At 36.0% G+C, this 72,089-nt stretch overlaps 3 protein-coding genes across 3 annotated transcripts in view; 2 read left to right on the forward strand and 1 right to left on the reverse strand.

The window, feature by feature from the left end:
* The first annotated feature begins 1,571 nt into the window (after positions 1 to 1,571).
* Positions 1,572 to 20,361, forward strand: LOC129260978 (lysosomal acid glucosylceramidase-like). The gene is made up of 11 exons (XM_054898997.2): positions 1,572 to 2,025; positions 2,679 to 2,781; positions 3,240 to 3,437; positions 7,976 to 8,128; positions 8,926 to 9,059; positions 10,484 to 10,656; positions 11,176 to 11,413; positions 12,052 to 12,258; positions 13,049 to 13,212; positions 17,224 to 17,343; positions 18,912 to 20,361. The coding sequence occupies exons 2-11, from the start codon at positions 2,709 to 2,711 to the stop codon at positions 19,015 to 19,017; spliced, it is 1,566 nt and encodes a 521-aa protein (XP_054754972.2). The 5' UTR covers positions 1,572 to 2,025; positions 2,679 to 2,708; the 3' UTR covers positions 19,018 to 20,361.
* Positions 20,362 to 25,378: 5,017 nt separating this feature from the next.
* On the reverse strand, positions 25,379 to 58,580 carry LOC129260977 (lysosomal acid glucosylceramidase-like). Its single transcript, XM_054898995.2, has 10 exons — positions 58,020 to 58,580; positions 46,853 to 47,053; positions 43,863 to 44,015; positions 39,889 to 40,022; positions 38,148 to 38,320; positions 33,127 to 33,364; positions 32,469 to 32,693; positions 31,701 to 31,864; positions 29,689 to 29,811; positions 25,379 to 28,836 (listed from the first exon to the last, which is right to left on the reverse strand). The coding sequence occupies exons 1-10, from the start codon at positions 58,162 to 58,164 to the stop codon at positions 28,719 to 28,721; spliced, it is 1,674 nt and encodes a 557-aa protein (XP_054754970.2). The 5' UTR covers positions 58,165 to 58,580; the 3' UTR covers positions 25,379 to 28,718.
* A 7,842-nt stretch (positions 58,581 to 66,422) lies between these two features.
* LOC129260976 (GTP-binding protein 10-like) overlaps positions 66,423 to 72,089 on the forward strand; it is a 19,833-nt gene continuing 14,166 nt past the window's right edge. The window contains exons 1-2 of the mRNA XM_054898994.2: positions 66,423 to 66,734; positions 71,599 to 71,804. Of these exons, the coding sequence (XP_054754969.2) occupies positions 66,678 to 66,734; positions 71,599 to 71,804 (263 nt within the window). The 5' untranslated portion in view covers positions 66,423 to 66,677. The remainder of the gene's footprint in view (positions 66,735 to 71,598; positions 71,805 to 72,089) is intronic.

Raw genomic sequence — 72,089 nt, forward strand, 5'->3', positions numbered from 1 at the left:
CTCCTCTTCCTTCTCCTTCTTTTCTTCTTCTTCTTCGTTATATTCTTGTATATATCTTATTTATTGTCTATATATCTTATTTATTGGTAATAGTAAATTCTGATTTTTTTCTTCATTTTTAATATGTAAATAGTATCATTTTAACATTTTATTATCTTAATTCTGTATATTGAGGACCCCACTGGAAATAAGCTTTCGAGCTTTCGTGGGTCATCCTGTGCAAGCCTGTTGTTTTAATGCTACTGTATATATGTTATGGTGACTTGCCAAATAAAATCAATCAATCAATCAATCAATCAATTAAAAAGGGGTTTTCATTATAACATGTAGGTAATTTTTGCCTTTTTTGCATATTTTACATACTGATTTCCAGGGGTACGTCACTCAGCGTATGCATATATGGAGGCCCTTATGGAGGATAACGCATGCAGAACCCAGCACCCCCACATCCCAGGATCATGGCATATTTCCGTTGTATTTATTGGTATAATTTTTCCCGTTTAAGTAGGCCTACAATACTTAGTTCAAAACAATTCCCTTTCAAGTATCTGAATTCTGATTACTTTCAATCTGTGACATTTTTGTCTGGCCTAAAATTTTCATAATCATGCATTTCACCCATCATACTCTTAATATGAATGCCCCCTCAGTGGTTACGATCTCTTATAGATTTCGAAATAATTTTTATCATTTTATTACTTGAAGGCCTTCATGCCCTATACTTATATGGTGGCAAAGTTAGGTGCCCCTATAATGTCCAAAAAGTACCAAACAGGAAAAAAATTAGAAAAGGAAAGTAGATTTATGATAATGATAGCCACTTGAAAGACTTTCACAATTTTGAAATAGGGTTTTCAAATGTATTGGTGAAAGCGTTTTAGGAACAAAAACGTATGGACCATCAAAGATTTAAAAAAAGATATTAGAAATTCATTACGTTATTATGTGCGAGCACCTTCAATTCAGCTCAACTCAATTCAATCAATTCAATTCAATGCACTTCATTTCAATGTATAAATTATGATCAATCAAAATATTGTCATTCCCCCCATACCAACGAATGCCTCAATTTAGTTGTGCCTAATTTCACTGAGAGAGAAGGGGCCTAAGGAGAAGTTTGTTTACAAAAGTTCAATCATCTGGCCATCATAAACATAAGAGCTATTATAGGGGAAGGATATAGAAACTGAAAACTTCCTCATATTCTCCCATTTTGCTCAGTATAGGGAATATTGATTCCTAAACCAATGGGAAACATTATCATGGTTGATTATCTTTTATAGGCAGTATAAAATGCCTAGTTATCTAACTCCGATGGGTGTCGATTTGGAGGGGGATCCCCACCAAATTTCTTTGGAAAATTTGCAAATATATAGGGCCTACATTATATGCACTTGGCTATAAGGGAAAAAATAGCAGAGAAAATATGAAAGATTAGTACTTTAGCTTTTCGAGAGTACGATCGAGACCCCCTCCCTTTCCCCTAGTCGACAGATCCCCCTCCCCCTCCCGGGCCTTAGATCCAGCCAGGCTGATTCCTCGATCTTTCTTCATAATTCACTGACTTCTTCACTCTGCGCTGCTCTTCAACAGAGCGAGCGCCCGTGAGCCGAATTCGAACGCGCGCAGGGAATTTCCCGCAAATCACTCGACGGGCGCGGGCTTGTCATGTGACCATGTAGTCAATAGAGTTATGTAAGAATACTGCCGACGTCTGGCGCACTGAATTGACAACGCAACGTAATTCATTTGACAAACGCTCTTATTCTCGACGATTGATTGTATTTCATGTCGGCCTACTCTGTCGCAAATCTGTTTCGGGCTAGTTGTTGTATACAGACTTCGACTAATACCTTTTCGTTATACCAGCAGGGTGATACGTAATCTTGCCTTTCGAAGACGAAATTTGGTGTCTGCTGAGCTGAGAGTGAGACTGACTGTGACACTGACATTCTGTTCTTCTATTTCTCTGAGATTGACTCTAACTCTGAGTCAGTGATGACAGACACTGCACTGTGAATCAATGTGAGTAGACTGAGCTGACTAAACCGGGGGGGGGGGGGGCACTTACATTGACGAGTGGATACCATGCGTGACCCCAAAAAACTCGAAAAAAGGATGTCTTTTTCAAGATAGGGCACGTTACATACGTAACGTAATAAAACTAAAAGGGTGTCAAAAAAAATTAATCTAAAATAATGAAAAAAGGGTGTCTATTTCGCTAGGAAAGCTACATGTTTAGCCTTAGGGTCAATTTGCGAGGGTATAAAAAAGACTAAAATGTTTTATAAAGCCTAACCTTTTTTATAAAAAGGATACTTTTTGCCCCAACAGTCGACACTACGTGTTTACAGAGTCCGCTAAACCCAATGACCACGGGTAAAGGTAAAACCGACGTCCGTGACATAACAAAATAAAAAATATTTTTAATTTTGAATATTGATTCTTCTTCTGCTTCCTTTTCTTTCTTGTTTTATTTATTTTTCTCCTCTGTCTTTGTTTTTACCTTTATCATCTTTTTTTATTAATCTTATTACTTCTTCTTCTTTCATGATAGTAATACTTTATGATTTCTTGACGACTTGCCTTTTCCTTATTCATTTTCTCTTCATCATCATTAGCTTTTCTGCATTCTGACACTCTTTCATTCATCTGATATTCTTTTTTTTTTCCTTCAGCACTTGCTTTTCAGACCCTGTGTCTTCACCATGGAATCTTGTCCCTGTATTACAACCACTTGTATCCTGCTTCTACTAACTCTACATTTATCTTTTTGCAAAGGTGAGTAGATTTTTTAAGGAGATTTTTTTCAATCAAATTCACGCAGAACTGTTCAGCAAACAAAATTAAATCCAAGTTGAATATAAAATTTTTGAGTTACCTTTTACTTCCAACACTGATTCTCTTTTCCTTGTTGAATATTGAGTATTTATTTGATTCTTATTATAAAGCAAGTGTGATTATTCAATTAGGCAGAAACACAACTGTTTTAATTGGTTATTAACCTAATTTCTTTTATTTCACTGTGTTCTGAGTCCTTATATACAGTGAAGTCTCAGGACACTATTGCAGGTGCATGAATCAGGACCCCTTTTTATAGTTGAGCTAAGAGGGTTAACCTATAGACAATCAAATAGAGAAATTAATGCAAAATAAATGTTTCATCGTGATTTTAAAGAAATTTATGCTCTGTTGGACAACTTTGGCTTTGATTTTTCTCTGACCCATTTCCTCTGTAGCTGCCACACCATGTCATGAACAGCGCTTTCCAGGAGGGGATACTTTTGTATGTGTTTGTAACTCCACCTACTGTGACACGGTAGACAACTATGAGCCACTTCAGTCTGGCTTCTATACGGTCTATACCTCTAGTAATACAACAGGAGATCGTCTCGCAAAGAGGACGTATCCAATCTCAAAGTCATCCAACTCTTCAGGTCAGTTTCAGAAAATAGATAAGATATGGTCATCTCGATGTGTTTCAATCCTGGTGGGTGTTTCATAAAGCTGTTCGTAAAGTTACGAACGACTTTACGCACGACTGGAACATGTTCTTTATAGGTCATAACTCAATTACATAGGGATATCACATAGCACAAGAAAGGATCACCAGTCGTGCGTAAAGTCATTCGTATCTTAAGAACAGCTTTATGAAACACCCACCAGGGCTCATACTCTCGAAGATGATGTTCCTTGCAGAGTTTATCCTTGATTTGAATTTTAATGGACAGGGAAAAGGGATAGGGGTAACCCTACACGGGGGGGGGGGGGGGGGGGGGGGGGGGGGGGGGAGGGGATGGGTCAGAGTACAGCTGTTATACATGTACATTATTAGTGAGTACATTGTATGTAATTTCAAAATTAAAAATGCCTTTTGCAGAGATATATTGAGGTTTTCTTTTCTTTTTTTTTTTATTTTACAAAGCTAATAAATATATTCTTCACCTTCTATGAGAGTCTAAGACCCCTGTTACATCTGAGAGATTCCCTACCTCGGGTCGGAAAGAAATCAGATGTAAACATTCCAAACCTACCTCGGGCCACTTTTTAGCGAACCTACCCGAGACCACATCCAGAGGTACATGTAGTCTCGGGTAGGTATCGGGCCGGTCCACCGATTCGTAGATGTAAACGCGCACAAGCTTTCGAACCTATCTCTGTCCGTTCGCCAGCTGTCAAATTACGTCATAGCGCGCGCTATCCCCTCCCCAGCCCCATTGTTCTTCGAATGTTATGCGACATGTGAATTGTGATTGATAAAGTCTTTGATTTGAGTGGAAAGAAGGAAGCATTTTAAACGTATCCTTTTCAAGTCGATCATATCTTCAACGACTGCTGGGATCATCAGCATTAGATATTTATAAATTGAACACTTATCAAATTGCCATTTTTGTATTCAAGTGTATCAAAGGAACCGTTTTGCCTCCTCTTGCCAATATGTTTGAAACTAATTCTATGATTCACAAATATAACACTGGAAATAGTAAAAAATTACATATCTGGAATATTGATAAGCAGTATATGCAAAAAACAGTTAGATATACAGGGCCCACAGTATGGAACTCATTACCAACTTCGATTACGGAGAATGTCTTTTTGAATACTTTCAAAAAAAATCTTAAAGTTTATTTGTTGTCATATTAATTGTATTCAATTTAGATTTTAGCCTATATTAATTTTGAATTCTACCTGAGAGAGAGATGGGGGTAGGGGGGTGGGATAGGGGGGATGGGGACAGGGGGCAGGTGGGGATAGGGGGGTGGGGACAGGGGGCAGGTGGGATAGGGGGGCAAGACGTTGAATTCAAATACATGCGCCATCTAATATTGTTATCATTATTATATTTGTATTTTGTTAACTTTTGGACTCCTGCCATTTACAAGCTTTTTTAAAAAAGCTTTCTACAGGTGTTCCATTTTCCATTTATTTTTATTACTTACAATATTAATTTACTATGCTTATGTATTTGATCTATTTTTGTATATATATGTGTATTTCAAATGTACATATTTTGTTGTTTTTTAATGGAAAAGAATAAATGAATTGAATTGAATTGAATTGAATAAAGGTAAGGAGTCGTTTCGACTCTCTGGAAATGATCGGCTCATGTCCTACCCTGTCATTTCTGTGCAGCAGCCAACGAGTGTAACGAAATGTAAACAACTTTAATTAGCGCGCGCAAATTATTCAGAGCCTAGATCGAGAGCGCCCTTTGGTGTCAGCAATCGGATACCGCTCGAAACCGTACCGATAGGGGAGGGAATGAACGCTGTGATTTAAACAGACCACATTTCGGACTGTCCGTTCGCGAAGCTAATCCAGTCAAGGTTGCAAGTGGACTCGGTCGGGTCTGGGGTAGGAAACTTTCAGATGTAACAGGGGTCTTGAACAATGTGACATTAACTTCGTGACCTATTGTTTGTATTGTGATAGAGGTTGCCCTATCCTTGAGATTGAGCCACATATTGACAGTCTGTAAGGACAGACCCTTATCAACACCTTAATCACCAACTGGATCTGACAAGTAAAGTTACACCTTGGTTTGGTTTGGATAGCTGGAAATTAGTACATTATCCCAATTTACCTCTTTTGTCTAAAAGTTCAGACCACTTTATCGTGATTTGACTCCTGGGGTGGTATTCTGGAACACTGCCATAACTTTTGTCATTTCTCTCCGAGATGTGACACTGCTATGATTGTCACAAATCGGTATTCTGAACATTGTCTTTTCCCTGTCATATCTCTCTGAGTTACCGCCCATCTTTTCGGAAGCAAACCAATCAATATCATCGATAGTTCCCAGTAGGAGCCCTTCTAACCAATAGGAAGGCCCTGTGGCAGGTAGAGGTAGGGTGTACAGTACAGTAGCTGGCATTGCGCAACTACTCGTATATTGATATATAGAGAGACGGAGCTGTGAAGGATTTTAGAAGAGAAATAAAAATAGAAAGAAAACAGAGAAAAAAAGGGAGGAATTAATATTTAGGGCCTAACTAGTTGCAGCATGAAAAAAAATATTTTTGAAAATTGTCATGGATGATGAGTGAAACTAATACCACAATCGATTATCATTATATGCTTGACATTAAGTCGACAGGGTACTGGAATATTTGGTACTAAAAGATATGACTGCTACCTCCCTGTCATATCTTTCGCTTGTATAAAAGGATTATGCGCGTTTAAAGCCGCATATTTTTGGTGCGTGCTAAAGAGAAGAGGCAAAATTTTATGACAATGTGACAAAAGTTATGACATCCACCACCAGAATACCAACTTTGTCATATCTCTGAGAAAAGACAAAATGTGGAGAAAAGGCAATGTTCAGAATACCGCCCCAGATATCTAGCAGGCAACCTCAAATTCTAGATAGTAAGTATAAAGTAGCATCAATACAAATCAATCTAAGTTTACCGTGTCTGTAGTGTAAACTAAGTAGTATGCACAATGGTAGGTCATGAGTTTTTATCTAGATATTTCTTATCAAATGTTCAAGGATTCAGCTATTGAAAATACTTTGATCTTTTGCATTGCATGAGTCATGGTCCTTATACTGTACATATCTGTGTACATGATAAAAGTGCACAGGTCAACTATTCAAGATTAGAGCTGAAGTTCAATAACAGACCTTATTTACTTAAAGGGATGGTCCGGGCTGAAAATATTTATGTCTGAATGCATAGAGTAGAATTCACTGAGCAAAATGCCAACAATTTCATCAAAATCGAACAAATAGTAAAGTTATTGAAATTTAAAGTTTAGCAATATTTTGTGAAAACAGTTGTCATGAATATTCATTAGGTAGGCTGATGATGTCACATCCCCACTTTCCGTTTTCTTACGTTATTACATAAAATCATAATTTTTTTCATTATTTCATACTTGTGTGAATAATATATCTCCCTTATAATGAAATAAGTTGCAGCATTAAATATCTAATGCACTAAATCAGTTGTCAATCCAATTTTTCTAGTTCTTGGAGGAAAAAATTTGAATAAACCTAATTTCATATAATAAAATACAAAAGAACAAGTGGGGATGTGACATCATCAGCTCATCTAATGAATATTCATGACGACTGTTTTCACAAAATATTGCTAAACTTTAAATTTCAATAACTTTGTTATTTGTTATCCGATTTTGATGAAATTTTCGGCATTTTGCTCAGTGAATTCTACTCTATTTATTAAGCTATAAATGCTTTAAGCCCGGACCATCCCTTTAAGAAATCTAGATATACATGTAGCACACATATTTATCAGTGTAAAGTACATGATAAAATTGATTTTGATCATTGTTTGCAATATATCAACAGTATAATTATATAGCATCCTTTATGTGTTGCATCATGGGGAAACTGGCCATGCATGCAACATTAAAGAGATATAATCACAGATTACTTGAAAACATAGATAAATTCTAGTAACTATTTAACATACTGCTTGCAATGTTTATGAACTTAAAAGTGACTCGTGATTGTGATGCATCCACACTCTCTTGCCAAGTTCTTGATTGAAACAAACCTTGGTTTTCAGTCTCATGTACATGTGTAACACAAACACGGCTCTAAATGTTATTAGTTGTTTCCTTTATGCTTCAAAATGTTTTAATTGGAATTATGCAGTGCATCAATAATCCTGTTACATACTGTTTTAGTAAAAACAATTTTGTGATCACAGGGTTGAGCTCAGAATCATGACTTTCCAGATGGTGATCATAAAGGTTGGTCCCAAGATATGAATAAAAGTGGTACACATTCGAAAAACCCAAAATACTGCACACAGTCACACAAGATCAAGGAAAATTGTCAGATCTGCCAAATGTTAGTGAAATGCTCAGCCAAGAATGTGTAGGCGTACATATGTGTGGATGTTATTTGATTGTACCAAAAAAGTAGATAGTGTTTGTCCTACTCGGAAACATAGAAATTCCCACTTGTAAAAAAGAAATTTCTTTTAATGATTCAATTATCCTTCAGGTTCAGCCATTACGATCAAGATTGATAAATCCACCATATACCAGTCAGTGATTGGGTTTGGAGGAGCTACTACTGATGCTGCAGCAATCAATGCATTCAACCTCTCTCAAAGTAGCAGACAGAACCTCATCAAGTCATACTTCTCCCCAAATGGTAGGAACCTGGAGTGAATTTCACAAAATCATTACAAACCTAAAGTACATCTCATAGAAATGTGAGTTAATTCTGTCACACAAATCTCTATTCCTCTGGTCATTGATTTTTCGTTAGACTTGACTTGTGTTCAGATATTTACGCACTGCTGAGTATTATAATTATTTTTAGGTTATTTTTGCAAATAGCTTTGCAGGACCTATACGTTGCAAACAATGTTTCACTCTCTCAGAAGAAAATAGCTAGATTTGTTTATATTTATTTGTAAAATCCATACCAAGTATTTCTTTCATCTTTATTCCACAGTGGTAGAGAATTAAGGCTCATTTTACGTTTTATAATGATGAACCTTTACTTACCCGGACATGTTGGCTCAGTGGTAGAGTGTCTGTCTCATGAAGGTCATGGGTTCGATCCCTGGCCTAGTCACACAAAAGGCTTTAAATGGGACCTTCTGCCTTCTTGTCAGGTGCCTGACATATTAGAATTGCGAAGGGTAGTAAAAAATTATGTTATGCAGGCTTGCTTGGAGAACAGTTCATAAGAGCTGAAATGGCTACCATGGGGAAATAAGAATTCAGCCCTTTTTAACTCATACAAAAAGGTGTAATATCATATTGATTTGCATAAATATTTATTATTTTTATTATTGATATCATTGTTCAATCAGAGCTCTGTATAATTTCCATATTAAAAATAATCTATTTATGAAGGGATTATCTTTTGTTTAAAAAAATCATTCAAAAGATTTGCCAACACCTTACTAGGAACATCTTCTATGATTATATCATATCCAGGTATTGAGTATACTGTAAGCCGTGTTCCCATTGGTTGTACTGATCTATCTACTCATTACTACACTTATGATGATCACCCAGGGGACTTTAATCTTCTCAACTTTTCACTAGCTAAAGAGGATCTCAGTTACAAGGTTGGATATTTCATTTTCCTTACCTTATCCAGTGTTTTTTGCCGAACTCATTTCTGTTGACTTTGGTTAAGACTCTACATGAATAAAAGAAACATCGCCTATTCGATTGTACTGGTAGTACTCTTCACCATTTAATCCAATATTTTGCATTCTTAACCCTAACTAGGCCGGGCTTTTTTGGCTGTTCTGTGGCCGGGGGGGGGGGGGTTGATTCAACCCCCCCTGAGATCTCGGCCGCCGATCGCGCGAGCGCCGCAAAAGTTTGCATGCTGGTAGTGTGCGATGTAATCTACAAGGCTGTATGGTAAAATTTTCCAAAATAATGAGATTTTATTTTATATGAATTAATTATGCTAATTTATGCATAAATCATACTTTTCGCTCTAATTCACTAAATAAAGCTCCTAGAATGCTAATTTTTGGTAAAAATATTCTTTGTAGCATTCTTAACAATGGCAATTGAAAAAAACTTCGGTTTGGAAATCAATTTCTTATGTTTTTTTTTGTTTTATGAATTTCTTATGTATTTCCTTGTTTTTCAACCTTTTGTTTTTCTTTGTTTTTTTCACCAGATTTATTGCACAACCTTTTTGAAGCATAATTATGCTAAAATCAATTGCTTTCAGCTGTTTAAAGTAAAAATAATCATATCTTTATGAATAAGATGAGAAAACTCAATTTGCATTGACTTTGTACACAAAATCACGTTTTGGAACAATTTTTGGTCTGACATGCACTTACAAAATGTTGCGTAATTGCGGAACCGCGTACTCGGGCGTCGTAAATTTGGTCTCAAAAGATGCGCGAGACTTAAAAGTATAAACTCTGCGAGTGGCGCGGTCAAAAAATTTCGCGCGGCGGAATGATCGCAGAAAATGTTGAGGGGGGGTTGATTCAACCCCCCCCCCGGCCATTTTGGGGTTAACACACACTGATTTTGTTCTTCTTTATTGTTTGGTATATTAATCTAAAATAAAAATGACATTAAATTGTGGAAAGATAATTTTCATGTCTGCCTTTCTTGCTCTATTTTCTTAGCCTTTTTTAAAATAGCCCCCTAAATTAATTTGAAAAACAACTCCCGACATCCCTCTGCCCATGTGCAGTAATCAGCTGTAAAACAAAAACTAGTTTCATTGGAGGTTCAATTTAGAGCAGTTGCATAAAATATTCTACCAGTGTTATTCATTGAATTAAGATTTTCAAGAATTGTAATAGTACAAAATTTAAAATGAACCTGGTCTGATTATTAAGACTAATCTCACAAGAGGTTGAGATGTCAATAAAGTGATTCGAATCAATGTTGGAGTTTGGTATTAAGCAATTGAAATTGTGCTTCTGAGATGAATAATAGTATCAACACCAAAACTTGAAAGGTACCTTTCATATTTTATTGTGATTTTTTAAAAACTTTATGTCTTCAGATCCCTTTTCTTCAAGAAGCGATGAATATGTCTGGTCGTGATATCAAGTTCTATGGGAGCCCCTGGTCCCCTCCTGAGTGGATGAAGACCAATAATGATTACCATGGAGCAGGTCAGATCATTGGCAATCCCGGGGAAAAATACTTCAAAACTTGGGCAAACTATTTTGTCAGGTAGGAATTTAGAAGTTTTGAGAAATACATTTGTGCTGTTGCGAATTCGGATGATTCTGAGTTATCTCAGTAACATTAATACACACAAGATTTGTTTCCTCAAGGCTGGAAACTAGATAAAAAGCATCGTAATTTCTTGTTTTTCTTGTAATTTCTTTTTTGATATGAAAATACTTGGCTGTGCTCAGAATAGTTTTCGATTTACAATTTGGTAATTGTTTGTCAATACATTGTTGCTACATAGCTTTATACACTTTTAAACATTGAAGGCACATGTATGAAATAATGCCCAATTGCTCGTACATTAGATTATGATTCAGGTCAATAACTACATCTAAATGTAGATTTAGGTAAGGATCAAGATCCAGATTTATTGTCCAATATCACATAAGTAATAAAGATATTTTTTGCATTTTGAAGATGATATATAGATAATTGTTGAATTTAAATATGCGATGTATCAGTGAATATGAAAGTAACAGAAAGTAACTCCTAATAGATGCAGTTTATTTGAATTAGGTTTCTCCAGGAATACGGTAAGCACAACGTGACTTTCTGGGGTGTGACGGTGGAGAATGAACCGATGGCAGGAGGAATCAAGGATTACCATATTCCATCCTGTTTTTTCACCCCTGAGATGGAAAGGGATTTCATCAAGCTTGACCTTGGACCTACTTTACACACCAATGGTTTCGAAGACCTCAAGATAATGATGCTTGATGATCAGAGATTTGAATTACCTGGATGGCCTGAAGTTGTGAGTATATATGCCATGACTTATTCTTAGGGTACCTACATACCAAATATGGTCAGGTAAAATTGTTCATTAAAAATGGAAATGAAATTACTGTATGCTTTTCTGGACAGCTGCCAATAGCTTTGGCAAGATAAAAAAAAACAATTACCAGAACAGCTAATTGTTGTATGAGTGATTTGATCGTTTGGTACATGTTTACCCACACTGAGGCCTTTGCTGTATCTGGTATACTATGTATGTGTGAATCTACGTTTTAGGGGGAATACAAAAACACAACTTGCCATTCCGGGTGTGAGAAAAGAACAATATGGCAGGGGATGATCAAAGGTTTCAAATTCCTGGTTGACCACATGTTGTAAGTTTAGGAGGGGCACCAGATGACCTGAAACCAATTTTGCTATCCTTCTTGTTCCTCTGCCTTCCTTGCAGTGTCACTTAGCATAGAGCTTATCCTCTCCTGGATATTATCCAGTATTTCTTTCTTCTGCCTCTTCTTACCCGCATGGTTCCCTGGAGGAATGTTCCTGTGAGCCTGATGATCTTATGACGAGTCTATACTATCTCGGTTTGGCAAATTAAAGTGCTTAAATTTGATTTAATTTATCAAAGTCAGCCCCCCCCCCTCTCTTTACCTATAGGTACTGTCTGATGACGATGCCAAGGCCTATGTCTCGGGTATAGGTATCCATTGGTATTGGGATAAGGACATTCCTCTTCTCAAGCTAGACCTGACGCACATGTACTACCCAGATTACTTTATGCTCTACACAGAGGCCTGCTATGGAGGGCCGCCCATCCTTGGCACCTGGGCGCAAGGTCAGGGCTACAGTCAGAGTATCATTGAGGTCAGTATTGAAGGTTTATACTCACTTGGTATAGAAACAGTTGGTCTGTTTCTCAGATAGTTTGATAACACATACCACTTAGTCTAATTCTCATTTAGTCTGTTGCCCAGTTGGTCTAATTTACACTTCACCTTCATTACTTATTAACCCTTTTCCATGCGTTCTTCGCACCAATGCACACTCAGTGCCGTATGAACTTCGCATTTCACGCTCAAACACTTCATTTTTTCCCTCCCTCAAAATCATTCAGCACAGAGGGGTCTGTGGCCCAGCGCACAAAGAGTTAAATTTATGAAGACAAAATGGTAAATAGGCTAAATGGTAGTGAGATCAAAAAGTTTGTAGATGAACTAGGATTAAACTATGGTGGATGAGATGAAATGGAAAGTAGACAAAGCGGATATAGCAATTTACCATGTTGGATGGCCTGTTCCTAGCTCATGATGTTGAGTGATGACACATGAGTGATTCCATACCTTCTCAAAGTTCTTTCATCTACAAGACTGTTTGATGATCAAGAAAATTGTGGCTATATCCGTATAAGATTTCAAAAGTTTACTCTTGAGCGCTAATTCACGACAATCGTTTGTAAAAAATAATTGAAGCAGTTGTACAATATTAAAATGACATTTCCTTTATTACCAGTCCCCATATTCGTATGATTTAAAGAAACCCCTCCTCTAGATTACATTGTGAATAAAAATGGAACTATCCTAGCTCGGAATGAATATTTGTTTATTAAGATAACTATTTATTTATATATATGAAAATGATTTTGTTTTTCTACCAGAACATGAACCATTGGGTGTCAGGTTGGGTTGATTGGAACATGGCTCTTAATCTTCAAGGTGGACCAACCTTCATTGGAAATTTCCTCAATGCTCCTATCATTGTGGATGCAGAGAAAGATGTCTTCTACAAACAACCCACATTTTATCACCTTGGACACTTCAGGTATGTATAGTACACTGTGCTGGACCCTGTTGCATAAAAGCTATTATACAACACATGGATAGATCCTTGACAGCTGATTGGATGAAAGCGTGTCACATGACATTCAGAGGAATCAGCTATAGCACGCTAAGATACGCTAGCCGTGCTATAGTCGACTATTGCACGCTCGTGCTATAGTCGACTATAGCACGCTGAAGTAAATGAGCCAGCACTGCAAGATCACTGGGCACACTGAACCCATGGACATGCCCCGTACACGTTAAGTGAATTAACGGTATACGCGCATATACGTAATCACGTTATCCTATCTCTGACCGATGTACGTAGCACTGCGCATACACGTTGCTAAGCTGAACACAATGCGCGTACGTACGTTGCTAAGCTAATTATTCCCAGGGTGCGGCTGCTTACCGTTTGGATTTTCTTCTGGATTTTATGGAATTCGTTCACAAATTGGATTTCATGGATCTATGACTTTATGGATCTATGTTGAATGTACTTGACTCTCCTGGGATTACTGGAGTAAATCTACTCGACGCTCAAAAGACAACATTGTAAGCAAAATAAGACCTAACGCGCGTTAGTCATAGACTAGACCTATAGATCTAGCCTATCTAGATCTAGTCTAAACTGTACGCTATCGGTGTTGTATAAAACAAATATTCAATGTTGTATTCGTGCGACGTTCCGAATATTACATTCGTTGCAAGTTGAAAAGGTCTATTCAACTCCGCTTCGCGTCGTTGAATAGACTGTTTTAACTTGCACACTCATGCAATATTCGGAACGATCGCACTCATCAACATTGAATATTTGTATACTATTATGGTAACTTTCACATCCAATTGAAACTATTATAGAATCCTTGAATTATGATTGGCTGTTGAGCATTGTTACCATGGTAGTTTCCAATATAGTAACTTATGCATTGGCACTGTTTTATTTTAAACTAGGCTGAGTTGTTGGATTTTTTTTTTAAAGGGAGTGTGGTCAACGATAAGTTTTTAATAACAGTCTAAGGTGAGCAGCAATTAACAACAACAGGAACTCATATGATGTCTCAACTCTGAATGTTGCTGGTTCTATCATTCAGCCAGTCTCCAAGGCACGGGATCTAGGGGTAATTGTCGAGAATGAACTAGGAATGAAGTCCCATGTTAACAATATTTGTAGGGCTGCTGCAATTGGGTTACACAAAATTGGGAAAATGAGAAAATTTCTTGATAGGAAAACAACAGAAAAGTTAGTACATGCCTTCATCTTAAGTCACTTAGATAATAATAATAGTTTACTATTCGGAATACAGGAATCGCTTCTTGATAAATTACAACACATCCAAAATTCTGCTGCAAGACTTATAACTCGAAAAGGAAAATTTGAACACATCACCCCTATCTTATCTGACCTTCACTGGCTACCCATTCGATCAAGGATCAAATATAAACTTCTCATATTAACATTCAAATGTATTCATGGTATTGCCCCTGCTTATCTTCAAGAACTTGTCCAGATTCATAAACCCAAGCGTAATCTCCGTTCTGGCTCACAAAATCTTCTCTCTGTAATTACTGTCAAGACCAAATCATATGGGGATCGGGCTTTCCAGAAAGCTGCACCAGCACTATGGAATTCTCTACCACCGACATTAAGAAATATTACCCAGCTTGAGAAATTCAAAGTTCAATTAAAAACCCACCTCTTTCAGAATGTTTGATTTAGTCAATCGCGCATAGAGACCTGAAGGTGTTATGTGTTTTTAAGAAATGTACTATTTTTATTATTAATTTCCATAAAATTTTCAACCTTATTTTTTGCATCCAACCCTTCATTTTGCTAAATTTGTCCTTACAATTAACAAAGTGCTCCAGCCGGTTACACTTCGTAATTCCGAAGGTTCTTTATTCCGAAGGTTCGTAATTCCGAAACACGTAAATTGCCTATACCTCGATGTTTGTTAATCCGAAAACGTAAAAGGGTTCGTTAATCCGAACATTTGTGGCGTTATTCCGAAGGTTCGTTATTCTGAAGGTTCGTTAATCCGAAAATGAAATAAGGTTCGATGTTCCGAAGGTTCGTTAATCCGAAAACAAAATAAGGTTCGTTGTTCCTAAGGTTCGTTAGTCCGAAAACGAAATAAGGTTCGTTAATCATTTCGTTTTCGGACTAACGAACCTTCAGAATTTCGAACCTCATTTCGTTTTCGGAGTAACGAACCTTCGGAATTACGAACCTTCGGAAATATGAATCTTTGGAATAACGAACCTTCGGAATAACGAAGCTTCGGAATTACGGTTGTTTGCGGCTCCAGCCATGGGGATGAGATAGCATTACATCTCTCTTCATATGAACTAGAAAACAGTGACAAGTCATTTGAAGAAGGTCCCATGTACAGGAGACCAGTGGTACATACATAAACAAGTGGAATGCCTCTGGCCGTCTCACCTGCATCACGCGATTCAATATAGCAGCAGTGCTGATTTTGAAAACTACTATAACTCGCACAAGATGTTCAGTGATACTTGGTTACTCGTATTTCCACGTTTTATGAACTAGACCAATACACTTATAGAGATATGATGGCAATTCAACAAATACCCCCAACGTGGCCAAAGTTCTTTGACCTTACATGACCTTTGACCTTGATCATGTGACCTGAAACTCGCACAGGATGTTCAGTGATACTTGATTACTCTTATGTCCAAGTTTTATGAACTAGACCAACACACTTTCAAATTTATGGCTGTAATTCAACAAATACCCCAATTTGGCCAAAGTTCATTGACCCTAAATGACCTTTGACCTTGATCATGTGACCTGAAACTTGCACAGGATGTTCAGTAATACTTGATTACTATTATGTCCAAGTTTCATGAATCAGATCCATAAACTTTCAAAGTTATGATGGTAATTCAACAGATACCCCCAATTCGGCCAAAGTTCATTGACCCTAAATGACCTTTGACCTTGGTCATGTGACGTGAAACTCATGCAGGATGTTCAGTGATACTTGATTAACCTTATGTGTAAGTTTCATGAACTAGGTCCATATATTTTCTAAGTTATGATGGCATTTCAAAAACTTAACCTTAGGTTAAGATTTTGATGTTGATTCCCCCAACATGGTCTAAGTTCAATCACCCTAAATGACCTTTGACCTTGGTCATGTGACATGAAACTCAGGCAGGATGTTCAGTAATACTTGATTAACCTTATGGCCAAGTTTCATGAACTAGGTCCATATACTTTCTAAGTTATGCTGTCATTTCAAAAACTTAACCTCAGGTTAAGATTTGGTGTTGACGCCGCCGCCGCCGTCGCCGTCGCCGCCGCCGTCACCGTCGCCGTCGCCGTCGGAAAAGCGGCGCCTATAGTCTCACTCTGCTATGCAGGTGAGACAAAAACTACTATTCATGCAGAGTGTGGACTATATATAAAGCCAGCACTGATGATTGGCCATAGAAGGAAAACAATTGAATGTAATGGCAGCTCAAGCTAATGCTGGGAGGAAAATCATAAGTGTGTCTCAAAAGAGTTTGTATTTTGATAGATGGTGTTATACAAAGGCCCATTGTTCTTGTTATCTCAAGAAGTTGCAAATTGGTACCGTGCAATATTTCCCATACAGATTCATTTTTTCAGGGCTTGTAATGAGTAGCTCTCTCTGTGAAATTTTCCTCATGAAATAGAGATGTAAATGTGGAGGGATGTACCTTACCTCACCAAGATCTGAAGTAATGAAGATTTTATATTTTTAGCAATATGTGACAAGGCAATCAAGGTATCGGGGCTTAGGTCTTAACACTGTCTGCCACACAAATTGAAGCTTGATTGAATAAGTGTATCATATTGCTGCCATTCCCCTGCAGCGGTATAAAAGAGTTAACATATAATAATTAAAGTAGTAATGCAAAAGATTATAAGAGGAATCAGAATTGATAATACATTTGTATGAACAAAACAATATATCTTGTGTATGAATTAGAATCTTTGTTCTGCCATGTTCTCTTTTAGCAAATTTATTGTTCCTGACTCTCATCGTATACACCACACGGTGGATTCAGACACAGAGGTATTAAGCATTGCATTCCAGCTACCAGATGAACACACCTATGCAGTAATCCTTCTAAACCAGTAAGTGCTATCTGAGGTTAGGGTGTTCATGCAATGGAAATGATGATCTTATATGTTTGTGGTTAGGGGGTACTAAGGAGAGGAGTTGGGCTTTTGTGAGAATTTGTGCATTTTGTATTTCATGTGCACAAGTATGCCCCTATCGTTGACCCGCTGCTCTTCATTAAAGATAAATAATTACCAGTTGTAACAATCTCAAAACGAGTTCGAACAGAATCCAATAAAGTGACCACCCAAATGTTTGTATTGTATAAATAAAAAATATGTGCCAAATGGCTCAGGAAAAAAATGTGTAATTGCTGAGAAATGAGCAAAATAAGCATGGAATTTCATAAAATGTTGCATATTTTTCCAAATAATATCAATACACTGTCCCCCATATGCCTTTTTGTGTTAGTGATCATCATAATTATCGGTTTTCAGCTAAGATTTCATGATTTACAACGATAAGTTTATTACAATTAACCAGAACTAGATCTATGATAATATGGTGGCATTTAATCTTGATTTTGAAGACTTTCTCATGAAATAATAGGTTGCTGCAACTACTTTCTTTTACCTTTTATCTTGAGATTTGTTGAACACAGTGTACTCAACACCATGAATTAATCACTTTGCTTCTTATCCTAAGTGATTACAAACCTCATTTTAATAAACACCTCAGTTTTCCTTGGACACACTTAGGTCTAATTTATTCTTCCCTGCTCTTGGGGTCCGTCGTTCAGTTAAATATTTCAATTCTCACTCATATTGCAGGCAAGGCCAAGAGGGAAATATAAATTGGTCAACCTTTTAGGCCTCTTATAATGAAATGGCCTTTGTACTATGGCATACACAAAGTAGGATCAGTGACTCTGGGATGGTCATTACGAAATACGAATAGAGTATTTTGATTTATCCAGGTGTAATAAGCTCATGAATATTCATATCAATCTGGTAAATTTCATGAAATCAACAGACAAGTTTACTCCTGCAGTACCTGATGATGTCTTGTGTTTCATAGGTATTCACACTCATGTAAATTGCTTATAGTTAATAAGCAGTGTACATGTATCTTTGTCAAGGAATGCATGAAATTTCCATAAATCCTCAAAACTGATGTTAAGAATCCTTATTTGTTTCCATATTATTTTGCTGGAGTTCCAATGGGAATCAATTAAAAACTAATTGAAATTGGTTTACTCTAGATACTATCATGCATGGATTCTCTTTAATATGGATGTGGAAGTCGTTTATGGATGTACATTTGAAGAGCTAAGACTGGGATCGAATAACCTTTATAGTTTCCTTTAGGACAAACAGAGACACAATTTAAACCACCAGAAACTATGGAAACTTTATCTCTTGATTACATTTAAACAATCAGTGGTAATACATCATTCTTACTATGAGGAGAATAATACCATATATTGATGAGAGGGATGGGACTCAAGGTATCACCTAGCCATGTACACTATGAATGTGTGTAACTTTTTCTTCAATTGTATTCATATTGTTATACTGTTCTTTTGTTTCTCTATTATATTCATATTGTTATACTGTTCTTTTGTTTCTATATGTTTTATTAGGGAAGATCAAGCTGTGGATGTGACAATATCTGACCCTGATGTTGGGTACATCAATGCTAGGATACCAGGACAATCTATCCAGACCTACCTCTGGAGTGACAACTAAAATCATGGCAGGATCTAACCTCACACCAGGGTTTGCATCAAACCCAGGGCCATGAAGGCAATTGTCTTCGCTGTCCACCTCAGTTATCTTGCTGTCCTCAAAATTCTCTCTTTACTGGCTGTGATTCTAAGGTGATTTCTCAAAATTCTTAGCCCTCCCATGTGATTGTATACTGCGAGGGTTGCCTATTACAGACAACTTTTGTTTATCAGTCATAATGTATCAATGTTAAGACAAAATTATTCATAAATTATTGCAGGGCCATATTTGTCTCTTTGTCCTGTGCATTATGAAATCTAAGACTGCAAGATTAAGTTCCAAGGTGGTGACACCAACCATAAAACGATGGTGATCAACTTTAAATATAAATCAGAATGTGAAAAGTAGGAAAACAAATATAGTGTTAGAATACTCAGTAAAGGATTAAAGCACATGAGATCAATTCAACTGGATAGGCACTTATTTCTTTTGTTCATGTGGAGTGTCGACTCTGGTTGATAAATGCATGCCATCATTTGTGACAGCAGTCCATTGTAGCTGACCAAAATTTAATGGGTGTATTTCCAATCAACTAAAAGTTTTTTTCTATTCACTGATAAAGGGGAATCAGCATTGGTGATAATTGATTTTAACTGGTAAATTTTTTATTCCAGACAAAAGCAAGTCTGCATTGTTAACAGTAGTCCATTCTAGCTGGTAAATTATGAATGGCGGTATTCCAAGCAACTCAAAATGTTGTGTGTACCAGTCAATTCAAAATCTCTCTACCCCAATGAAAAAGCAAACCAACATTGATGCATATGTGCCAAGTAATACTGATTTTCCGTATTTTGTTCGGTAATCAATATATGGGAGTACACTTTTACACGGTAAAAATAAAACTTCAATTTTGCGACTTGTGTAACGTCCGTGTTAGTCATTTATATTGTGATTGTCTTGTGTAACCTTCTGTATTAGCATGGAAATGTGAGTCCTAGTTATGATCTGGGATCATAATTTTTTTGTAATCCACCTTAATTTATATCCTTGGGAAGTAATTTATTTTTCCAAAAGACCGTTTTATTTCTTGCCTCTGTCTCTGTTGGAAACAAGACAGGAATGTGGCCTAACCGCCACCATAGCCCAGCCGCGCCGCGCTAATGAAATGGGGTTTTGGGGGCCACGTGGAAAAATGCAGATTTTTTTGCCAAAGTACTAATTGTTAGGTGGAAGAATACTGAAATTGTGCATTAAAACTTGGCAGCTCTGTTGGTGACGATTTTTAATTCCTTTGTAGCCAGTAAATGATTAATAATGGTGTTCCAATCAACTCAAAATGCAGCTTACATGTATGTTTATTTTTTATCTCAATTTTTATACATCATAGACTAATAATTTTTTATTTGGTTGTGATTGTCCTTTATTGAAGAATATACCTTTATGTGTAATCTAATGGAATGTACAATTGAAAATATAATTTTGTACTTATACTTTAGTTTGTTTATATTTCATTCTTTATTTTTAATCTAGAGATATGATACATATATTTGTATTATATTTCTAGATGAGATTGTATTGTATCAATGAAAATGAATTGATTAACATATATACATGAATTACAGGGTTAATATTTTACATTAATTTGTGAAACAGTGATACAGATAAATACATGTGTACAGATGAATACATATTCACAGGTGAGCAAGGCTTGGTGAGCTGATGTTCTAAACCCACTTTTTATCATATGTATCTAGATTGATTTCTGTGATAGTTTCGCTCTTGGAAATTGGTTATGAAGGGTAATCAGGAGTTTTATTCTCAAATTGTCCCTACATGTCTATTTTTTCATTGGCTTTGGTAATTCTTTTTTATGTTATAGAACAGTGTATGCTGACCAAAAAATTATTTCAATCATGTCTTTCATCCCCCTACATCTGTTGACTTCGGAATGAAGCATTGGTGTCTTTTTGGTGATAATGTATATTTTTAATACATGACTTTCTCCCTCTTATTGCTGAATTTTGTATTTTCCTCTAATTGTAATTTGTCATCATATTTATGATTCTTTGCACTTTTATACATTATAGATTAATATATTGATTGTGATTAATATTCTTTTTTGAAGAATGTTTCTATGCTGTTTCATATTTTTTTTGGATTTACATCTTTTTTTGGTTGTGATTAATGTTCTAAATTACATGTAAAGCATGTATCTTTTTGAGTAATTTAATGGGAAGTACAATTGAAAATATAATTTTGTACTTTTCTTTCAATCTATCTTTCAATTTACTGTTTATATTCCCATTTTCTTGTTTTATATGTACCACATTTACTAAATAAGTTCATATTTCATGAATGAAAGTGGATTAATTTGCATTGGATTCATTTTAATTCAAATGAATCTGCATGTATTTGAAACTGTAAGTAATATATTTAAGTGTAATTTTATTACTTATAATTGCAACTCAACTAACTCAGGAATATAGAAAATATTGAATATTAAACATCATTTAAATAAGGAAATAAGCAGAGTGTCATCATGATATGAATAAATATGTCATCTCGAAATATGAATAATGTCAAGCGTATCTCTCTTGCTTTTTGTCTCGCCCACCAGAGGTGAAGGCGAGACTCAGGGATCCAAATGTCCGTCCGTCACAAACCTAATGTCACATAACTCCACAACCGGAAGTCGCTTTTCAACCAAACTTGGATGTTAGATGGACTTGGAGGACCTGCATGTTATGCTGCAGTCGGAGGTCACATGGTAAGGTCAAAGGTCATTTTCAGGTCAATGTTAAAGTTTACATGCAAGACTCTCTTATGACACCTAACTCCGCAACCGTAAGTCACTTTTCAACCAAACTTGGGTGGTACGTGGACTTGGGGGACCTGCATGTTATGATGCAGTCGGAGGTCACATGGTAAGGTCAAAGGTCATTTTTAGGTCAATGTTAAAGTTTACATGCAAGACTCTCTTATGACACCTGACTCCGCAACCGTAAGTCGCTTTTCAACCAAACTTGGATGGAAGATGGACTTGGGGGACCTGCATTTTATGTTGTAGTTGGAGGTCACATGGTAAGGTCAAAGGTCATTTTCAGGTCAATGTTAAAGTTTACATGCAAGACTCTCTTATGACACCTTACTCCGCAACCGTAAGTCACTTTTCAACCAAACTTGGGTGGTACGTGGACTTGGGGGACCTGCATGTTATGATGCAGTCGGAGGTCACATGGTAAGGTCAAAGGTCATTTCAGGTCAACGTTAAAGTTTACATGCAAGACTCTCTTATAACACCTAACTCTGCAACCGTAAGTCACTTTTCAACCAAACTTGGATGGTAGATGGACTTGGGGGACCTGCATGTTATGCTGCATTCGGAGGTCACATGGTAAGGTCAAAGGTCATTTTCAGGTCAACGTTAAAGTTTACATGCAAGACTCCTATGACACCTAACTCCGCAACCGTCAGTCACTTTTCAACCAAACTTGGATGGTAGATGTACTAAGGCGACTTGCATGTTATGTTGCAGTCGGAGGTCACATGGTAAGGTCAAAGGTAATTTTCAGGTCAACATTAAAGTTTACGTGCTAGGCTCTTATGACAAGTGTTATTCCATCCCAGTCATTTCACAATGAAGTTTTGATACAATTCTGTTGCGTGCCCTCGCAAATCACTATATTTCTGGTTATTTTCATAAGTGGGCGAGACACAAAATCACTTTTGCCTTGTCTTTTCATCTAGTCTTCTTTGTTTAGATTTCTTTGTAAAGATCACAACACTCTCAGTTTCAGTCATGCTAAAATGACAGTCTAATAAGGAAATAATAATAATAATAGTGATATCTTATTGAGCGCACACACCGTCCAGAGACACTCATGGCGCTAGCTCAGCAACAGTTTCTTTGGATATACAAAGAACTACCAATATAAACAAATAAAAAGAGATCTTAACAAATACAACCGAGTACATAATTTAAAAAAGAACGGTTTTGCATCACCCACCGGAATTCCTAGCTAGATCCTGGTGGGGGCTGGTGCCCTCCTACCTGCTGCTCCATTCACTGACAATTCAAGGGGCAAGCCCGGTCAGCTCAGAACTCACTGGAGCTGTAGCATATAAGGGCACCAGCCCCCATAGGAAGCGACAGAGCAATGCCTTCGTAGACTTACTAATCACGTATTTTATCATTACAATGCGGATAATGTGCTTGCACTCATTTACTTTGAAGAAAAAATTAAACTTAAAAGAGGGTGGGGGCTATTTTATCTCTGCGACATTGATTTCATCAATCTTTTTAGGCGAATTATCTCCAAATGTTGACATGAAAATGAAGAAAAATTATATATTTAATGAGAATAACACCTTAACGTTATTCCTATACAATCGGGAATGATTTCATAAGACTTTTCTTGACTGATAAATGTCTTTGAAACGATGCTTGAAAAGATGCGATATAGACTTCGAAAAAAAGATGAGAGTATTGTCATTTTTAAACAGAAATCTCTGTAAAGACGCACAAGCGTAAGCGTATTTGAAGTCAATAAATTGACGCAATCTCACTCCTTTGCCACACCTGGCAGAATGGATTTCCATTAATTGGTCTAGAGATGAGAAAGCTATAAAAGTGTGTTTCTCATTGGATATTTATTTAAAAATGGGTGTGTCTTACAGAGATAAAATGAAGATAAAATTGTTCACAGAATACCAACCCGGAGAGATTATAAGGGTATCATCTCACTGATTTTAACAGCGATGAAACATTTTATTTTATCTCGGGTAAAATGGATCTCAGAATACCACCCCATGTCACTATTCCATTTCATTACTAGATTATATTATTTCAAGTGCCGCGGAACGGTTGTGGTGTGAAGGATATAAATTAAACTAAATATGTCTTATTGGATAAATTTACTGATTTGACATCAGATTGTAATTCAATCAGGTGCCTCAATATTTGTCTGGTTTATGTAACAACTTCTCATGCATGAAATGAAATGGACTGAAAATTTCAGGATGTAAACTTTGTATCTAATGTCTGATTACTAAATATATAAAGTAAGTGCTCAAACAGCTATTTTAAAATAAAATCATAACAGAGAGAGGGGGCTAGATTTCAATTTAAATCCTAACAGCCAGAAAAATGCCATATGTAAATTCATATGGCAATGAGTACCGATAAAAATGCATTCAAACTACATGTACACTTTTTAAAGATGTAATTGTAATATTCGATGATACTCGAGTATAGTTCAAAGTACTGACCTTTTACCAAAGCTAAAGGCAGAATTGAGTCCCCTAAATCTAATATTGCACATCTATCAGGAAGGAAATGTTCAACACCTGTTAATTGCCTAATCAATATAAAAACATACGTGCATGTAGCTACATGTACATATCAACACCAAATTTATATCTCTAGCCCATTGTAAGTCCAAGTGACATGTACTCCCTTTTAAAACAAGAACAAATATCTTCCACAGAGTCATATACTTTTTTTTAAACATGTCACTTATCCCACTCTTTAACCGCCCTTGAAATATTTCATTATTTCAAAATTCCAGAACTGAAAAAAACCTCTTCTTCATCTTTGAAATGACCCCAATTTCATGAAAATACCATCCAAACTCTCACTCACCCTCACCATTTTCAATTCTATCTCAAGCAATTTCAGTAACATAAGATGCTCATGTACATGCATGTTTTGTTCTTAGCTACCCCCTCCCCTCTTCCTCCATCTCCTTCCATCTATTTCCTTTCACTTTCTTCACTGAGCCCACTTTCTGTCTCTGTGTCTCTCTCTCCATTCGGCTGTAGATACTATCATGCATGGATTCTCTTTAATATGGAAGTGGACATCCTCTCTTCAGTTAACTTTAGCTCTATCTCTTATCACCCATTTTTCATTCTTTGTCTTTATGGGTAAATTATTTGACAATTCCTTTTGATGTTGTATTGCCATACATATTTATTTATATTTCTTTCAATGTTAAAATATTTTCCAAATTATATGTCTTTAGTGTTTATTTATATACTTATACATTGTGTATGTACTTTGTTGTCTGTACTGACAGTGGAGGACAAATTTCTGTTTTTATTATGGACCAATAAATGAATCCGGGTCTGAATCATACAGGCAATGTATTCATCCAGCTTTCAAATGATACCAATTTCATGACAATACTTCTCATGTTTAGCCAAGATATTGTCTGTTTAAACAAGATTCGGAAAAGCATAGAAAAGCATTAAAAATATGCACTTTGTTAGGGTGGCGAGCTCAAAGTGGGAGTCTATTGCAAAGCTTAACACTACAGACTTTGCTTTCGATAATAATAATAAAATAGTAAATATGCAAATCAAAACAAAATGCCACACACAATTTCATTTAAATATCTATTCTGCAATCATCTCTTCATCCACTTTCAATTATGTACAAATTATTTGTTACAGAAATATCATCATTCCATGAACATTGCATGGTTACTTACAAATTATACAAACTACTTCCATGATAATATAAGAACTATTCACTTAGGGATTTCTCCAGATTCTTCACAATATTAGTAATTTTTTACCTAGCAAATAGTAGGTGGTGATGGGATCAGTTTGGTGTAAATAATAAAGGAAAAAAATATCAAGAAGTAAACGTGTCGGGGGTAAAAAAAAATGTTAGAGGAAGAAATGAAATTTGTAGCTTGTGATTTTTTCTCAACATATCATTCTTCTTACAGTTTCCTATAAATCCATATGCATCACCCATAGCTGGTATTTTCCTCTATCTATAGAACTTGGCAATCACCTACAATATTGTGCCTCCAGCAATTCAGGACAGAATGGAGTAGACCAGTTTGTAAAGTAATTATTTTGAATTATTGCACATTTCTTTCGGAGCACACGTTTTATGGTTGTTACCTGTAAATGGGTTCCATGACAATTGCTCCTACATGTGCTCATCAAGCCAAACATAAACCTGAGGTAATACCTGCACCTCAATCCCGATGCTCATACGATTCTGAACCAAGTACCCCATCACCTTATACATTTATCTTCAGAAAAATCAGTGGAGGAGCAAATGTTGCATGACTGCTACATGACTCCTACATTGATTGCTTCTATTGAAGAATCTGAAAACTGATGAATTTTCTTACTGCACATGGTACAACCAGTGAAGAAGCTTTAATCCAATCATGAAACAGGATACTAGTCTCTAGAAACACATGTACATAGCCAGTCATGTATTCATAATTAATTTGCTTCTTCGTGCCTGGACTCCAATTTCCATACTAATTGATATGTCAGACATGCCTTGGGCAAAAACCAAACCATGTCTACCGTTTATACATGAAGAGCAAATGGGCAGGATTAGATTTTTGGCAGAGAGTATAAAGTGATGTTCAGATAAGGCATACCGTAACTTTTGTCTCTCTCTTTAATACATTTTATGTACATTGATAAACATTGTTTTTTTAAAGTATATTTCATCTATTGATCTCTTGAGGAGAAATTAATGAGACATAAACAATTCTGTTCTATTCATGCTGAGGAACTATCATACCCTAATGAATAATAAAAGTACATGTTGCCCGTTTTATAGATCTTTATTTAAGTGCAGAGTGCATTTCAATTGAATCCTTGGAGGTACCTCGCAAAGAAATTTGCTTAGAAAACCATTATACATTAATAGAGGTAGAAATTGGCATCTATAAATCACACTGACACATTTAAACATTTTTTAAACACTTTGAAAATGGTATTTGGTACCATAAAACATATATTATGCCTCTGCTTACCCGTCTATTTAACCTGATAGGAGAATTGCAGAACTTACATCAGATAAACTGTATGAATATATATAATCAGATGTTATATTAAAACTTTGTAGAGATTTGCAAAAATCTAAGCTGTGGGGCCCGTTCTGCTCTCAGTGCATGTTACAATATTTTAAGAGAAAACCCTTAAAATTCAATTTCATAAGCATTATTTAAAATCTTCACAATAAGTTAAAAAGTTATTATTTTCCCTCCTTAGCCTACAGTGTTAACTCTCGCATTGTAAATCAGAGGGTCGTGTGTTCAAATCCCCTGTGGCCTAGCAACCTATGGCAAGGCGTCAATCCACACTTTACCTCTCTCCACCCCAGTGTTAAATGGGTACCCAGGATGTAGTATGCCTAGCAATCAAGTTTTGGAACTCTTGTTGGAATGCTCCCCAGGGAATGGAGAAAGTGCATATATCGTGTGCGGGCATGCAAGGATCCGATGACCAGGGTAATAATAATCACAATGTAAAGCACTTTGAAACACCGAGTATTAAGCGCCATATAAATGTAGTATTAAGCCCCATATACATGTAGTATTAAGCTCCATGTAAATGTAGTATTAATTAAGTGCCATATAAATGTATAATCAAGCACCATATAAATGTAGTATTAAGCGCCATATAAATGTATTATCAAGCGCCATATAAATGTAGTATTAAGCGCCATATAAATGTAGTATTATGCGCCATATAAATGTAATTATTGTATTATCATTTATATGGACACTTATTGATGCAGTCATCATTATCACAGAGATTAAGTAGTAATTCCTCACTCTATTAAACATTCAAATTGCTCAATACAGGAATAAAGGGGGGAAAATGCACAGGACATATCTGAGTAAACAGAACAAGCAGCTTTAGCACACTTAAATAACTTGGATTATAAAAACCAAATGGCAGATACAGTACAAAACATTATTATAATTACCCAAAATTGAAAATATTCAAACAAACATGAAATTCTTCTGTGGAAGAATTTAAAAAAGGCAAAGGACTAAAGCAATTGAAAAACCAATTAGCTTAAAAATCTCTGGCAGTTCCTTTCTGACCTATAGGTTTCCAATTATGACTATACCATTAGCAGTAAGGGAAAAAATATCTTTACATCCTGAATTAAGTTAAACAATCCCTTTAAAACAATGGAAGACATATGTCATAGTCTCGCAAAAAATGCAGAGGAAGATTAACAAAATTACTCACAATTATAATCCCATCACAACCCTCCCCAAATAAAGAAGTATATCTATAAACCACATAGAATTGAGGCATTGGAGTATGCATCCTTCATAAACATCACGAAAAAAACACAAGATTGAACAGTGATTCGGCCACAAAATCTAACAAAAAAGGACACAGAGGTAAGTGATGTAGGGTAAAATATACGTTGTCATATGGAATATTGGCACTTAAAAAAAGAATTAAGAAATAACCTTGAAATGGACAATAATAAATGATTTAATTCATGATTGCACTATGTCATTCACACAAAATATAATGATGCAGATTAATACATATAGTGTATATTTACATTAGTATTTGGAACACCTCTTCATCCAGCTAAAATGTTTATGCACTGTTAATAATGGTTGATACTGATAGTGATACATACAGGTTGTATTACAATTTGTTTGAGTACATACATGTAGGTGAGTTATAAAAATACAAAATGTTGCATAGAAAATATAAACAATCTAACAATCATCAAGAAATTATTGCAAATTTGACTCCATCTTATTTCTCAATGATGATGAGATATGAAAGTATTCACGATAAACATAGCAGTGGAATGCGAAATATGGTATGTACTGTATGAGGTCTCATGGGTAGATTATTAATGCATATTTGGTTATAAGCCAATGTGAAGCTGTACTGTGCTGGGTTGTCTTTATCCATCAGAGCTAGTGTAAAGAGTGAGCTGGCTTCCAGAGGTATGTTTGTATTGAGCGGGCCGGAACGATCGAGTTGAGAAATCCTGTTGCATTGTGGTTGATAGTGATAGGAATAGGATCTTCTTGCCTGAGAAGGAAGAAAATTGCATTTATCAAGATTATCAAATATGACCATTGTCATTACCATCATCATCATCAACATCATCACCATTACCATCGTCATCATCAACATTACGATCATCATCATCATCAACATTACCATCATCATCACCATCATCATCATCATTACCATCATCATCATCCCCATTACCATCACCATCATCATCATCATTACCATCATCATCAATAATTACTACCTCCACCACCATCATCACAACTATCATCGTTATCATCACTATCATTACCACAAGAAGAATGTAATGATACTGACAATTGCTTTTCACTGCCTCTGGTCAGATATTATGAGCAACCACATTGCTAACTTTTGTGGGGGAAGAAAAAATAAATTGCACGTGGGTGCAACTATGACATATAACATCACAAATGGGTGTGTTCCCTGAAACTAATCTTAACTTCTTTTTTTATGAGGACGTGTGCGGAAATTTGTAAAAGTTGACTTAAAAATTGTCAAATTCTTAGGTTTTTTCACATTTTAAAACTGTTATATAATATTTTGCCCAATTTCAGGCCATAATAAGGCTTTGAGATATATTTCGTCATGTGGTTAATATCCACATTTTGTGATCAAATAAAATTGGGAATATTCGCAATTATCTATTTTTAACACTAATCACTTTCAGATTTCCCATGAAACTGGTGGCATCACAAGTCGTGACCAAAGACGACGGTGCACCTGTGTACTCTTTAGAAATCAAAAGCTACATAAATTAATTTGCATTCATTGTCACTCCATCCTTCTTATCTCCATGCATAAATACAAACAAAACTGAAAATGGTTAGGTTAAAATTAAGGACTTACACATTGATGGCGACCAGAACTACCAAACCATCTGGTCTTAAGAAGGAGATAGCATCAAGTTTTTGTTCCTCATTCTGGTCTATCTCAAGTTCCACTCTTACAGAATCAGGAGGTACAAACTTACTGCAAGGTATTGAAAAGAAAACAGAAAATAATTCAGGTTAAAATGTATGGTAGACAATCTCTCTTGCTTATGATTTTTGTGATAATATTAAGGTATACTACAAAGAGCTCCTGAAAGTAGCAAAAGAAAAAAAACTAATTTATGCAGTGGAAGAGAGTATGTTGATCATTTGCTGAAAAGGAGAAGACATTGTCTATAGGAGTGGTAGAGGGTAAATGGGAAAGAGGTAGGTGTGATGATGTCAAGAAAAGGACCAATCACAGTCATGGATTTATTTACAGATTTATTCATGAAAGAAGTTTGAGATTTGGATCACTGCAATTCCTTCAAAAGAGACAGTACAAGACGAACATGAATATCCCAAAAGTCAACACTACTAATAATCCTTAATGGATCAAGACCTTGGATAGTTAACTATATGTCAGCTGGATTGAAAATATTTACACACTAAACTATAAATTCAAATGCAGCTGATATAATACATGGTGGTTCACAAACCACAAACATTGTCTGATTTGGCTTTCAATGAAATATCCAATATGATCTTTTGACCCCTAAATGACCTTTGAACTTAGTATCCTCATGAAGAAAATGTGGTTTTACCCAAGGATCATATATACCAAGTGTGAACATAATTGATGCAGAAATAAATAATTGAACAAAAACTTCAAAAAGGATGGACATGACCTCATAATATTTAACCTTTTGACCTCTAGATGACCATTGACCCCATCATCCTCATGGACACACACACGTGGTATTACCCAAGGATCATATGTACCAAGTGTGAACGTAATTGATGAAGAAATGAAAGCAAGTTGAACAAACACTTTAACATTTTTGTAACAGACTAACTGACCAGCAAACTAACAGGAAAAATGATCGCTAGGTCTCTGCCGAACTTCCTTTTGGGTGTTGATTGCTTTCTCATATTTTGCTCAATTAATATCTTTAAATTATCACAACTTTAAATCCTTGGATCTTGTCCGAGTCCTCACTTGGCATACCCTTATCACACGTGTGAAGTGAAATTGGCACTGACATAAACGTTTAGGTACCCAGTACCTCCTTATCTTTCTACTCAGGTCTTATCCTCATCCTGACTTAGGCCACTTCCAGTGGGCAGAGGTATTAAAAAAATGTCAAAGAAAACATGTACTCTAGTATGATAAAATCTGTCGTTCTGTATCATAATGACCATTTTGAAGATGACAGAAACACAAATTGTTTTGTTGATGACAGATGTCATAAACAAAATTAAACATTATTAAAAGGGGTGGATTTTTTTTCAAGGAATGGGGGAATATATATGATTTACAAACTACACTAGTAATTGTGTATTTACTAAATTAACAAGCCACCTGTAGGGGACTATTGTTATGAAAGAAGATAAGGTTTTCACAAATGGTGAAAAGAATGAGCAAACAATGTGTGGGTATATTTGAACCGACTATTTGCTGAACCCATGGATAAATATAATGCTAAATACATCCATTGTTTGGGGTTTATGGTCATGGTTTACGACATATCGACAGATATGCAGAAAATGAAATTAAAACAAACATCACATGCCTATTGATCAGGAAAAGCAAATATGGCCTTAGGAACATTTCTTGAGGAAGGCCTTACTTATGAATTTGATAACAGCCAACTAGATGATAGGATTACAGAAGCATATAACTAGTGATAATGAAAATTACTAGGTAAAACCTCATATAATGCCCCTCTAAGAGACTGTTACATTAACCTTAGAATCTGACATATTATTTCAAATTTTTCTCCAATGATTAAAAAAAAAAAACTGCTTGACGTCATCTACAGGCATGTCAACTGTCTAAAGAATCATTTAAAATCAATATCAATTGCTGAAATTGCTTCTCGGACTCACCTAAAGTGACCTAGATGGTAGTACATGGGTTGCTTGTAGAAGACATCATACTCTGCATCAACAATGACAGGAGCATTGAGTTTATGAGCAATCCAGCTTGGGCCTCCCTGGATGTTAAGAGCCATGTTCCAGTCCACCCAACCAGTCACCCAGTGGTTCATATTCTAAGATAAGAAGATGTTAAAAAGAAAACAATTATCAATCATGAATGTTCAAAGAGGTTTTCAAGAAGATATCTGTAACAAACGTGTAAACCTTCAGTTATAAGAGTAAGGATGTGAGAATCAAGAAACAATTCATATAAAGTGATAATTTGAAAGTCACAAATCCTCATTGAAGGTCCTTCTGATAGTATTTTAAGCTATCAGTTCTCTGATTGCTTACTTACAAGCATGATGTCTTCTTTCTTAAAAAGTCAAGCAAAATGACCACCACAAAACCACCATTGCTTATTCACGTTACTTGAGAATACTAGAAATACACAATGAAACAGACATACAGGCTCCTTCCACTTGGGGAACTGTACTCTCCTCTCCTCCTGTAAAGCACAATGTGAGTATAACTTCATAAGCAAGCCCCTTTGACAATTCTAATTCTGAAAAATATTATTTTTGATTTGTATGCTTGAACAGATTTTTCTTTTCTTTTTGCTTTAATACAAACAAGTCAAAACTGCATTTCATTCTGTAGGATACCCTACATGTAAATTTCTAAGCCTATATATTTCAATGGTATCATCTCACTTGGTAAATCCAACATCTATCTTACCTGTATGATATTCTGGGTGTACCCTTCTCCTTGTTCCCAGCTTCCCAGGGACACCTTAACACCAGGCGTCTCAGAGGTTCCCTGGCAAGCCTCGGTGTAAAGAATAAATTTACTTGGGAAGAGGTTGTTGGTGAGATCCAACTTGAGGGTTGGAGACTGTTTGTCCCAGTACCAGTGAACAGCGATACCCTTGACATACTTCTCGGCCTCAGAATCACCAAGAACCTGGGAGAAAGCGAGAGAAGGAAGAATAAATGTAGCTATATTGACCTGTGACCTTAGTATTTGATCTGACGACTTTTCATCCCTCCCCATATTGTACCTGTTATGTCTTTCTTTCTCTCCCTTTCTCTCTCTCTCTCTCTTTGCCCCTCTCATCTATTTTATGTATTCTAAGGGGGTGTTACAAGAAAAGATTTGCAATCAACTGCTTATTTTTGTTGCTAATATACAAGTGATAGATCGATTTTAGCTACAGCAACTCAATTTATACTTATTGCAGAAGCAAACCAGTGATCTATCGCATATTTGCAATTAATTCAAAATACGTTATTGATTTGGGGACCTAAACTTCACTTGCAATCAATTGCAAGTTCTTTGGAACACTCTATACGACTTGGATTTAGTTAAAATAGTTAGAACTACATTCATCACTCACCACAACAGGCCAATCGGGAAGCTCAAACCTTTGATCATCCAGCATCATGATACTGACATTCCCCAGACCACGTTCCTCTAGGGTGGGACCCAGATCAAGCTTCACAAAGTCTCTCTCCATCTGAGGGGTCATGTAATTACAGGCATTAGGTTGGTCCTTGATAGCCCCTGCCCATGGCTCGTTCTGTACTGTCATACCCCACATGCTCACGTTGTGTTTGGCATAGCCTTCAATGAACCTTCAAGGTGAAGAGAATATGAACGATCAATTACACAATGTGTGAAGGAGAATGAAAGGAAGAGGTGCAAGAGAAAGCCAGACAGAGAGAGAGACAGAAAGAAGGGAGGAAGAGCACTAGCGTACCTACGGGGGGGGGGGGGGGGGGGGGGGCACTCTGCCCCCCTGACGAGCAACAACCCATACAAAAGACATATACCTGCCCCCCTGACGAGCTTAAAAGACCTTTTTTGCCCCCCCTGACGAGCTTGAAGACCTTTATTGCCCCCCCTGACGAAAAAAAAACTGTTGGATAATTTACCTGCTAAAATGATTGAGGTATACATCGAGCATACCTCGAAAGAAAGAGAATGACTCGATGAAACTTAGTTTTACATGCAGTTAGATCATCGCGGTGGATATCGCAGCTTCGCAATTTCAGCCATTGTTATACTGACTGTAGGCTCAAACATGATCGATGGCGCTGTCCGTATTGAGGCCTAGCGTTAGCTAGCAAGACATATGGGGTTTTTTGGGGGAAACAAAAAGAGAATGTGATGAAATGTTTGCGCTGCGCCCTAATTATCCTGCCTAAGTTCTTTCGTTGATTTGGGTGAGGTATTTTCATGAAAAATAATGTTGTTGTAGACTATATTGGAAAATATATGTACATGTAATCAAAGTGAGTTTGCGTATAGGATTGAGTACTTTAGATTGAAATCTCATTTCTTCACATATACTAAACACAACAAAAAAGTAAGTCCCCCCTAAATCAAATTGCTGTAACTTTTGAACAGAATTATTTTGAGATATGACATTTCGTAGGTGGTTTTCTACACTCAATAGCAACTCCTGGGGGAAAATGAGATTGATCGGTTGAGTCGTGCATGAGTAATTAAAGATTGAATTAAAAATGACAATTTTTGAAAGTCACAAGAGTCGTTTTTCACATTGTGCAAATACAAAGTTGGGCAAAAGTTGTTTTTAGGTGAATCTTATGGTGTTATGCTGTTTTACTATCCATCATTTAGCCACTCCACACACAATTTTGATATATCGTATGTTCATGGTTGAGTGAGCACAATGTATTGCAGGGGCCGCGGAAGCGGGGGGCTTCAGCCCCCCACCCCCACTTTTTTCCAAAAGCATGTACAAAAATGTAAAAATGACCATACAATTGTGATTTTTTGCATGGTCAGCCCCCCCACTTTGAAAACCGTTCTGCGGCCCCTGTATTGTGACGTATCATCATAGGGGTTTATGGTAGAATCCTCTACAACTTGTTAGATCATGTTAAAATTTGAAAATGTTGGTGGCTCCCCCGATTATAGGCCCCTCCCCCATTTTAAAATTCTGGATTCACCACTGATTTGTCCATAAATTAAACTGATCATGAGAAATTGTTAGGAAAAGAATACATTTATGCAGTATAAAGAGTATTCATTCCTAAGTTTTCGAATGTGCTCACTCAACCATGAAAATGTTTAAAGTTCAGAAAGTGTGTGGTGATAGAAATGATGGATGATAAAAACAACAGTAATTAAAGTCACATTTGAAACCAAATTTGCCCCCAATATTCACTTTATTACCCTTTAAAATGAGTCTGTGACATTGAAAATACAAATTTTCCCACTTTGATGCGTGTGCACTCATCCATAAATAAACAAATAGACTTCATTTTTGCACAGAATTCTGCCCATAGGTTGATAAACATTACTGCCAAATGACATTGCTAAAGACAGCCTTGAAAAAAAGTTCCACCATATTGAATAAGGGGTTACTTATTATTAAACATATGCACCCATAATGTACACAAGTCTATGAGAGAGGAAGTCAAAATTTTAACAAATATGAAATGAGGGTTTGTTTCATGGACGGTTTTTGTTACTTCTGCCAACAGTTATTTCATGAAACTTAGCACATGGCTTCAGAGTAACACTATCCAAAAGGCGCGCATACCAAAATAACCATTCTAGAGTGGGGCCAAGGCCTTGAACTTTCTTCTCATTTGCATAATTTCCGAATATTGTGTGCTCACTGATGCATTAAACATCGTGATTTTCATAAAAATCAAATCAAATGAACTATGCAAGGAGGTTTGTGACAGATATCCATAGTTACAAATTGCATTTTTTCCAATAACGTAAAAAAGAGCTAATCACATTCCACATTTTCATTCAAGCGTGAATGTTTAATTAACCCCTTTGAATAATTGAAGCATGTTAATTGGTCATGAACATAACGAAAAGTTGAGAAAAGATCATTTTCAGTTACCAAAATGAAACAATACTTGCCTATGATATTTGAAAATCTTATTTTTTGTTTTGAATAAATGTTCATTGAACTGTGAAACGATGAATATTGTTAAAGATACTCTTCCCCAAAATAACTGTCGTCATATTCTATCATTATTATTGATAGAAATGTGTAAAAATTCCAATTATAGCAACTTTGGACTTGTGTTTATTCAACCGTGAAATTTAGCCAAAAAAGTTGTATCGTCTTTTAGAAAGTACCTTTTACAAGCCTTCTGACTATTTTTCATGATGAGAATGTGGAATAAGTTCCAATAAAATGGAATCAAAGTCATGATATTTGGCTTGTGACTTTTGAAAAGTGACATTTTTGCCTTCTGACGGTGCTCACTGAAGCATGACGTAAAATATGGCCATAACATTTACTCAGAGGGTAGCTTATAAAATTACCTACACGCTCATGTAAAAATATATTAAAAACTCGCATTGGTTCGGAAATTATTGATGTTTGTTTAAGGGGGGACTTACTTTTTTTGTTGTGTATAGATTGAATTGAAAAAAAATAAAAAATCTCGGCAAGTGTGCGTCCAGATAATAGAGAGATCTGGATAAGAGGTAGGACTGGATAGGCTTTGATGACCCCCTTTTCAGACCTAATTTTCAGTATTCTAGATACTCCAACTGACAAAAGTTCAGTTCAGAAGCCACTCGGCCCCGCTCTCAAGACCCCCGTTATGAGACATCTCAATTCCCCAGCCCTGCTAAAATTGTCAAGCGGCCGCATCGCATGTGAGAGGATGCACAGGGGGGCTAATTGTCAACAATTATTATACATAATGCTTAATGACAACTCAAATCAAATATTCAAGTGATAACTAATTTGCATTATGTTCAGAATAGCTTGAAATCCCCCTTTGTTAGAGAACTTGTGTATTGTATCTTTAAACAAATGATGTATATCATTGCCAATTTCAGGTAAAGAAACATAAATTTTCTTAATTTATTTCCTTAAAGTTTGTTAGGTAGAACTGCAAAAGGAAATGGTGGTTGAGTAGCAATAAAGTGTTTTGATCACCTACTGCTCTAAGGGAAACTGAAACTATTGATTTTAAAAAATCCTATTAACAGAGGAATGGCGAGATGGACATCACTGTTTAAGTGATCAAAACTATATTTTTCCTTTTTTTATCGGAAACTAGCTCAAAATACCCTAAAGCTGTTCTTCCTTGTTTTGTTTTTAATCCCTTTTTTATTCTTTTTACCTTTTAAATCTTATTTTAATTCATCTGTTTTATTCAATTACTTCATTTATTCATTATTTATTTCTTTACATCTTAATATATTATTTACTTTATTTGATTTTTTATTTATACATTCATTCATTTGTTGCTTTATCTATTTATTCATTTATTTCTTTTATTCTTATCTATTTATTTTATTCTATTTTATTTCATTCTTTTTTTTATTGGGGGGGGGAGGTTGCTCCTATCAACTAATCTAGATGGCTTGTAAATGCCTATACAGTGCGTATAAAAAAAAAAGTTTACACTTAGAAAAAATCCTGTAAAATTATACTTTTGTAATATCTTGAAGATTTTTCCACATTTTAACATTGGTACAGATCCATTGATAAAGCAAATGACGATATAACTGTCGAAAAATATTTCCGCTTGAGTGAGCACCACTTGCTTTTGAAAATTTAGTGAAAAATGATATGCGCAGAACTTTGAAATAGTTATGCGAATAAAAGTAGACCTTAATCATGAATAACATGTGGAATTTAGCTAGTAAAATTGATTTGAAGATATCTTTTACCTTTTTTAACTTGTTTCCTGGCCCAAACCACTTTGAGGAGTGCATTGAGCCCCACCCCACTCCCCCACACACCGAGGCCATCGTGACGATAGTTGCTTTACACTGAGCTGTGATTTACATAAAATGGCTTAAGCTTGATTTTCATTTTGTTAATCATTGTCAAGCTTGGGAAAAGTGTGGAGAAACAAGTATTAAATGAAAAATAAAATGTAAACCCACTTTAAATGATAAAAACTTAGTGACAAAAATGCTAGAAATGTCTGATATAAACTTTTGTTCAGATGTAGTTATGTCCTCAGATCCAGCTGGCACAAAAAGGGTAAAGGTTGTGTTTACTAAGTGTTGAAATTTCAATTTGGGTGGCAAAATTGTTAGAAAAGGCTTGAATGTATCCGTTTAATTTCAATTGACTAAAAGTACAAGGGAAATGTATGAGAAATGTTTCGCAGGGTAAGTTTGATTTCGCCCTTTCCCCTTGACACAGCGTACAAACGAGCATTTCTGCGCAAACAGATTTCTGCCAGCTTTACAAAAATGGACAGTGCTCACTCAAGTGTAACATTCTGTCAAAACTTTTACTTTCATTGGATAGATGAGACCCAAAACCAAGATTATATGGGAAAAAATTACCCACATGTTGTATATTTTTTTATTTCCCATGGCTTTTTTAAAGTGTAAACTTATTTTTGATACGCACTGTAGAATGCATAATAGATGATAAACGTATGATCTTACTTGGCTAGATATAAGGCAAGTGTCTTGTAATACTTGCCACCAGGTTCCCCAATGACTTGGCCTCTGTATCGGTAGGTACCACTCGTCTTCATCCATTTTGGAGGTGACCACTGTGTACAGAAGAACTTTAGAGTGCGTACACTAGCTTTCATGGCTGCTTGAAGAACAGGGATCTATGGTCAGATAGAATATAAACAGGGATTACTTTTCTACATGTATATTACCAATGGCTCAATTATTGCAGTCAAGTAAAATTAGAATTATTGTTTTGACTTGCTAAGGAAATTTTTACACTCTGATTTTAAAAAAATATGGGTAGTAAGTTTAAAACCATAAGAAAAAAAATTGCACAATACTATCTAACTATAGAGTTTACTGTTTTGTTCTTATTGGGAATAACTAAAAGACAACAAATAGTTATAACATAATCAAGGAAGACCATTATAACCTAACACATGTTGAAGTGGAGGCCACAAAAGAAAAAGGTGGCAAGTACAAGTCGTGCAAGAAAAGATGTAATTCATTCAATGACGAAACACACAATAAAAAAGTTACATAGATTGCTGCACTTTTTCATTAATCTTGCAATCTTCTAAAGATAGACTTGAAATTAAACATGTATACTTTTTTTTTTGGGGGGGGGGGTCTTAATAGTAATTTGATACAAAGATAACAGAAAATAGACACAAGGGTCAATGACAATAAAGCTGAAAGAATACACAATTGAAGAAACAAACAATATAAGAAAGCAAACACTGTACATGACAATAAAGAGGATATTAAATCCTACATGTAGGAACATGTATGGTGAGAATATAACAGTCCATCCAGAGAACTGCCAGAAAATTCTAAAGACTGCATTGAAGGATATTTTATACCGAAGAGGAAAGAAACATGATCAAGCCTTCTTCCTGTGACAAAGGAAGACAAGAATCAAAATAAAAAGTAACAAAAAAAAAGCACACAACCAAATACAACAATATACATACAATTAAATGCCATTTCCTGATACTCTTTCCCAAAGGCATTTCCATTTGAAGGACATTTTCCTTTTTCTATCATTCCACATTACATTTTTTTATTTGATCCAATCCAATAACCATCCATGGTGATTCTTTTGTAATTATATAATAATATAGATATATGGACTGCTTTGAGAGGCATGGTTGTTTCTAAAGGCTCAAGGGGACTGCAACGCGACTATGCCCGAGGGCTTTGCCTGAGGGCATAGTCTGGCCGGTGCAGTACCCGCGAGCCAAAAGAAACAACCTTGTCTCGAATATAAAAGCAGTCCATATATATATAAGCGCGTAAATGCGCGAATTATCTAAAACTTTCGATCAAATCGCGCGGATATTTATGGTATCCGCAATCACCGCAGGAAGCAACATTTTGCACGTAATCAAATGGAGATCTCAGCCAAATTTTGCCATGCCCGTCGTTAAGGGGCGGGTCAGGGGGCAACGGGCAGAAATCTTGCTAACTATGCCAGTTGCCCTTGGTAACCACCTTAGTTTGTTGTTTTGCAGGCATGGTGGATTACATGACCTCAATTTCGACCAATCAGAGGAACGGATTATATGACATTCTTAAAGAGAGTTTTATAAAGGTCTTTAGAATTTATTTTGATCTATTTTCATATAATTCATTTTAATATGGAGTAGTGAGTGTGCAGTGCTTTGTAACTGAAATGAAAAAGAAATTTGATTTGATTTTTTTACAGTTATTTCTAAGTTTGTACCTTATAATTGATATCTTCATCAGCTAGAGAAAAGTTTGCCAGTTCAAAATCATTCTCCGACTCACAAAGACTGTATGGTCGCTGCGAGAAATCACATGTTCCTATGTTGATCCTTGAGAGTGTGTACTCTAGACCTGATGAAAAAAAAAAGAAAATTGAAGAATACTTGACTTGATAAATCACTGTACCCAAATAATTGATATATTGATGAGGAAATTATGGCCCTTATTTGGATGTATCCAAGTATCTACTTTAGCAGTAATCTCATCTTCCAGTGAGCCCTGTATACAGCATATCATTACCTTCCTCTATTCAAATTAATATATGTTAAGCACCTGAGAAGAAAGCAGAATGTCCCATTCTACAAAGTTTGATGACTTTTAATAAATAATAATAAACATTAATTTGTATAGCACAGCTTTTATATAGATATATTCAGCTGCGCTTGTTCAGAGCTCTCTTTACTTATATCTACACAGCATATTTTCTTTACTAAAGAGATATGTTTTTAATTTTGATTTGAAGAGAGTCAAGGATGGAGAGCTTCTTATATCAATTGGCAGGCTATTCCAGGTACTGTACAGGCAGCCAGTGGAGTTCTCTCAGAAGAGGTGTAGTGGAACTGAACTTTGGGACACGGTAGATAAGTCTTGCACATGAATTTTGGACTCTTTGTAACGTAGAAATAAGACTATCAGGCATTCCAAACAGCAAACCATTACAGTAGTCAAGCTTACTTGTAATCAGAGCATGTGCCACCATAGTTTGATACTTTCTTGATCAAAGTATTTGCGAATGCGCCGAAGGTTATAGAGGAGATAATATGTTGATTTGCATACATTCGTGACTTGGGTTTCCATATTGAGGTTTGTATCAAAATAAACTCCTAAATTCCTTGCAGTATCAGAGGGTTTGACACAAATACATAAATAAGGATACATGTATGTAAAAATGTAGCTCAAACTGTAAGTCTGTGGTAAAAGAAAAATATTCATGATTTCATTTTATGCACAAAATACCTTATTTTTACCAATTTTATTTTAAACATGAAATCTTCATGTTTACATGATCTGTCATAGGGTTATCTAACCATCAGATATCTACATACTCATATCATGAACTTCGGTATCTGACAATGAAACACTGTACAAATACAATTCAAGTATTCTAATCAGGCAAAGTATTAAAGCAATCATGAGAATAAGACCATGATCAAGAATTTGTTGTGTTATGCATGCTAGATCTAGATAAATTTACTTAAGCAGTGAGTACTACATGGATAAACATAAATACTTGACTCAAGTCCAATATTTGAACAAATACTGTTTCCAATAGATTTGAATAAATTTTCGGTTTCTGATAGTGGGAACTGACCCATTTCATAGTTTACAAATATATTCCCTGCTGGAAGTGTAACGATCTAACTCTTTTTTTTTTTGCATTTGTTATATTGCAAATTACACAGCACCACGTGTTTTTTGTAATCCATTACCCCTTTATACGTAACTGATCATGCAAACAATCAGGGGGAAAAATACAAGGGGGCTCTGGGCAATTTTGCCCCCGAAATGCTCAAAAGCCCTGAAAATAAAACAGAGCCTTAGAAAATCCCAATGCAATCTTAAAGCTTATCTAATGTTGCAGATTGACACACAAAACATTGTAAAAAGTAGCACTAAAAAAAATTGCCTTCAAACAATAGATCATTACTTTGTGTTTATGGCAATCGGGTCATAAATTGTGATTTCAAAATGGTTTTAAAACCTTCCATCAAAATCAATAAAAGAGTAATGAGATTGCTTCAAATGTGTATCTTACATGTAAATAATGTGGCAAAAAGAAGCTGCTGAAAACTGCTTATCTAATAAAAGAGAGCCAATGGAGTAAATTAGAAAGTCAAAAGGGGCCTAAGCTTTCGATCCTAGCAGAATCTTCGTCGTGTAGTATAATGTGTAATATATATGGAATGACAGTATAAATCAAAAATGTCTTTGAGTGCTTTCCTCATTAAATGTCAGGTGAATCTCAAGTATAGTACATGTAAACATGACAGTCCTTTATTGAAATTAGGCTCTCCTATTAATAGTTTTTATCAAAGACTTCAATCCCAAGTTATAGCACATAATGGAGCAATCTGGTCAAGATCGAATCTATCAGAAAATGCCGGCATTTAAAAAAAATTCATAACAAGGTTTTAATTTTGTCCATAAAGTAAAATGGGAATTTGGCATGGTCATACAAATCAAAAATACATCTAGATTAAATATACTTAAACAAGCATGATCACTTTTTACAAGGGCACAACTCAACTTACATGTATTTGCACTTAGAATTTATTGTGTTGATAAACAATTCTATGAAGAAATGAAAACTAAAGTGATGAATTTGAAATATGATCTAATTATAGAACTGATAAATAGAGAAATAATCTGACCAGTTAGAAAGGAAATGGACAAGCTTAACAGGCAAAAAATTATTATGACATGGGAAGTACAATATCTCCCTGAAGGTAAAAAAAAATATAAAATCAACAAATGCATAATTTCTTAATACTTATTATGTCTCATTATATTTAATGCACATGTTTTCTATTGTTTTCTAATAGCTCTTTATGAAATTTATTACATGATATACTGGGGCAGAGGGCCAATTGTGTCATAAGGTGAAAACTTTTCAAATATGTAGCTACAATGTAGGTATTTGTTGTCGAAAACAAATGAGTGTACTTCCTTGTTATCATTATCTATTGTACATGTATGAATCAAACAAAATGGGATTAGCATCAATATGAACATCAACAGAATTTACTGATCTCTTTAATCCAAGCTGAAAATATTTATATCAAAATAAATAGAGTAAAATTCACAGAGCAAAATGCTAAAAATTTTATCAAAATCGGATATCAACAAATGACGAAGTTATAGAATTTTAAAGTTCATCAATATTTTGTGAAAACAGTTACATGCACATCGTCATGAATATTCATTAGGTGGGCTGATGATGTCACATCCCCACTTTCCTTTGTGTTATGTTATTACATGAAATCATAAATGTTTCATTTTTTCATACAGTATGTGTAAATGATGTGTCTCCATTATGATGAAATAAGTTGCAGCAATAAATTACTAATGCACTTAATCAGTTGTCAATCCAATTGTTTTAGTTCTTGGTAGAAAAATTTTGAATAAACCTAATTTCATATGATAAAATACAAAAGAACAAGTGGGACATGACATCATCAGCCCACCTAATGAATATTCATAAGCACATATCTTTGCACGTTTCATGAATTTCCATGAATATATTTGTTTAAAGGACAAGTCCACCCCAACAAAATGTTCATTTGAATAAAAAGATAAATCCAACAAGAATAACACTGAAAATTTCATCAAAATCGGATGTAAAATAAGAAAGTTATGACATTTTAAAGTTTCCCTTAATTTCACAAAACAGTTACATTCACATCCTGGTCTGTATGCAAATGAGGAGACTGATGACATCATCCACTCACTATTTATTTTGTATTTTATTATATGAAATATGAAATATTCTAATTTTCTCCTCTCTGTCATGTGAAACAACGATTGATTCCTCCATGAACATGTGAAATGGTTCAGTCAAGTTGGTCCTTATTGTCAAATCTGTAAAAATGAAATATTGTTTATTTCAAACAATAGAAAACAAAAGAAATAGTGAGTGAGGGACATCATCGACCGTCTCATTTGCATGTCACTGAGATGTGCATATTACTGTTTTGTGAAAAATAAGTGAACCTTTAAAATGTCATAAACTTTCTTATTTTACATCCGATTTTGATGAAATTTTCAACGTTATGCTAGTTTGATTTTTGTCTATTTATTCAAATCAACAATTTTCTAGGGTGGTCTTGACCTTTTATAATAATTTGTCTCCAAATGCATTTTGATGTTATGTGACCCTTGAAAATATTTTTTCATTACAGCATATATACTTACCATCAGCAGAGTAGTAAGACCTTATGAGTTTGTTCTGGCTTGCTTCAGATAGGTTCTTAACACTAAGGGCCATAGAGTCTGTCACAGCACCACCAAAACCCAAGACGGTCTGGTACAAGGATGATGTATTAACTGTCAAAATAACTGTAGATTCTGAATCAAACCAAAAGAAACATAATATGTAAATTATGTATGCATTGTAATATAATTCCTCTTTTACCTGTTGAAAGGATCAAGTTTTCATGAACAATAAAAGCAAAGAAAGAGAAGTAATGAAAGCCAACAAATTCAAAAGTTTTATTTTTCATTGAATTTTAAAGTTATGAACGTATTGGCATGCTTGCTTTACAAACCATTTGGTATTAAAAGCAGACCTGCCAACCTCTGGGAATGAAAAACTGTATTCTGTGATAAGTATTTTTCCCAAAAAAGTGTATTTCATAATAAAATGCTTGGCGCACTCGCTCATCGCGGCACTCAAGCTGCATGCAAGCTAAAATGCGCACTGCTCTTGCAGATGAAAAAAATAAATTAAAACATGTGTATATCTTCACCCTGCAGGGTGCGACATAAGCGCTTGCCCGATTGCCCGGGGCAAGTAAAAGTTAGAGTCGGGCAAGTGTTTTGAAGTAAAGACAAAAACTACTTGCCCGAATCGGGCAAGCAAAATTCTCACTGTGAAATGACATTTTACAAAGTTTCCCCATACTTCACACTCACAAATACAAAAGAGAAAGAGAGAAAAACAAAGTTAACAACTTCCCTCAATTCAAATTGCAAGCCAGTTTGCGACATTTTTTGGGATCTACGCACAAAAACACACACACAGAGTCAGCATACATACATGTGGCTGGTGCGCCCAGCCTCCAGCCTGTGTGGCAGGCATGCATGGATCTCCATCATGCTGCTGTGCACATCGGTACTATCCCCGATCAAACTTCTAATCAAAGTGAACAAGCTCACATGAAAAATAGTTTTACCAACAAAATAATTACAAAATCGGCGGGAAATTGTTATACTTATATGGATTCTCAGATTACTGATTTGGTGATGTGATCGGAGGAGCAAGTTATTGAGTTTTCATAACTAGTTTCAGCCGTTGTTTTGAGTGTTGTGATCGGTGTAGTGGGAAGAAAGATGCGTGCAAGTCCATGATGCCGCGATGATTCATTTGATTTTTAAGTTTGTCAATGTTTCTCTGTGAAATTTTATTTATTTCTAAAACGTTAATTTTTCCAACAATTTTTTAAATATATTTTAAACAAATAGCAAGATTTTTGTTAAATGATTGCATTTTTTGTTTTGTTTCAAATTTGAGCGTTCTTCCTCTTTCTTTCTTTGTCTTCCTTCCTTCCTTCCTTAATCCTTACTTAATTGCTACCTTCCTTTCTTTCTTTTTTTTCCATCCTTTCTTCTATCTTTCCCGCTTGCCTTTTTTGTTCCATCTATCTTTTCAAATTTTCCTAGCTTTCTTTCCTGATCTATTTTTCTCTCTCTCTCTGTTCATTTTTATTTGTTTCCTTTGTTTTCTTACATGTACTCCTTCTTTCTTCATTTTTTCTTCCTCTATTTTTTCTTTGCTCCCTTCCTCTCCTTTTTCTGTTTGTTCTTTCTTTCTTTCTTTCTTTTCCTTCTTCCATTATTTTCTTTTTTATTCTCTCTTCACTTCATTCTTTCCTTCCACTAAAGTTTCATCCTTTCTTTCTTTCTTTCTTTCTTTCTTTCTTTCATTCTTTATTTTTTTCTTTCCTTCTCTTTTTCCTTATTCTTTCTTTCCTGTTCTGCTATTTCCTTCCTTCCTTCATGTTTTTCCCCTTTCTTTCTATCTTTGTTTTCTTTTCTTTCTTTCTTTAAAAAAATGCAGGAAATCTTTTTTCTTCATTCTTTCTTCCCTTTTACTTTCTTTTCCCCCTTTTTTATTTCTTTCCATTCTTTCTTTCACCCATTAATTCATTTTCCCTTCCTTTCATGTTCTTTTCTTTCCCTTTTTCTTTATTAATTTCAAAGAATGAAGGAAAACTTTTTTCTTTCCTTTCTTTCTTCTCCATTCATCTCTTTTCTTTCCTTTTTTCTTTCTCTCCTTCATCCTTTCCTTCACCCATTCATTCATCTTCCCTCTTTCTTTCTTTCTTTCTTTCTTTCTTTCTTCCTTCCTTCCTTCCTTTCCTTCTTTCTTTAGTTATTTTCAGTGATTCCTTTTTTATTTTGTGTCACGGTCATATTATACAAAAGCACATGAAAATATATGAGAGAGAAAATTAATCAAATGGTGTATTGACACCAATTTCGGTCATAGGAGGTAAAATGACTTTGAAAAAAAAATATTACAAGGTACAATAATAGTTCACGTTAAAAAGAGAGGAAAGGGGCAATGGTATATAAAATCGTAGTAATTTTTTTTGAAGCGGTAAAACATTATTTTGAAGGATTTTTTTCGGGCAAGTGAAATGTATTTTCGGGCAAGTATTTTCCAACTATTTAGAAATTCACTTCCCCTGACTGGGCAAGTGCTTCTAAGAAGTTATGTAGCACCCTGCCCTGGTTTGAACAAAATGATTGAAAAAAAAACAAGTTACCTGAAATTACATTGATCTAATAACCATATTTGTGCACGTTTTATGAAATAGAGACATATAAAGATTATTTTTCTCAATAAATTACGATTTAGTTTAAAAAAAAAAACGTATTTTTCAAAAGAAAAAACGTACTGCCGTATTTTGGTTGCAAAAACGTACTAAATACAGCTAAAACGTACTGGTTGGCAGGTCTGTAAAAGCCCGTGAAGGGCTGAAATTAAATGACTGATGGCAAGTTAATAGGAGCATTTATGAATCAAAACTCAAAGCCAATACATGTACCCTCATATTGTTGTCTTCTCTATTAAAGCTTTAAATACTGTACAAAATCTGTAATTTAGCCCATATTTTATGAAAATCAAGGCAAAGAGAGACCCCTTCAATCTATTTAAATTCGATAAAGATTTGAATTACCTGAAGCATTAGATTTTGATGATATTGGTGCTGTGCGCTTTGTAAGACGATCACTTGATTTACTAGAAGTGTAGTAGGTAAAACGATCGGGAACAAGTGGTAGAAACCCTTCAATTGTGTCACAGTAAGTACTGTTACACTGGCATACAAAACTGTCTCCAGAAGTGAAGTTCCTCTTGCTGCATGGAAAATAATCTTGGGCTGTGGAAAAAGATGGGGAACAACATTAATTCAAACAGGTTGAATCAATTTGAAATTACACGTAACATAAAAGAATAATTATTTTCAAAGTGGCTAAAGAATATATTAATTGCATATAAAAAAAAATCAACTGTAGAATCTGCATATAATTCAACATACATGTAGATCTACATCGTTTATGTGAGTTTGGATGACACAATTTAGAAAGTTACAGTCACATATTTGTTATAGTTTGAGGAAAATCCATCAAATATTAAAAAAGATTTACATTTCTGATATTTGTGATATATCATATCATATGTGAGAAGGTACATGTAGTTATAAATAAAATGCATGAATTTCAACTTTTAAGGGTTCATGGTGACAATTTTTTTTTAAAAGTGGGTGTGAAATGATACATTTGTCTGTTGATACTGAAGGTGTCCTATTTTTATCAACAGGAGAACTATTCCACTCTAATGCAGGATATATGAAAGGAGGTCAGAGTGACAGTTGTTCTCACAAATGGCTGATATTAAAGATCCCTTTGACGTGTATTATAATTATGTATTTGTGAATTCTGAAGAAATAACTTTTAAAGGTACATTCTTGAGGCATTGATTGTAGAATTTTGAACATGAACAATGCACAATTGAAGGACACAAGTTCACTTAAAGGGATCGTTTAACTTTGTGAGCAGCTGATTTAAAAAATTCTCACACTGAGACGAAACATGTGTATGAGTGCCTGTATTTGTCCTCAAAAACCCTGAAACAGACCACAATATAGGAGGAAAAACTCAAATTTAGACACAAGTAGCAATTTATTAGCTTGATTTTGAGAACCGTCTAGTAGATGGGTTCCAGCTTATGACCAGTTTTCTCCAATTCAAAAAGTCTGTTGGCTATGTTGACTGCCTTCTGCTCTGTGTATCTCCTATACACATGCTATTATTAGCTGCACTGTACATTCAGTGTATACCTTATACACACTGTATGTAGGTCATGCTGGTTTCATCAAGAGTTGATGTGTTGTGTTGCACAGATTCGCTCTATACACACATACATGAAGTCATTTAAACCAACTCCCAATTATTTTCAAACTTTGGTTTACATCTCCAAGGTTTTAAAATTGATCCTGTAGATAAAATACTTTGAAACTTTTGGGATGGTATTTGTACACTATAAGCCTAATGTTTAGCCCATTTTCAAGAACCAAAATGAGAATTTTTTAAATCAGAACAAAGTGAAATGATCACTTTAATAGTGGTAGCATTTTTCAGACTAAGAAATAACGGAGTGCTTAAATGTCTATACTTAGAATTTTTTATAAGTTGTATTGTCCTTTTCTGCAATACATGTACTCTCAATTTATCAAGATAAGACTTGAAAGTGTTTCCCCACAGGCAACATTACAATATATCAAGTAAGGTAGAACAATATAATACTTTTGTATATTGTTATCAACTTATCAGTAGGCCTATCATTTCAGGTAAAATTGATTTTAACCGATACACCTGCACTGTGAGACACCTTTGTGCAGACAGCATCGAGATGATTTTTCCAGAATAGTTGCTCATCGATATATAACCCAAGAAACAAAATATTTGCACTAGGTTCAACATCATGACCCCCTTTAGATATGAAGACAAGTAATACGCTCTAGAAGATTTTTACCCTTAGAGCGGAAAATTATGCACTTGGTTTTTTTAATATTCAACAATAGCTTATTACAACAGAACCATGCATACAGCTTCATAATTTCTTGATTTGCAACTAGTAACAAATTTTCTACTGACTTATCAGCTAGCCTCAGACTAGTATCATCAGCAAACAGGGAGTATGAGAATAATGCTGATGAATTATATCGTTCATATAGATCAGAAACAACAGGGGACCAAGAACCGAACCCTGAGGTACACCATACTTAATTGTAGCATGTTTGGATCTAGATCTATCATAACAAATTGTGTCATGTCACACGAATAGCTTCAGAACCATGACAATGCTACACCACGAATTCCATAATGTTCTTTCTTGAGAAGTCATATCATGGTCAATGGTATCAAATGCCTTTGACAGATCTACATGTAAAAAATCCCCAGACAATATTTGTTTTCATCAATAGCCTTTATGATATTACTCAATACTCAATAAGTTAAAAACACCCATTTGTGTGGAGAAGTTTCTACGAAATCTCTACTGCTGAGGAATCAAGATGTTCTTTTTAGATTTAAAAGCTCATTGAAACGTTTGTAAATTATTTTCTCAAGAATCTTTGAAAAAATTGGTAACATTGTTATTGGCCTGTAATTTATGACATTCTTTACTATCAGATTTTGTATATACCGGCACAACTTTAGCTACCTTTAGTTTATCTGGAACAACCCCCTGATATAATGACATATTAATGATTTTACATACCGGTACACTGTAAAGGTTCAGCAAAAAGGTGAATACCCTCCTTTATAATTTGAGGTGAAATATCATCAGAACCACTCAATTTAGAAGGTTTTAAAGTCGATGCAATGTTATTTATCTCAGCTTTTTTAGCAGGATTTAAAAACAGAGAAGCATTATCTTTACATCCTTTCATATACATTGTAATCATGATGATATTGTGGTACTTGAGGAATTTCTGTAGATATTTTCTGGGGCAATCCAATAAAATATTTGTTAAAGCTTTCACCCTTATCCTTGGCTGATGATAAATTCATCTCTTGTGGAATAGAATGCCTATTTGAACGTCCAAGCAACTCATTAATGTGAGTCCAAGTCTTCCTGATATCAGCTTTAACATCTTTCTTGGCTGAGCAATGAACATTAATTGATACATTCTTATAATCAATATACTTCTTTTTATTTTCAGCTGTACATGTAGGTCTCTTGATGTAGGTACTATAAAGCTTGTTTACGATTTATTGACTTCAATAACTATGAGTTACTCAGGGCTTCTTACAGTTTTTCCTTGTTGCTACCTTTACTAGTGGGAAACAAGTTGTATAGGTCGAGAACTTCTCTAGAAAAAAATTGTAGAAATCATTAACGTCTTCCGCGGAGGGCAGAGCCTGCTCATCAATTTCAGCTAAAGTGTTGTTTGAACCTTGAGATTCTTACATCAATAAGCTGTTTTATGTCTTCCCCACTTTCTTAACAGGAGTTACTAAAGAGTCATTTTTACACAAAATATGGGCATATGATCTGAAATATGTAAGTAAATTACACCAGAGCAAAACTAATTTTGAATAAAAAAAGTGAAAATAGTGTCAATTAGGGTTGCACTATTTTCTGTGATTAGAGAGCTGAGAACATTCCAAAAGAGTACATGTAAAATCAACAAAACTTATAACACATTGATTATCATAATTAAATTAATTGAAATCACCCATCAAATAGATCTCCTTGTTCTCTCTACTCACAATCTGTAGCTGATGACATCTTCAATAAAACTAAAACTTAAAAGACATAGATCTAGACTACTACATGATACTTTGGTGCCCTATAAATAATATATATCCCACCAATAGCTTTTTTGAGTGAATTGTCATTTCAACAAAGACTACTTCCTACCTACCTCAGGCGATGTTCGTGCAGGCTCCACTCCACTTCACTACCGCTACACTACGCTCCACCTACCCGAACATCAGGACCGTGAACCATTTCGGATATACCGAGTCACAAAGGTGGGATGGCAATCATGGTTATCGTAAAAATTAAAGAACAAAAATATAACAAGGGTTATATATGACTTAATATCTTACTCTACACCCGTATTTCACTCCGTGTTCATCCTCCGGTTATCCTCAAAATTGGTGATTTTGGGCCAGTATCTTTTTCCTCACACGTATTATTCACGGCCGATTTCAAAACATCGCATGCGATCGCGATCGATCAGCGACCGATCGCATGCGATGTTTTGAAATCGGCCGTGAATAATACGTGTGAGGAAAAAGATACTGGCCCAAAATCACCAATTTTGAGGATAACCGGAGGATGAACTACGGAGTGAAATACGGGTGTAGAGTAAGATATTAATAATTAAGTCATTCATAACCCTCGTTATATTTTTGTTCTTTAATTTTACGATAACCATGATTGCCATCCCACCTTTGTGACTCGGTATATCCGAAATGGTTCACGGTCCCGATGTTCGGGTAGGTGGAGCGTAGTGTAGCGGTAGTGAAGTGGAGTGGAGCCTGCACGAACATCGCCTGAGGTACTTCCTACCCTGTCTTACTCTTACTAGCTTAGAACGGTAGAACCAAACAAATCCTCACATCATTCGAAATCTAACTCTAAGTCATCTTTTACATATTACAAGCACTACCCACCCTGTTCTTAATGAATCAGGGACAACTCGGACCGCGGGCCGAGTTGTCCCACCCATTACGAGATTTTTTTTTCACAAATTTGCGTCTATTTTTCCGTCATTTCGAAATTTCTTGAAAAGATTTTCTAGAGATATGGTCTGATGGTAATGTTCTTCACTTCCTATTGCTTTTTTTTTCGCTGAAATAAAAAAAAAGTGTAATTTTAGGCGTTTTTCGACAGCTCGCGATTCCCATAGGCGCGCGTGTATTAACTGTGTCGGTGCTCGGCTCGGCCCCGCTCAACAACTGACTTGATTTTGTGATCATTTCTCCTCAAGTTACCACTTTTATCGCAGAAGATGGACTTTCTTGTATTCCATTAACTCCATTTTCTCATCACAATGATAAAATTTGGTGCATTTGCACGATTTTGTTAAAGTTTTTCACCTTTTCTCTCTGGTCGCAAGAAGCGAACAACCGATGAACGGTCCGCTGCTCTTCATCGCAATTCTACGTAGCTCGGCCGCCTAAACTGGCGGGGTGGGATTCAGCCCGAATCCCCAATGGAAGTGGGCGTGCACAGTCAAAGAGCTGAGCTTGACTGAGTGAGAGAGTGAACTAGAGCTTGAAGCTTGGCAGTGTCGTATAGGCTCTGCCTTTTTTTTGTAAATATTTATAAGCCTATATATTTTTTTATTTTTTCTATTTTCATTTTCCCTGGTGTAGAGCTTTAAGATTGTAATAATTTAATATACTTCAATTTCTTTGACTGAGTGTGACTGTGGTGTGGATGTTTGAGTCGCACAAAAAATACTTTTACGTAGGTGGGGGCTCGGGGCGATTCACTCCTGCCCCCGAAATGTGAAAAAATATTCGCAGTGTAGATGTGTGGGCATGCCGGGCTGAGGGTAGCCATCAATAATAAATGTTTTATTTGGGGGCTTAATTTTTAACTTCAAATTGATTATTTTTAGGCCTATTTTTTTTTTCATTTTATTTTATTTTTTTATATTGAGTGTCCCTGGTGTAGAGAGCTGAGTTTTAAGTTGTAATAATCAATATGCTTCAATTTCTTTGACTTTGAGTGTGACTGTGGTGTGGATGTTTGAGTCGCACAAAAAATACTTTTACGTTGGTGGGGGCTCGGGGCGATTTCACTCCTGCCCCCGAAATGTGAAAAAATATTCGCAGTGTAGATGTGTTGGCATGCCGGGCTGAGGGTAGCCATCAATAATAAATGTTTATTTGGGGGCTTAATTTTTAACTTCAAATTGATTATTTTTAGGCCTATTTTTTTTTTTTTTTTTTTTTTATATTGAGTTTTCCTGGTGTAGAGAGCCGAGTTTTAAGTTGCAATAATTAATATGCTTCAATTTCTTTGACTTTGAGTGTGACTGTGGTGTGGATGTTTGAGTCGCAAAAAAAATACTTTTACGTGGGTGCATGGGGCTCGGGGCGATTTCACTCCTGCCCCCGAAATGTGAAAAATATGATATTCGGGGTGTAGCTGTGTGGGCATGCCGGGATGAGGGTAGCCATCAATAAAAAAATGTTTTATTTGGGGGCTTAATTTGAAATTAAATTAATTATTATTTTTTAAATTTGACAAGCATTAAAAAAAAGGTTATCGCCCAAAATGTAGGGTCATTTTATAACCCAAAAATAATTGACAAGAAAAAAAAGGGGGTTTTCACAAATATAAGGTCATTAATTTAGTCCTAAATACATGTATTATTTCGATTGTGAATGATGTATTATTTTGTTCTCCATCATACAAGAAGAAAAATAGTAGGGTGGACATTTGATATTGTGTCCCTTTACTATTTTTGGTAGGGGGACACGTCCCCCCCTGGGATTTCCTCCCATAATCATCCCCCTCCCTCACACCCTTGAGTGTCCCTCTCACCATCTCCATGCACCCCTCTCATCAAGAGTCATCATCCTCATCCCTCTTATCATTGCCAGATCCCTCACCTCCTCGTCCCTCATCAAGGCCCATCCCTCATCATCGCCATCCCTCACATCCTCGTCCGTTTCATCATCCTCATCTCCATCTCTTTCATTACCTTCATCCCTCTCATCACCCCCCCCCCTCTCATTAAGAGTCATCAAAAATTATCATCCCTCTCATCATCACCATCTCTCACCTCCTCGTCCCTCTCATCATCAAGGCCCACCCCTCATCATCGCCATCCCTCACATCCTCGCCCCTCTCACTATCTCCAAAACTCGGCTCTCTACACCAGGGAAACTCAATATAAAAAATAACAAGTGGAATGCCTTTGGCCGTCTCACCTGCATCACGCGATTCAATATAGCAGCAGTGCTGATTTTGAAAACTACTATAACTCGCACAAGATATTCAGTGATACTTGGTTACTCTTATTTCCATGTTTTATGAACTAGACCAATACACTTATAGAGATATGATGGCAATTCAACAGATACCCCCAACGTGGCCAAAGTTCTTTGACCTTACATGACCTTTGACCTTGATCATGTGACCTGAAACTCGCACAGGATGTTCAGTGATACTTGATTACTATTATGTCCAAGTTTTATGAACTAGACCAACACACTTTCAAATTTATGGCTGTAATTCAACAAATACCCCAATTTGGCCAAAGTTCATTGACCCTAAATGACCTTTGACCTTGATCATGTGACCTGAAACTTGCACAGGATGTTCAGTAATACTTGATTACTATTATGTCCAAGTTTCATGAATCAGATCCATAAACTTTCAAAGTTATGATGGTAATTCAACAGATACCCCCAATTCGGCCAAAGTTCATTGACCCTAAATGACCTTTGACCTTGGTCATGTGATGTGAAACTCATGCAGGATGTTCAGTGATACTTGATTAACCTTATGTATAAGTTTCATGAACTAGGTCCATATATTTTCTAAGTTATGATGACATTTCAAAAACTTAACCTTAGGTTAAGATTTTGATGTTGATTCCCCCAACATGGTCTAAGTTCATTGACCCTAAATGACCTTTGACCTTGGTCATGTGACATGAAACTCAGGCAGGATGTTCAGTAATACTTGATTGACCTTATGGCCAAGTTTCATGAACTAGGTCCATATACTTTCTAAGTTATGCTGTCATTTCAAAAACTTAACCTCAGGTTAAGATTTGGTGTTGACGCCGCCGTCGCCGTCGCCGTCGGAAAAGCGGCGCCTATAGTCTCACTCTGCTATGCAGGTGAGACAAAAATGAAATTGGCATGCCCACACAGATACACCTAGAACATTTTCACATTTCGGGGGCAGGAGTGAAGAGGCTCCGAGCCCCCATCCACGTAAAAGTATTTTTTGTGCGACTCAAACATCCACACCACAGTCACACTCAAAGTCAAAGAAATTGAAGCATATTGATTATTACAACATAAAACTCAGCTCTCTACACCAGGGACACTCAATATAAAAAAATAAAATAAAATGAAAAAAAAAATAGGCCTAAAAATAATCAATTTGAAGTTAAAAATTAAGCCCCCAAATAAACATTTATTATTGATGGCTACCCTCAGCCCGGCATGCCCACACATCTACACTGCGAATATTTTTTCACATTTCGGGGGCAGGAGTGAAATCGCCCCGAGCCCCCACACTGATCGTAAAAGTATTTTTGTGCGACTCACACATCCACACCACAGTCACACTCAGTCAAAGAAATTGAAGTATATTAAATTATTATCTTAAAGCTCTACACCAGGGAAAATAAAAATAGAAAAAATAAAAAAATATATAGGCTTATAAATATTTACAAAAAAAAGGCAGAGCCTATACGACACTGCCAAGCTTCAAGCTCTAGTTCACTCTCTCACTCAGTCAAGCTCAGCTCTTTGACTGTGCACGCCCACTTCCATTGGGGATTCGGGCTGAATCCCACCCCGCCAGTTTAGGCGGCCGAGCTACGTAGAATTGCGATGAAGAGCAGCGGACCGTTCATCGGTTGTTCGCTTCTTGCGACCAGAGAGAAAAGGTGAAAAACTTTAACAAAATCGTGCAAATGCACCAAATTTTATTCTTGTGATGAGAAAATGGAGTTAATGGAATACAAGAAAGTCCATCTTCTGCGATAAAAGTGGTAACTTGAGGAGAAATGATCACAAAATCAAGTCAGTTGTTGAGCGGGGCCGAGCCGAGCACCGACACAGTTAATACACGCGCGCCTATGGGAATCGCGAGCTGTCAAAAAACGCCTAAAATTACACTTTTTTTTTAATTTCAGCGAAAAAAAAGTAATAGAAAGTGAAGAACATTACCATCAGACCATATCTCTAGAAAATCTTTAAAAGAAATTACGAAATGACGGAAAAATAACTGCTGGCTAGCGACCGACGGATTTCCATTCTAAGCCGTTCTCTGATTGGTCAGTTAAGACAGTGCGGTGTCTGTGTGTTCCGTGTGTGTATGTGTGATGCGAAGCGTGCTGTACATGTGTTCACTGGACGTGTGGGCATAGAGTAGATACCCAGTCGTTTTATTGATTTTAACCTTACAATAACAACGATCAGGGATGGGTTTATTTTGTTGCTGTGTGTGCATGTGAAGGATAGAAGTTTCTTACAGCTCTTAATTTAACTGACTCTCTTTCCAAGCTTAAAATTATAATGATAATTGCTACATTCCAATTGTGTGATTTGTTTGTTTTAGAAAAGGTCATTTATTTTTTCCTCAGTCTATTAATTCTCCCATTATTAAAGAGTCTTCACTTGTGTTTCATTACATTATACAATGTCCACTGTAATGAAAATGGAAACATGCCAGTCAATGGACATGCAGTATTATAAAAAATGGAAACATGCCAGTCAATGGACAGTATTATAAAAAATGGAAACTTGCCGGTCATTATTGATCAGTATAATATGAAAATGGAAACATGCCGGTCAGTTTACCATATGTTCTAGTGTTTAATGAAAATGGAAACATGCCGGTCAATTGACCATATATGTTTCAGTGTATAATAAAAATGGAAACATGCTGGTCAATTGACCATATATTTCAATGTATATAATGAAAATGGAAACATGCCGGTCAATTGACCAGTAAAATGAAAATGGAAACATGCCGGTCAATTGACCAGTAAAATGAAAATGGAAACATAGGCTGGTCAGTACGGTGGACCATATGTTTCAGTGTATAATGAAAATGGAAACATGCCGGTCAATTGACCATATATATCAGTGTATATAATGAAAATGGAAACATATGCCAGTCAATTGGCTATATGTTTCAGTGTATATAATGAAAACGGAAACATGCCGGTCAATTGGCTATGTGTTTCAGTGTATTATGAAAATGGGGATTACTGCGTGGAAGTTCCTTTTGATATTAAGTCTCATATCAATGACATAAGTCCCTTCAATAGCAACTTGTCATCCTGCCATTATGAACAAACACATAGCCAATTGACCGGCATGTTTCCATTTTCATTATACACTGAAACACATATAGCCAATTGACCAGCATGTTTCCATTTTCATTATACACTGAAACATATGGTCAATTGACCGGCATGTTTCCATTTTCATTATACACTGAAACATATAGTCATTGACCGGCATGTTTCCATTTTCATTATACACTGAAACATATAGCCAATTGACCAGCATGTTTCCATTTTCATTATACACTGAAACATATAGTCATTGACCGGCATGTTTCCATTTTCATTATACACTGGAACATATAGCCAATTGACCAGCATGTTTCCATTTTCATTATACACTGAAACATATAGTCATTGACCGGCATGTTTCCATTTTCATTTTACTGGTCAATTGACCGGCATGTTTCCATTTTCATTATATACATTGAAATATATGGTCAATTGACCAGCATGTTTCCATTTTGATTATACACTGAAACATATATGGTCAATTGACCGGCATGTTTCCATTTTCATTAAACACTAGAACATATGGTAAACTGACCGGCATGTTTCCATTTTCATATTATAGTTTATACTGATCAATAATGACCGGCAAGTTTCCATTTTTTATAATACTGTCCATTGACTGGCATGTTTCCATTTTTTATAATACTGCATGTCCATTGACTGGCATGTTTCCATTTTCATTACAGTGGACATTGTATAATGTAATGAAACACAAGTGAGGACTCTTTAATAATGGGAGAATTAATAGACTGAGGAAAAAATAAAAGACCTTTTCTAAAACAAACAAATCACACAATTGGAATGTAGCAATTATCATTATAATTTTAAGCTTGGAAAGAGAGTCAGTTAAATTAAGAGCTGTAAGAAACTTCTATCCTTCACATGCACACACAGCAACAAAATAAACCCATCCCTGATCGTTATTGTAAGGTTAAAATCAATAAAACGACTGGGTATCTACTCTATGCCCACACGTCCAGTGAACACATGCACAGCACGCTTCGCATCACACATACACACAGTACACGGAACACACAGACACCGCACTGTCTTAACTGACCAATCAGAGAACGGCTAAGAATGGAAATCCGTCGGTCGCTAGCCAGCAGTGAAAAATAGACGCAGATTTGTGAGAAAAAAAATCTCGTAATGGGTGGGACAACTCGGCCCGCGGTCCGAGATGTCCCGTGGTACATGGTCCGAGTTGACCCGACCCCTTCTTAATATGATGAACACAAACATGACAAAGCAAGTTGAGCTTACTCACTCTTGATCTTGCTTCGGCTTGAATTTGAACTTGAAGTTGAATTTGAAATCAGGATCATTGAGAAAAGCAGAGCAACAAATAAAAAATGACCGATGTCCACACTTGAGCCCCAGCGGCCGCCGCCTTCTTGACTTTTCCGACCCATCTTCACATCTATGGTATGGCTAGCTTCCAGCTGAGGCTGAGCTGTGACCAAACTAAGAGGCTAAGTTGGACGGCCAGCAGCGGGCAGATACCGGCGAGCGACTCGTCCAAATTTGGTACCGGGTAAAGTAAACGTGTACGCGTGTGGTGGCCGAACTCCACCGCACAGAATTTACAGTAAGATAAGTCGCGAGATGTCGACAAGGAAATCAGTCTTCGTCGAATCTAAGTGGTGTTTCAATTAGATTCAAGGTTGCCTTAATTTTAACCTGTGCTCATCTTGGTATAACTATAAACAACTTGTTTTGTCAGGGAAAATTGATTGACGCGCTGCTCGATCGACTCTATAAATAATGCCGTCACACGTCAAACGTCGATCATCACATGATATGACTAAGCTCGATCGATCACGTGCCCGTCCCACCCACTTCACACCCACAACAAATACAATACATGCTGGGAATACATGTACTGCACAGAATGATAATATTGGTCAGAAAATGGCTTCGAAAGTCACAAAATTCAATTAAATCACTCGGCAGGGATAAATTTTGGTACCCAATCAGGGGCAAGACTTCCATATTTATATGTACCCCCGCTAAAATTGCAATGGAAATAAAAATATGGAGAAGGTTCAAAATAATTATAGATCTTGGCCTATATTAGTAGCCTATATGATGGAAATACCAAATATGGCTTTATTCCGTCAAATTTTCAGTGTGTGTTATTGTCTATAGACATCGGTTTATTTAGTCAGTAAAGGGTCTGTGAGTCTAGACTAGTTAAACTATCGGCTCATATAAATCGTTCAAAAAAAAGGGGGAGGGGAATCCGGTATCAGCGCCTCTCGCTATCATTGGCAAGAGGTATTGACTGCAGTTACAACGAGGTGAGTTTGAGTCCCAAGCAAAGTCAGTAAGGTAAAGTAGTGAACGAACCGGAAGTCTTGACAATCTTTTATTATTTTTGGTGGGGGCTCATATATGGATCATTCTTTCCCAAAATCAAAGCCGAAATAAAGAAAAAAAATAAAATTAGTTTAGATCTATTGATTTGTTGTGACAGTTATAATTTCATTGCAGGCATGATTTTCAAACCGAGATTTCTGTTTCTGTTGTAACTCGATCGGCAGGACAGCTTTTTGTTGGTATAAAGCCAAGCTGGTATATAATCAATTACATAGGAAACATTTTACGTCTAGGTTAATCAGCAGGGTCTTTTTTATAAAAGTAGAGACAATGGCAGAGATGAGGATTCGAACTCAGAATTTACTCGGCAAGGTTAACCACTAGACCACTGACACGACCCTGGAGGTTTTTTTTTTCAATTGTCAAAATAGCATCCCAATTAAGGGCAAAAATCAAGCAGGCCTATGGTTTATGCATGTAACAATTTATTCAAATGAAATAAATATATTATTATTTCAGAAAAATTAACTGTACAGCCTTGTACTTTGTAGACTAGCATCCTGGGGTAGAGAATACAATCCAGAGCTTGGAGCACATTTAGGAAAGGCCCGATGCATACGCGGCCCTACCCTTCATGAAAGGACTTGTCAGACGTTTTATCCGACAAGTCCTATTTTATCCGACAGTTACCATAGTAACATTGCTTATCAGCCAATCAAAATCAAGGAAAGATGTCAGATCTGACAACCCCGCTGACAACATGTCGGACAAAAATGTTGATGAAACGCTCCCCAGAGGAGGGCATATACAATTCGGAACTATACTGTAAAATATGATGAAAGGGGTTCAACCTCTACGTAGCCTCTCGTGGGGTCCCACTTTCTTTGAAATGCGCAATTTTCGAGAACTTCCAATGGGATGAACTGCAAAGCTCAATAGCAAAAAACATGAAGCGGATGAACCCATGTTATTTTTTGCATATATATATTTGAGTGCTAAAGTATAATTACTCTCATGCGCAAAATTTGGTGAAAATTACATGGAATTCATTTTAACTGTGGCCCCGTCCTTAAGCTTAGACAAGGGGGACAAGTCCACCAAGCAATAAATTTACTTGAATAAAAAAAGAAATATCCAACATGAACAACACTGAAAATTTCATAAAAATTAGAAGGAAATTATGACATTTTAGAGTTTTGCTTAATTTCACAAAAACAGTTATTATGTACATCCTGGTCAGTATGCAAACGAGGGAACAGATCCACGCACTATTTCTTTTGTTTTTCATTATAATTGAATGAAATATATAAATGAAATACATGTAATTATAAATTAAATATTTTAATTTTCTCCTCATGGGAAACCTCACTGAATTAATAGAATCACTTTGATTTAACATTTTGTGGTTCGTCATTAATTGCCTATACAATCTATAGAATTGAAAAATTCTATAATTCAAACAATAAAAAACAAAAGAAATAGCGAGTGAGGGACGTTAATAATTAATTTTCATTTTCTTAAAATCAACCGTTTCGTATATAGGCGGTAATGACATCGACATTCTGAAATATATCAAAAATTTTCTGAATACAATGGGAAAACGGGATCAAAGACGATCCTGTGAACATAGTCTCTGAATTAATCAGCAATATTCACAGTGCAGTGGAAAAGCAGAACAGTAGAAGTAGGTTTTGGAATCCTCTAATTTTCGTATCACTGAGTTGTGCATGTCGATCCGGCATAACTTTTTTTTTTTTTTAATTCACATCCGAGTTCTATGAGATTCCGATTCCCCCCCCCCCCCCGCCCCCGGGCGCCCCGGCCCCCACCGTCAATCAGGAAACTACTGACCGAGTTCAAAAGGCATATATATATATATAGGCCTATTAGCAGGAAACTTTTTCTTATTTATTCATTTAAATTCTTTAATTTATTTAGATTTAAGGATATGAATCAGATACAGATAATGGGCCTAACATAAAATACATGTATCATTAGGCTCATAAGTTATTACATAGGCCTAATTACAAATCTATTTGAGGTGACGTGTATCAAATCCTTGTTTCATTCCAATTAAATTATCCCTAAATGTCATACTCAAAGTAAATAATATTGGTAATCATCAAAATATGAATAGGCCACATAAAAAACAGCATTACGATCGATAATAGACTAGAAGACATGCAGGGGCCACGGAACCAGGGGGGGGGGGCTTCACCCCAGAACAAAACAAAACTATCCCTTTGTCTCCAAGTTGTTTGTATTACGTCGGTGCATGCAGTCTTTAATACTAAAAGTTGAAATTGATTTACCTCGAAGTCTAATTTTTTTAGCATTGTTGACCGTACGATTGGTTATAGAGCAATATAATTCTTGTAAAACTTTTTCCCAAAAACTTTGGCCCGGGACAATGATTACAATTAAATATCGAAATACCACTGGCGAACAGTGATGAAATAATTGACAAACTCCTTTAATCATCTTTCAACATTTCTGTAAACGTCAGCTTATCTGCTTGCTTCCCCCTGCTCCATGATGAACCATTGACGACCGAGGGGCTTTTATTTGCCGTCACCCTCAGCTAAAGGTAGAGCGGGAGAGAGAGGGGGAGATAGAGAAGAAATCGAAGGAGAAGTGAGAGAGGAAAATGTAAAAGAGTATAAAGAAGAAAAAATGGCCGCGGCACAAAAAAGACGACATCGGAAGGGGAATCAATCGAGGCCGGAATAGGAAAATAATAAAGTGAAAAAAAGGATTAAGGGGAAGAGAGGAAGGAAAATAAAAGGAAGAAGACAGACGAAAATGACAGTTGGGGGACCGACAAATACCTATACCCTTCATTTAGAACAAAATAACTATTCAGCTCGCGCTTCGCGCCCGCGCGCCCGCATTGCCCGTTTGTTTCATTATTCATGTCTTGTTTTCAAGTCATTCTCGGTTTGTAAGATAAAACATCATTACAAAAGTGCTTGAAATGTCTCGTTTTCTCTCTGAATCTCGTAAATTTTGTTTATGAATTCATATAACATTCGATCTCTTTTCGTACTCTTTTAAGACTTACTTTATTATTCATGTATATTAATTGCGTTTTCATAATCTGCCCTAGGTACATATGAGCATAATTATAGGCCGATCAAGAGCTGATTTCTCTTAGAAAGTTATACAAGCAAATATTACCACTTTTATTCTTACTGACGCGATGTTTCTTATGAGGTAGGCCTATATGACCTGAAATAAATGTAAACATTCCTACATTGTCTACACTTAATTTTCATCTCATATTAAATTCACGAGTTTAATTAGTAGAGTAATCGAGCGTTACCATGGCAACATACCATTACCTTTCAAATGAACTCATCCATGCGCGCAGAACACTCTGTTGTATTCGAAATTTAATTCAAATGAGTTGGTCGAACCTATGTAGATTCTAGTCATTTTCATTGTATTTTCCACCATTCATCTTTTCCCACCATGATGTTGATTAATTTATGATGGCAATTCAATAAATGCCCCCAACGTACATGGCCAGAGTTCATTGACCTTAAAATACCTTGACCGTGGCATGGACTGAAACTCACGTAGGATTTTCACTGACTCCCTTATTTCTAAGTTTCATGAGCTATAGAAACTTAATGGCCTACTTCAAACTTTATGATTACATTTCACAAACTTATCCTGTTTTAAGATTTCAATGTTTACGACACCGCCCGCGCGCCGTCGGAAAAAGTGGCGCCCTGTCTCTGCAGGCAATTAAGACAATTGTATTTTTCTGCGGAAAAGATAATCCGTTGCCATGGCAATGGATCTTTTGCAAATACTTTGATAACTTGATATGCCTATATCTAGAAATTGAATTTCGAAGGCTTGGCTTAAGAATGGTAGATTGGACCATTTAAATTCACAAGGGAATATGCCATAGGCCCTATATATAGGCTCAATGATGTTGTATTCTGTACCATTGTTTGTGTTTGATATGGTTTGAAATAAATACTATACTATACTACTATACTACTATACTATTATACTAATAATGTTATTTTTTAATAAATTAATCCGTTGCCATGGCAACGGCGGAAGGAGGCATTTATGAACCAGACAACAAGCGGATTCATGTTCAGCACCCTCAAAATAGAGGAAATGACACAAAAAAATCAGATTATAAAGAAAAGTCTACATGAAAAATTATGACAATTCCGTTTAGGCCCTATACTCTAACAATGATTATCATACTACAATCAGGGTGAGCGAAGTATAGGCAGGCTGCTTTCTCAATTAAGGTATGCCTTCCCTAATTAATTCATTCACACTACAAATATCCATTCTGGAGAATTTGTCATGACGACATATCAGGACCTGCGACTCACACATTTTCATTCATCATATAAAAACATAACAATTTTCAATGTTAGTTTTTAGGAGTTTTTAATTAAAGGTGCAGTTGCGGTGCAGTTGATCGAAGTTCACATAGTCATCGGGTTACTTTACACTTTAACGCAATATTTCACGATGATTTATTAAGAGATTAATTTTATTTTTTCCACACTTCGTTTTTTCATGTAATGGTCTCCTCTTCGGTGCTTAATTATGCGAGTATACTAAACAATAAGGAGTTTGGGACGAATTTAAAATGATCATCATAAATAAGTGCTCAGCGTGCGCATCGCCCTAGTGAATTGAAGCGAATAAGGTGATCGTGCGTGAGCGAGAATTGGGCAGCGTTATACGGTAAATCGCCCCAGGGCCGGTGTACCGGCAGATCCTGCGCCTGGCAGATACTGTTCTAGGCACCAAATCCGCCGGCGGATCGTGTTCTACTCCGGCGGATTCAGTACCAAGAAAAGCCACTCTCTTCGGAAGATATCGTTCTTGCGCTATCGCGATATCCTTCATTCACATACGTCACGTGGTACGAGAAAACTAGTCAAAAAGCGGTAGATTTCATCAATTAAAGCTTGCAGAAAAAGATATTTATGATATCTCTATGTGATAGAAGTGAAGAAATAAAATGCGTAATCTGAAATTGGAAAATAACCCATTTTCTTGTTACAACTCTACGGGAATTACACCACTTCTAACACTACATGACGTCACGGTCTCGGTGCGAGGCCGGTGAAAGCATATTTACAAGAAAGTATATTTTCGAAACCCGATAATTATTCTTAAGCAAAATAGAGTCATTCTTAAGCAAAATATTCAGCTGTAAGCGATGACTGCATAAAACTTGCATTTCTGTTTTTAGTTTGAATTAATAGCTTTCGATTTGACTGATTTGTCAACTTTTGGGGTCTGGTCTGGGTCTTTAAATAGTCCACATTTAGTCTTCATTCAACTTTCAATGTCTACTGCACTACTAGTATACACAGAATTTACCCCATGATATGATAATGCTTGTAGTCTAATAACATGCATTTGTTAATTTATTTGATACCTATTAATTTATTGCAGTATGAAAAGTCCTTCTTATCACAATTTTGGGGATAAATTGGGCACAATATGCATCAATTATGATTAATACAGAGTATTAAATAAAGACAAACAATGGCAGTTTCGATAATTAAAATCAGTATTTGTATAAATTTGTATAAATAATGATCACTGCAAATGAAATTATTGAATTACGAAATTCTAATGTATTACTATTATTTCCTCCATATTTTCTCGTATATTTTTTCTATTTTTCTCTCCCTCCCCTTCCTCTTTCTATTTCTCCTTTTTGGTGCTATATTACCCACGCGTATACGCCCCAGATATATTCATAATGTGCAAGAACGATATAGGAAACTGGAAAAGAGGCAAAAGGGGCGAAATGAGCAGGGACAGAAAGAAAGGCAAAAAAAAATAAAGAGATGAAAACCAGGAGGGGGTAAAGTAAAAGAAACAAAAGATATAAAGGAGAAATTATATTTCACTAAAGATCCCATATTGATCTTAAAATTAGATGACTGAGAGGTAAATTAGGGAGCACCAAACCGTACGTGGCGTATCAGTCTAACTTTTGTCAGGGTGATCTTCCGGTCCCCTTCAATCATCATCATCATCATCATATCACCGTCACCCTCACCTTTATCATCTTCATCTTCATACTAAAAATATTGCATGAATTGATGTTTCGTATTTAAAAATATATATGCCCATTCTGCTTTATAAATGCATAAATTAATTTAATTAGTTTTAGTTTGGGATTGTCATTTTTCTTCAAGCAATCTGCTTATGATGCAATCCTTCTCCTGCAAATTGTGAATATCATATAATAATTTGGTAGTTAATCATTTTTGTCTGGAATAATTTTTTTGTACACTTTATTTATGATTCATGCCAAAAATGCTAACATAATATTATGTTTATTATGTTATGGAAAATGTATTATACGAATGTTCCATGGATGCAGAAAAAAACAATAAATCAAATCAAATCAAATAAATTAATTCAGATTCCTTAACATTGAAAAAAAAAGAATTAAAAAAAACAAATTTAAAAAAATACATGAAAATTTAAAAATAGGCCTTCAATAAACTACATAAGAAATTAATCATGTTCTGACATTCCTTTTTTATGTTTGTTAGAAATAAAAAATTTATGTTTTCACCAAAAATTAGCATTCTACAAGCAATAATATGAGTTAACAGCAAAACAATATTTTCATACACTAATTTGAATCATTTATTTGAAATATGAAAATTTTAACTTGTTGAAATTTTTCTAAAAATTTGTAGTTTCAAAAACCTATAGGCCTATATGGGGGTGCAAATTTTCTCCAAACAGTCTGGCAAACTGACATTAAACATGGTGTGAAAAAGCACAGTTAAAGAGATCGATGCATACTGCGGACTGAAAATAGTATAAAAATTCACAAAACAAAATGATGAAAATTTCATCAAAATCTTATAATAATAAATAGCATAGTTTTGCGTATGTGTCAGCTAGGTCTACGTAATACATATCGAGACATTATTTCTCCTATTAATCCTCACCCCCATCGAGCCCTTTGTCAAAAGCTGTATGGATCCGCCCCTGAATAAAAATTCACTAAAGGCGGACGAAAATTCCCCCCCCCCCCCCCATGCATTGCGATCGACATTGCCGAGCCGCGCATGCGCGCGCTGCCGAGGTTGTCTGTCCAAATCAATATTACACGTATAATCAATAGAACCAAATCCGCCGAGGAACCAAATCTGCAAACATCAAGCCGCGTCAAACCCGGCGGATATTTTTGTTTTGTAATGTTTTGTAATGATTTTTGTTTTCGGATATTTTTTTTTTTTTTTTTTTTTTTTTTTTTTTTTTTTTTTTAAAACAAGTGCACACCTAGTTACAAATAATGCGTAAAGCATTTCCTTTTATTTGAATGCAGGATAAAAGAGCACAGGTGTCGTAGCCGGGGATCAAACCCCGGACTTTCCATGTGTAGCCAGGCGCCTTAGACCACTCGGCCACGGCACCTCCACAATGGTTCCGATTAAAAACGATATCGGCCATTTAGAACGATATCTGCCGGCGGATACGGTATCCGCCGGTGGAACCAAATCCGCCGCTACACCGGCCATATCCATGCCCAGTGCAGTGTGTGTGAACCACTTCTCGATTCTGCGACAAATAGGGTCCTACAATGGTACTTCTTACAAGGTTTCTGTTATTTCCTAACAAGACCACAAGAAGATTTCCAGTGAGTATCATAATTTCTCTTCCATTTTGAGTTTCAATTAATGTCAAAACGTGTATATTTGTACTTTTTTTTTTATTGTAGGAGTTCGACAACAGCGCGACTTTCGCACTGAGTGATCTGCTGCCGATCCCCCGTGCGCGCCCCGGGAGAACATAGCACGGGGCCGTTAGCGAGACAAAGGCTCAGACTGTAGTCCCAGACATAACGATTTTTGTGGTTGGTATGGTATTGATCTTTCTTACTTCGTTCTGCTGCTTAGGCTTAGCCACCAACGAAGCACTTCCCCAAATTCGTTATGCCCTGCCGCCATTTAATGATATTTGCCACTCCTAGTGCTAGTCAAGTCTACTCTAATACTAGTCTACTACTACTAGTACTACTAGTAGTAGTACCTCTAGTGAGTTCGATGAAACGGCAGTTTCGTAATTTATATTATTAAATTTATATCTGTTTGTACACGAAAATGATAATGCAAACTGATCATCGATAAAACTTTTTCTAATTGATCTTTTACCTTTCTAAAGACATCTATGTATGGAGGAGAAGTTTCTTGTTCTTTTGATACCGTTTATTTGACTACAATCTCTGGAAAAGTGGAAAATTCGGAGTTTTGAAATCCGTTGACTTCGGAACACTACACGATCGTGTATTCACAGGAGGCCGCCATTTTGTTAAAATTTCTGACTGACCTCTGCACTCTGATACTACTTCCGGGGCATCAAACTTGCATAAGGCCATTATCGACGGTGATTTTCTGCTACGGGAGATTCTAAGCTTTCATTTGATACCAAGATTGTCGAGGTTTTGAACATTTTTCCTGGTGTTCAAAGTCAGAGAACAATAAGTCTTAATTTGTGCCTATAAAGTATATTTTTAGGTATTTTCTTGATGAAAAGCATGTAAAAAGAGCATGAAAGAGGGGGAGAAACCTAGTAGAAACCCATATTTTCTGAAAGTTTGAAGTTTTCTGAATGTAATGGTATACAAATTACAATGTTAATGCATTCATATAATCACATGGAATCGCATACACTTGAAAAAAAAGGCACACATGGAAAATGAGGAATCTCGTCGACCTCGTATTGACTCATTACGTACTGTAATTATATGGCATAGATTTGTTTTAGTTTGTCTTTTAATTAGGAAATATGTCAACTGCCTTGTGATATTTCTATTGTTGAAATTCATTGTAAATTTGTGTTGTGAATGTGATATTTGTCTGGGGAGTGGGGGCAATTGTTACCAAAATATATATATACATATATACCATATATAGATTTCTATATATAATATATTATGTCATTCACAATGTTATTCAAGTTAATTGTGTCAATTTTTTTATTTTCTTTGTTCCTTTATTATAGAAATAATGTAGTCTATTATTATTATGATTGATTAGGCCCTATCATTATCCTTAATATTTATATTATCATTATTATGATAATTATTTGTTATTATTGTCATCGGTAGTATATGAAAAAAAAAATATTACTACTTTTTTTAAAATTCTCGTACACAGACAGCTCGCGATCGTGCAGCCGCCATTAGGGAGTAAACAATGCAAAATCCCCACGACGGGGCTCATCGATTTTTGTCTTTATTTCTAAAAAATATATCAAAAGAACTGGGCTAAAAAAAAGATTATTATTCTGTTTAACCCAGCCCCAGGGAGCTCCGGCCTGTGAAGCGGGCCGGAGCCCAGGACTCGTCCATGTAATACTAGGCAGACATATGCTCTCCAAAATTGGGTAGAATGGGGTCGCAATAGCACTCAAATTAAAAGGGGAAAATATGAATTATGCACTTACCTCGATTATATGGATGAAGGTCTATCGTGAGACACAATCCTGACATCGAGGCACAAACTGGACCCTCAAAAAAAGGAAAAGTTCTGTCTCGTTCGTTCTCCTTCTGTCAAAATTGAAAACAAAATGGCAGATCGATACCGAGAATGAACGCGACAGAGGTCTAACTTTTCCTCTTTTGAGGATGATAGAAAGAATGAAGGAAAGAAAAATTGTTCCTTCATTTTTTAAATGAAGAAAGAAAGACAGAAAAACAAGACGGAGGAAGGAAGGAAATAATGAAGGAAAGAAAGAAAAAGGGAAAGAAGAAAATAAAGATTGAAAGAAAGGATGAAAGAAATGAAGGAAAGAATGAAGGGAAGAAAGAATGAAAGGAAGAAAGAAAGAAAATTGTGGAAGAAGGAAGGAAAGAAAGAGCAAAAAGAAAAAGGGGAGGAAGGAAGAAGGAAGCAAAGAAAATTTTAAGGAAAGAAAGAATGAAGGCAATAAAGGAAAAAGTAAAGAAAGAAGAATGAAAGACATAGAGGGAAGGAATGATGAAAATCAATGGACACAGTGAGAGAGGGAAGAAAAGAAAGCTAGGAAAGATTGAGGCATGCAGGAAAATTCATAGACGTAACGAAACCTCGCTGTTTGTCGCTGTTTGTCGCTCGCACGTAGTATACTCATCTCGTGTGTAAACATCCCTGCGTGCTAGTGAAAATCCATACTTATGGATATTCATGGATTCTGCTGAACGCAGTCTTAAGACTCTGTATTCAGCTCCAAATTCTATCTTCTCTTTAGGTTGGTGGGATCATGTCCTGGTGGGTCAGCGTCAAACTTGAACTTCACTGGTTCACATCTCCAAAACTTGTCTAGTCCATTCTCGAGGTTGTGGACACTGGGTGCATTTACTAATTCATTACTTAGACTATTTCAAGGTTTCCTTATTCTTATTTAAAAAGAGTTTTTACGTTTCTCAGTCGCTGACCTCAGAATTTTTTCATTATAACCTTAGTAGGTCCATGCACCTGACTCAAATCTGGCACTACCTCGTGGTCATACATGTACCTGTGAAATAACTTGCATGTTTTGATCATATCTCCTCGCGCACAGCGATATGCTAAATGTAGGAAGTTTTAGTTGAATCAATCTTTGTTCATATGAAAGTTTCTTTAACTCAGGTGCCAACTTAGTGGCCTTTCTTTGTACATTTTCTAGTGCTTCAATATGTTTTTTTTTTAAGTATGGACTGATTGGACTTCATACAGCATGAGCCTACTCCAAATGAGGTCTAATCAATGCTTTGGAGTAAAAAGTTCTCCTTGTGAAGATAAACAAATGTTCTTATAATTAGATTCATTAGCCTAATGGCTTTATTTATCTTTGACTTCAAGTGCTGGTCAAAACTAAGCTTTGTGTTGACTATCACTCCTAAATATTTTCTTGTTTCAACTTGTGATTGATTATGTGTGGCATTATCATGTGTCATTGTATAGTCATTAAATTCATCATCGTTTTTACCCATTGTAAGTACACAACATTTATCTGCTTTGTATTTATCTGAGTGAAACTTTAATAGCCACTTGTCAGACCATGAAACAAGACAATCTAAGTCTGCTTGTAATAACTCAGCATCATTGTCATTTTTTACCTGCTTGTATATCTTGGTGTTGTCTGCAAATAAATAATATTACTTGACGAAATCTGATCTGGCAGATCATTAATGTACATTACAAAAAGGAGGGGTCTGAGGACACTCCCTTGCGGTATTCCACTGGTTACATTGGCCCAGTCAGAGAACCGACAAGAAATGACCTGACTCAATCACATATGAGCTTAGATATACCAAATCCCTCAACTTTGGCTAAAGTCTCTGGTGCGGGACCTTATCAAAGGCCTTCATGAAGTCTAGGTAGATGACATCAACTGCACCACCAACTTCCAACATACTTGTCCAATCATCTAAAACATTGGGTACAGTAATTGCAATATTGTTGATCGACCGGAGTCAAATCCAAATTGTTTTGCACTGAGAAGGTTGTTGCTCTTCACATGCTCATATATTTCATCCCTCAGGATAGACTCCATGATTTTACATACAATACATGTAAGACTTATTGGTCTGTAGTTTGAAGGGAGTTTACGATCGCCCTTTTTTAATACAGCACTGACATAGGCTTTTTTTTACCACACATTTGGTACTAGGCCTAATGCAAAAGAGTTTGAGTAAATAATACTCAAAAGGTTTTGCAAGAACAGGTGCCAGTTCATGCAAGACACAGGGATGTAACCCATCTGGACCTGGTGATTAACACACATTCTTCAGTGCCCGTAATGTGTCTAAAATATGAACATCATGATGTTGAACAGATGTTAGAGGTCCATCAGGATCTTTAGAAGAATCGCTAGAAAATGGTTCAATAGTGCATTTTATTTCCCTACATCAGATTCTGGCAATGTTTTACTACTTCCAGTACCATCCTGCTATAGTGGTGGTATTCCACTATATACTTTTGTCTTGAATTTTGCATATGTCAGAATTTCTTAGGACTATATTTTACTTCTTTGGCAATGTCTGACTTTATATCTGATTGTGTTATAAGTTTTCTTCTTTTCTACAGTTTTGTCCCTAATATATCTTTCCCATGAAAATCCATGAAATTCATAATGCAGCCTATATCTGGCTTCAGTATGAATTGTACGCTGCACTATGCTGGCTTTTTACGGTCACAGACGGAAATTTCACCAATTCAAGTTTCGAAAACGATCAATATATTTGGACGTTATTGAATGTTAAACCCCTAAAATGTTAAAATGTGGCGAAGCTTGAAATGAGCTATCAAAATCTTTGAATTATCAACAGATTTGAGCTCATTTTGAGCATATTACATTTAATTTGAAGCTAAATCTGATATGAAAATGCGACTGAAATCCAGCCGGTTTTGATGTCGTCGCATTCACCACACAGGAGTACAATCATGGAGGTTGAAATAGAGGATCCTTCTGCCCTGCCATACTGCATCACAGTTGTGATAAATTTATTATTGCTTTCTATTTGTATTTTTCAATGATAGGCTGGAAATAAACGACACAGTTTCATTGATCAGGTCCGCATCTATGCCAGGGGAGGAGGAGGGGGGCAAGGTCATCCCAAATTTGGTGGGATCGGAGGGACAGGTGGTGATGTATATGTCCAAGCTTCTACAGGGGTCACTCTGAAAAATGTGAAATCTTCCAAAAGGGAACAACGCTATATTGCTGGACCAGGAGACAACAGCAAGTAAGTTTTTAACCTTTTTGTTTTGGGGTTTTTCTTTTTACCTTTTTTCACTCTGTTGCTAAACTTGTTTTGTAAACCTCAATCTGATTGATTTCCAGTTTATTTCACTGTTTGATAATTGAAGATTTCTGATTTAAGATTGTTTTATTGGTCAATATGTGCATACAAAGAAATTTTGTTTCCAATGGCTTTATCAATAAGCGCATACATTCGTAATTCCGAAGGTTCGTAATTCCGAAGGTTCGTTAGTCCGAAAACGAAATGAGGTTCGTGATTCCGATGGTT

This window comes from Lytechinus pictus, unplaced genomic scaffold, assembly GCF_037042905.1.
Source record: "Lytechinus pictus isolate F3 Inbred unplaced genomic scaffold, Lp3.0 scaffold_19, whole genome shotgun sequence".
NCBI lineage: Eukaryota > Metazoa > Echinodermata > Echinoidea > Temnopleuroida > Toxopneustidae > Lytechinus > Lytechinus pictus.

Coding starts and splice junctions, on each gene's coding strand:
- LOC129260978 (XM_054898997.2), top strand. CDS start 2,709: ATGGAATCTTGTCCCTGTATTACAACCACTTGTATCCTGCTTCTACTA. Junction 3,438..7,975: donor AAAGTCATCCAACTCTTCAG/GTCAGTTTCAGA, acceptor ATTATCCTTCAG/GTTCAGCCATTACGATCAAG. Junction 10,657..11,175: donor TGGGCAAACTATTTTGTCAG/GTAGGAATTTAG, acceptor TATTTGAATTAG/GTTTCTCCAGGAATACGGTA.
- LOC129260977 (XM_054898995.2), bottom strand. CDS start 58,164: ATGGGTCGGAAAAGTCAAGAAGGCGGCGGCCGCTGGGGCTCAAGTGTG. Junction 40,023..43,862: donor GTCTTACTACTCTGCTGATG/GTAAGTATATAT, acceptor TTTTTTCATCAG/GTCTAGAGTACACACTCTCA. Junction 28,837..29,688: donor GTTCTGGTCGCCATCAATGT/GTAAGTCCTTAA, acceptor CTTCCTTCTCAG/GCAAGAAGATCCTATTCCTA.